This window comes from Triticum aestivum, chromosome 7D (genome assembly GCF_018294505.1).
Source record: "Triticum aestivum cultivar Chinese Spring chromosome 7D, IWGSC CS RefSeq v2.1, whole genome shotgun sequence".
Lineage (NCBI taxonomy): Eukaryota > Viridiplantae > Streptophyta > Magnoliopsida > Poales > Poaceae > Triticum > Triticum aestivum.
Window position 1 is genome coordinate 70,468,885 of NC_057814.1, and position 71,800 is coordinate 70,540,684.

At 45.4% G+C, this 71,800-nt stretch overlaps 4 protein-coding genes across 4 annotated transcripts; 2 read left to right on the plus strand and 2 right to left on the minus strand.

Annotated features, from left to right (window-relative positions):
• Positions 1–22,719: 22,719 nt before the first annotated feature.
• Positions 22,720–25,475, plus strand: LOC123167114 (GDSL esterase/lipase At5g45910). Its single transcript, XM_044584947.1, has 3 exons — positions 22,720–23,345; positions 23,583–24,005; positions 24,912–25,475. Exons 1-3 carry the CDS (start codon positions 22,877–22,879, stop codon positions 25,124–25,126), a joined length of 1,107 nt encoding a protein of 368 aa, XP_044440882.1. The 5' UTR covers positions 22,720–22,876; the 3' UTR covers positions 25,127–25,475.
• An 807-nt stretch (positions 25,476–26,282) lies between these two features.
• On the minus strand, positions 26,283–32,448 carry LOC123167115 (probable beta-1,3-galactosyltransferase 14). The gene is made up of 7 exons (XM_044584948.1): positions 31,848–32,448; positions 30,981–31,133; positions 30,825–30,907; positions 30,613–30,712; positions 27,878–27,991; positions 26,922–27,064; positions 26,283–26,753 (listed from the first exon to the last, which is right to left on the minus strand). The coding sequence occupies exons 1-7, from the start codon at positions 32,249–32,251 to the stop codon at positions 26,659–26,661; spliced, it is 1,092 nt and encodes a 363-aa protein (XP_044440883.1). The 5' UTR covers positions 32,252–32,448; the 3' UTR covers positions 26,283–26,658.
• A 1,431-nt stretch (positions 32,449–33,879) lies between these two features.
• On the plus strand, positions 33,880–36,059 carry LOC123168227 (uncharacterized). The gene is made up of 3 exons (XM_044586099.1): positions 33,880–34,654; positions 34,794–35,088; positions 35,781–36,059. The coding sequence occupies exons 1-3, from the start codon at positions 34,178–34,180 to the stop codon at positions 35,819–35,821; spliced, it is 813 nt and encodes a 270-aa protein (XP_044442034.1). The 5' UTR covers positions 33,880–34,177; the 3' UTR covers positions 35,822–36,059.
• Positions 36,060–37,809: 1,750 nt separating this feature from the next.
• Positions 37,810–38,527, minus strand: LOC123163855 (transcription elongation factor 1 homolog). The gene has a single exon (XM_044581241.1). It carries the CDS (start codon positions 38,481–38,483, stop codon positions 38,154–38,156), a length of 330 nt encoding a protein of 109 aa, XP_044437176.1. The 5' UTR covers positions 38,484–38,527; the 3' UTR covers positions 37,810–38,153.
• Positions 38,528–71,800: the final 33,273 nt, after the last annotated feature.

The following is a 71,800-nucleotide window of genomic DNA, read 5'->3' on the forward strand; positions in this document are numbered from 1 at the left end:
ATTTCAAATCTAGGAGAGCTAGGTCTATAGGAGAGCTAGGCCCGAGTATAGCTTTCTCGCAGGGAGTCGAGGAAGGATTTCAGGGTATGGTATTGTTGTATTGCTTACTTATACTCGTATGCGCTCACACCATTCCTTTGTTGCAAGATGCTCTGTTTCTCTTCTAATGCCACAAAATGGTGGTGCCTTGTGCTACATAGAGATTTCCCCCTTTATTCTGGCATTTCTACAGTTTAGTCCACAGATATTGCCCCATTTCCTTTTATACCGATGCATATGTAGTATAGATCTGATGTAAGACTTGCAAGTACTTTGGATGAGTACTCACCATTGCTTTGCTACTCTTTTCATTCAACACGGTTGCTGCAACAACTAGTAGCACCGCGGATGCAGGTTATCCCGATGGGCATACTACATGGAGACCGACGTTGACGAGTAGTTCCGGAGGTCAGAGGCAAGAGGTATGCGCCATTTTGATCTAGTGTCATTGTTATGCTCAGCCTTCTTAAGGAAAACTTGTTCAACATCGTCTGTACCCATACTTAACTTGTTATTTCTACTCATGTATTATGGGTCCTCGTGACCCTGGCTTGTAATTTAAAGATTTATGTTTGGATATGTGTCATGGAGTTTTGTTGTGGTATTAACGTGGGTCACCGTTTGTGATCGTGCATGATGCGTGTATGATCACCGGTCATCGGCCTAATATCCGCCAGGGCTAAATCTCGCTTACTGCGAGACGTATGGAGCTCTTGCCTATTCATCGTTCCTCCGAGTGGGAACACCCAATAGTTGTCATATGCGAACCGTTTTCGGGAGCTTCCATGTACAGTGATATTAGTATTGGGATTCGGTCTAGTTTTTCTTTCTTTCTATGTTTTTCTTTACTGGTTTTTCTCTCATTTTTTATTTCTTTTATTATTTTATTTTTGTTATATTCAAATACATGTCATCATTTTATTGAATACATGTTGAAAAAAATTGTATATGGGTTCAATATTTTTTAGAAGCACGTTAAATATTTTCCAAATACATGTTGATCATTTTAAGGGAATACATGTTGACTGTTTGTAAATGCACATTGAACATTTCTCTTAAAACACAGTAAACATTTTTAAACACACATACAAATTTCTTAAAAATGTCATGAATATTTTTTAAACCTGCAAACATTTGTTACATGTTAGAAATTCTTGAAATGGCACAAACTTTTTTATATGTTATGAGAAATTTCATAAAATTGCATGAACAATTTTTGCATTTCATGAACATGCATTTAAATAGCAGAAAAGGATAATTTTTTACACGTAGACATTTTTAAAATGTCATGAATGTTTTTAATGTAACGTATGTAATGTTTTTTGTATTAATATACAAACAAGTTATCACATTTTCACGAAAATTTAAAAACTATTCATGGACAATATTTAAACGAGTGAAATAATTAAATATCACGACATTTTTAAAAAAATTGCAAATAAAAATATTTATTGTATAACATATGAATACATTTTTAATGCACTATGAACAATTCTAAGTAATACAAAAAAATTACAAGTAAAGAATAGACATTTTGATGGGAAAGTCCTTAAAAATATGAAAAGAAATAACGTAAACAGGGAACAAACCTGAGAAAAAACTGATGAACAAACCTATGGAAGAAGCGAATACGAACCTACAAAATGGTAGCAAACAATTCATTTTGGATTATGAAAGAACCAAACGAAGAGCAAACTTTGGCAGGACATCGTAAACGGGACCTCCTATGTGACACGCTCTGCGGCAAATTGCCACCGCGACGCACAGACTGGGCCGGCCCATTTAGGCGTTGAACTCGGGAGGCATTCTCGATAGCCACTGGGGCTGGCAAGTCCTACTGACATTCAATAAGAGCGACCTAGTAAAGAATGTACAGACGGAGATCCGATCTTTTTCAGAGTTCTCGATCATTCTCTTGGAAAATATGAACAAAGTTATAAAAATTTGAACAATGTTTGAAAGCGTGAATAGAATTTTGAAATATTGAAAAAAAAATGAACACTTATCGAAACATGTGAACAAATTTTGAAAATCAAACACAAATTTTAAAACATGAACAATTTTTAAAAACTGTGAAGAAAAGTTGGACAATGTGACATATTTATAAATTTAGAAATTTTTTGAATTTCTCAACAAAAATTGAAAACAGGGCCATTTTTTGAACTCTTGAACATTTTTTTTAAAACACGAACATTTTATAAACTCCAGAAGATTTTTTGAAAAGAAAAACTTTTTTTATTTGATAAAAAAATTGAAAAAAGGGAACATATTTCGAAGTGTTGAACATATTACAGAACAGGTGAACAAATTCTGAAAATTTCAGAGTTTTATTAAAGCCAAACATTTACATTAAAAGAAAAAAGAAACACGAATAACTTTATGAAACACAGAACGTTTTCTGAAACATGAACATTTTTTAAAATAGGAACAAAATTAGAAAACCTGAACAAATTCTGAAACTTATGAACAAAATTTGAAATTCTAAATATTTTTTTGAAAATGTGAACAAATTTTCAAAAACATGAATTTTTTTAACTTCTAAACATTCTCTGAGCTTTGAACAATTAAAAAAATTGCACAAAATTCGAAATTCCGAACATTTTCTGAAAAGCACGAATAAATTTTGAGAGTGTGAACAGAATTTGAACATTTTTGAACATTTTTTATTATGTTGCAGAATTTCTGAAATTTGTAATTTTTTAAGACAAAAAAGAAAGGAAAAAGAAACAAGAAAAGAGAAGAAAGAAACAGAAAAACGAAACAAGAAAAACGGAAAATAAAAACCATAATCGAAAAACCAGAAAAAGAATGTGTTTAGGAGCCTTCTGGAAGGTTCCCAAACCGGAACAAGTTTTTTTTTTGAGGCAAAATCGGAACAGATCAGGTCCCAACGGTGGGTCGAACGCTTGGATGGGCCTGCCCATACAATCGATCAGGGTGTGCGATGCCTCGACTGTTTGCCGCAAAATGCGGGAGCAACTAGTTGACGAGCGCTCTTTCGGGAGCCTCACAACAATCAGCGCCACTTGGCGCGCTCCCAGCCGCCCGCCATGTGTCGCACTCTGGGCGCTTCCTTCGGCTTTTTAAACGGTTTTTCCGGGGTTTTTTGATGTTTTGGTTTTCTACCGATCTTTCTTAGCTTTTGGATAAAAAAATTTGCATGAAAAAACGCGTTATTTTTTTTTTCTTCCGTGAGAGTCACAGTCGTACCTCTCGGAAACAAAAAAACACGTTTTCTGGGTTTTTTCTTCCGTGAGAGGCACGGTTTTGTTCTCGAGAAAGGCACGGCCGTGCCTCTCGGAAACGAAACAAAAACGCGTTTTCTGTTTTTTTTCTTCCGTGAAAGGCACGGTTTTGCTTCCGCGATAGGCACGGTTTTGCTCTTACGAAAGGCACGGCCGTGCCTCTCGGAAATGAAAAAAAACACATTTTTCTTCTTTTTTTTTCCTTCCACGAGTGGCAAGGTTTTGCTTCCGTGAGAGGCACGGTTGTGATTTGGCGAGAGGCACGGGCGTGCCTCTTTCGGAAAGGGAAAAAACCCATGATCCCGGTTTGGTTTTTTGTCTGGTTTTTTCGTTCGGTTTTTTCGTGAATAAAAAGTTCATCAAAACCTATCAACATGGGATCTAGTTTTGAAGATCTCGACGCAAGTAATCCAACGGTGAAAATGGTTCGAGATTTGGACGCACGGTTTAAGAGATAAAACGTTTTGAATAAACGGATCTACGAAAAAGGGAAAACATGCAGGTAGCGACAAGTGATGCACATGCAGCGCGCCAATTGTCGCAACCTAGGTAGGTGAGACTGATCTTTGCAATAAGTACTCCTCAATTGATGATTTCGGCAAAATGCGGCAAATAGGAATTCCGATCGCGACAATAGCTTTTGTCTCGCTAAAAGCTTTTGCTCGTGTGTAGTTTCTGGGATGGCCCATCTGCTGTTTTTTCAGCTCGCTATTTCTCGTTCGCTCGATCTGTCGCGTGCCATTGGCTGGTTCCCGTTCAATATCTTTGGTTCATATTTTGATTTTCAACGGTTTATTTTGTTTCTTTCTTGTTTTCTTATTTTTTTTGTTTCTTTTTGTTTCTTTGTCGATTTTCTTTGGCTACTATTTTATTCAACACATGTCTACTCTTTTCAGTACACAATATATGTTTTTTAGTGTAACATGAAACGTTTTGATAGTACACATTAAACATTTTTAAATACATGAGGTACATTTCTTCTGAAAACGTGTTTTGAACCATTTTTTTAATATGTGCTCTACATTTTTCAAATACACATGATCATTTTCTTAAAGCCAATAAACATATTTTCACACACAATGCTCTGTTCTCAAATAAATGATTAATATTATTTATATATTTTGACAACCATTTTTTTATACATATTATACATTGCTCATATACATAAGAAACATTTTTCTTAGACATGTTTACCATTTTTCAGGCACATGATTAACATTTTTTTAAGATTTTGGTATTGGTTTTTAGTTTTTTAACATATATTGTACATTTAGTTTTACATTTTTCAAGTTCATCATTAATGTTTTTTAGATTTTTTTATTGATTTCTAACTTTTTCATATATATATATATATATATATATATATATATATATATATATATATATATATCGTAAAATTTGCTTATACACATGAAACATTTTTTTTATCGTGTTTAATATTTTATAAAGTACATGATTAATATTTTTATACACATTTTACATTTTTTAAATACGTGATCAACTAATTTCCTACACATTATCTATTTTTTGCAAAAGAAAAGTACATGTACATATGAAACATTTTTTCTGCACACTTTCAAAAAAATTAAAATGCTTGTTTAATATCTTTGAAATACTGGATCAACATTTTTTTTCAAATGCCTTGATTCAGATTTTTAAAAGGTAATATGTCAAATCTCTACATAGACATGGTATATTTTTGGTATACTTTTTCGTATACATGAGGAAAAAATCTATACACTTTCAACATTTTTTAAATGCTTAATTAACATTTTTCGAATACTTGATTAACATTTCCCAAAGGCCTAGATTAACATAGAAAATTAAATACATGATGAACACTCTCCATGCACTTTGTAATTATTTGTATACATTTTCCAAATACATGAGAAACATATTTTCTATACCATTTGGCATTTTTCAAGTGCTATGTAAAGTATTTTCCTTAATATATATATATATATATTAATATTATTTAGAAATAGAAGTAAAATTCAAAAATAAATGGTAAACACTAAGCAAAAGTGTTTTAAAAACAGAAGAAGAAAACGCACAAGGCCAGGGTTCCCTGTTGGACCGGCCATTATGTGCGCTGCTTGAGAGGCTGCGATGTGGGACGCTTATCTATCTCGCGTGGCAGTTCCTATATGGCGAGAGCAACTAGTTGGCGAGCGCTCCTTCGAAGCCTCACAACGATCAATTGGGGTCGACTGAGAGCGTGCCACTTGGCGCGCTCTCAACTGCCGCCACATGTCACACTCTGGGTGCTCCCTCCGGGTTCTGTTTTTTTATTTTTTTCCGCACACATTTTCGGCTTTTAAAACAGGTTTTTTAGGTTTTTTTGACTTTTTGGTTTTTCACCGGTCCTTCTTAGCTTTTGGACTTTTTTCGAAAAAAGAATTTTTTTTCTAGTGAAAAACACTTTTTTCTCGTGAAAAAACACTTTTTTCTTCCGCGACAGGCACGGTTGTGACTCTCAAAAACGAAAAAAAAAATTCTTGTTTTTTTTCCTTCTGCCAGAGGCACAGCCGTCCCTCTCGGAAACGAAAAAAACGCGTTTTCTATTTCTTTTTCCCTTCCGCGAGAAGCACGGTTTTGCTTCCTCGAGAGGCACGGCTGTGCCTCTCGGTAACGGGAAAAAAATCGGCTTTTTTCCCTTCCGCGAGAGGCACGGTTGTGCTTTCCGAGAGGCACGGCCGTGTCTCTTGGAAACGAAAAAAACATGTTCTCTGGTTGTATTCTTCCGCGAGAGATACGGTTATGCTTCCGTGAGAGGCACGGTTGTGCTTTCCCGAGAGGCATGGCCGTGTCTCTCGGAAACGAAAAAAACCGTGTTCCCTGGTTGTTTTCTTCCGCGAGAGATACGGTTTTGCTTCCGTGAGAGGCATGGTTGTGCTTTCGCGAGTGGCGTGGCCGTGCCTCTTTCGGAAAGGGAAAAAACCTGCTCTCGGTTCGGTTTTCCTATCTGGTTTTTTTCTCCGGCTCTTTTCATAAAAAAAATTCATCAAAATCTATCAACATGAGATCAAGTTTCAAAGATCTTGACGCGAGGAATCCAATGGTGAAAACGGTTCAAGATTTGGACGCACAGTTTAAGAAATAAAACATTTAGAATAAACTGATGTACGAAAAAAAGAAAAAATCCAGCTTGCGACAAGTGACGCCCATGCAGTGCCTCACTTGTCGCAACCTGAGGAGGTGGGGTGATCTTTGGAAAAAGTACACCTTGATTAGCGATTTCGCTATATGAAGGCTCCTATTTGGCGTATATGTCGTTGTGGAGCAACCTAGTGCGTACCCTCCACTATACGCACCAGCCCACTTAGAACCACCCTGAATCGTTTTTCTATTTTATTTTTTACCTAATAATTCAATCGTTTTTCCTTTTTTTTCCTTTCTGCTATGTTCTTGTTTTCTATTTTTTTTCTTTTAAATTTCCTTTTTCTTTTTTGAACGTCCTTTTTCCTTTCATTTTCATTTCTCTTTATTTTTGAATTTCTCATTTTTCATCTTCATTTTTAATTTCTTCTTTTATTTTCATTTCATGAATATCCCTCAAATTCATGAATATTTTTTAAGAAATCATAATTATTTTTCAGTAATTAGTTCACATTTTTTCCAATCATGAACGTTGTTTCATATTTCCAAACAATTTTTTGATATTGTGAACATTTTCAAAATTTCGGAAACCTTTCTAAAATGGGCAATCAACTTTTGAGATGCATAAACAATTTTTGGAATCATGAAGATTTTTCTATGAATATTTTTTAAATTGATGAACTATTTTGAAATTCAGGAAGAATTTTTGAAATCCTAAAACATTTTTGAATTTTCTAAAATTTGTTGAAATTTTCATAGACATTTTTTGAATTGGCAAACACCTTGTAATTCACGAGAGTTTTTTGAATATGCATACATTTCTTAATCATATTAACATTTTTACAAAACTTTGAACATTTTTCAATACCCAAACATTTTTTCCAAATCACTAATGTGTTTTGAATCGTCAAACATTTTAAGATTTTCTTAACTTTTTTAAGAAATTCAGATTTTCTTTGATATTGGGAACTTTTTTTAAATGCCGAATTAATTGAAAGAAGAAAATACAAAAACGGGAACGAAAAGTAACAACGAAAAAAGGAGAAAATGCGCCCCTCACATGGCCCGGCCCAATGCTACGGGCACGCCTGCTCCCTATTCAGCACGTAGGTCGCTGAATAGGGACACCCCTGTCTCTCGTTGTAAGCGTGACACAGGGAGTTCCCTATTTCCCGCTTGTTTCGTCGAACTATCGACACAACGCATAGGCGAACCACATCCTCCGAAATATATATACTAAAATGTGAAATTTTGTTTGGGAGTTTTAGGAAATGTTCCCGTATTACACTCTATACATTTATTAAAATGCCATATTGGTCGTGTTTTCAAAATTGTTTACTTTTGTCAAAAAACATAAGTTCAAAAATTGAATTAAAATTTGGAAAATTGTAAAAGATTTTTTTCAAACAGTGTTAAGTCTTATACTTTCTTTAGTTATTTTGGTGTTCTGTTGCACATTAGTCAACCGAGTGCTTCCATCATAGTGGCTAGTAGCGAGTGAGCACAAGTAGGCAGCCCTGTGTTCGATTCCCAGCCACGCACACTGCAGTGGGCTGGCACGATCGACGCACAGCGAACGACGTGCCTCTGTGAAAGCATACCAATTTGATGCAGAACGCTTCACATAGGAACTTCCAACATACAAACCTACAACAATGCTATTTCGTGCATATAGCGAGACCTAGCGTGCTCACAAGTCAAGAGCCTCCCTAAATGGGCCGGCCTAGGCGGGCGCAAGGCCACCGCCTTGTTTTCTTGTTTTCCTTATGTTATTTGTTTTCTTTTCATTTTTTGACTTTCGTTCCACTTCCAAACATACTAAACAAATATAGTACAAAATACCCTTTACATAAAATATGTAAAAAAATGTTAACCAAGCATATGAAAAATATTAAATGTGTATAAATAAAATAATCATGTATACAAAAAATACAATGTGCCTGGAAAAATTTGATCATGTATTTAAAATTTTTAATTAAGCATTTTTAAAAATGTTAAACAAGTATTTTAAAATTTTAATCAATCATTTGAAAAGTGTTGACCATGTGTTAAAAAAGTGTTAATCAAGCATTTGAAACCATTAATGTGTATATAAAACAAAGTTGACCAAAAATGCCAATACTTTATTTAAAAAATATTTATAAAAAACATGTTGACTAGGTATTAAAAAATATTAAAATTTTATTTAAATAATAATAAATGTGTATAACAATAATCTTTCTCATGTTTATGAAAACAATATACCAAACATACACGATGTATCATGTGTGTGAAAAAACTGATCCTGTATTTAGAAAATATTAATCAAGCATTTAAAAAAATATAAAAAAAGTATTTGAAAAATGTTATCCATGCATTTTAAAATTATTAAATGTGTATTGAATAAATTTTGACCATGTATTAAAAAAATCATACATTTGGAAATATTAAGACAATACAGCAAGAAAAAAAAAATTGAAATAAACCAATGCAAAAGAATTAAATGTGTGAAACCCGCGAACAAAACAAAGAAAACCAAGAATAGAAACAGAAAAATGAAAAATGAAAGGAAACAGAGAAAACAGAATAGAAAAGCAAAAAAACTGTGAAACAGAGAAAGAAACCAAAAATGAAGAAAAGTGAAAGAATTTCAAATCCAATAAAAATAGTGAAGCTGAAGAGAAGTTGGTGAAAAGTTGAAGAAAACAGGCGAAGAAACAAAGAAATCAGAAAGTAAAATAAAGGAGAAACTAAAGCAGAAAACTGACCAAAACCCACTATATGGAACAATGAGTGATTGATCTGGGCGTGACAGGAAGCTATGAAGCCTTTTTTTGGAAGGAGTGATGCAAGCGAACAGCTCCTAATTAGCGGGTTTTGCGCCAGTTAACGAGCTGGCGCTTGCACCGTCGCTGGCATGGGCTGTCGCATGAGCGCGCTTGGTCACTAAAAAAACAAAAAACAAAATGGTCGCTACTTCTAAAGGATGGCAAAAAAATCAAAAAAGTCATGCATTTGTTTTTTTCATTTTAGGATTTTAGAAAAAAGAGGTTTCCTAACGACATAAAAAAGTTCACGGCTTCACAAAAAGTTCTTCAACTTTGAAAGAAAATAAGCCCGACTGGGAAGAAAAGACCTCTCCAGTTACAACCTAGATGGGCTGGCCCATGTAAGAGCACCTTCAGCGCCAATTAACAAAATGCACGTTAATCCGCGCTCAACGCGTCGAATAGGAAATGCCGATGAAAGCGACCTCAGCAGCGGGCGAGCAAGATGATCTAATGGGCTGGCGCCCCATGAAAGATACAGCTCTCGTGCTCCTAAGTAGTGCTTAACGGGCCCAAATCGCCAAATGGTGGCCGAGGCCCAAAAACCATCGTTGGCTAGTGGGATTCCATCGCTAGGTCATAGTTGGGTAATATCATAAGCCACTCAACAAAAGAAGTTGTGGAATATCATATTTGACGCATTCTGCGTCAAACTGTCGAGCTTCAGTATAGGCTAGCAAATTGAGCTAGGCGGACCCGTTAACGGGTTGCAGTGTTTTCGGTTTTAGGAACCTTCCAGAGATTTCGAATTGGTTTTTATCGGTTTTGTTACTATTTAATTTTTCCTGTTTATTTTTTGACTTTTCTTTTTCTTTTTTTTATAACTTTTTTCTTTCCTTTTTTGTGTTTTTTCTTTTTCCTATTTTGTTTATTCTAATATTTGAAATATTGTTCAAAAATTCAAAATATGTTCCCATTTTAATATTTTGTTCAGAATTTCAAAAAATGTTTTGGAAAAATCTCCAGACATTTCAAAAAGAATTCTTGTTTCCAATTTTGTTCACAATTTGAGTAAAAAATTGTGTTCCAAAAAAATACAGGAATTTTAAAGAATGCTCCATTTTTAAAAAAATTGAAATTTCAGAAAATATTCATAAATTTTAAAAAACTGTTCTAGGGCAGCTCGCGAGAACAAGGAATGTGAAGAAAATTACTACCGTCATATGCGAGAAGCAGGAATCAAACTCCGCTCGGTAACACCAACAACCACTAGACCAAGGTCCCATTCTCGACTACAATCACGAAAAAGCATAATTTAAGCTTCTTCTAGTACAACATTAAAATATAATTTATACCTAGTATAAATTATTTGGAAAATTATGAAAAAGTAAAAAAGGAAAGTATCCATGAACACAAAAATATACAAGGATTTTTAAAGAAGTTCAAATATTAAAAAATCTTGACGGTATGAAAAAAATATTATCGATTTTTTAAAACTTCATCCATCTTGAAAACAATTATAGAAAACTTAACAAAACTTGAAAAAAGTTCATAAATTTTCGAAAAACACATAAATTTCAAAAAGTTCACATAATTTGATAATCCTTTTTGGAAAAAGTTCATCAATTTCGTAAAAAGTTCATCTATTTTGAAAATAGTTCACTGAATTTGGAAAAAAATCATCAAATTTGGAAAAAATTTACTGATTTAGAAAAAAACAAGTTCATAAAACTGGAAAAAATGTTCAGCGAATTTGAGAAAATATGAGAAAAAATGTTCACCGAATTTGAAAAACGTTTCTCAAATTTGAAAAAAGTTCATCAAATTTGGAAAATATCATCAATCTTTAAAAAATGTTCATCGAATTTGAAAGAAATCCGCATGTTTAAGAAAACAAAAATAAAAAGGAAACAAAAAACAAAGAACTGGGGAAAACCCGAGGAAGGTAATAATAAAATACGAAAACGCGCAAGTTGCACAAAGCATGGTTCCCACTGTTGCCTTTGAGAGCAAAGATCCTGAGTTCATGTCCTTCCTCTAGCATCTTTTTTGAAAAATATAAACAGAAACAAAAGTCTAGACGGGAAACAAAAGTGATTCAAACTAGCAACCTAATGCTTGCAATAACGTGCTCATAGCCAACTAGACTAGTATTGTTGGTAGTAGAACGGCCAAAAGCTAAAAGAACTAAACCGGACTCGGCTTCAACATTTTATGAAAACACAAACATTTTATTAAAAAAAATACTTTTCACATTTTTAGAAAACATGAAATTTTTTCTGGAATCTCAAACCGTTTTAAAAAAGTAACAAAACTGAAAACGAGAACACTTTTTTGTATGAAGATTTGTTTTTGAAAAAAACAGTTTTTTAAATATGCGAACAAAAAAAATCATTTTTCCAAATTACAAACATATTTTAAAATTCCCCCAAACATTTTATGAAATTAAGAAATTTTTGAAAATATAAACATTTATAAATTTGCGAACAAAAAAATTGAATAGAAGAAAACTTTTTTTAAATTGCAACCCAATTTTCAAAATATAAAAAATCGAAATTTGCGAACAAAATTTGGAAAGCGAAAATATTTTTGAAATTGCCGAACATTTTTCAATCTATAAAAAATACACAACCATTTTTTGAATTTGGAATGATTTTTGAAAACATGAGCATTTTTCGGTTTTGTAAGCAATTTTTATAAGTAAGAGCAATATTTGAAATCCCCCAAGATATTCTGAATTTTTGATCAAAAATTTGAAATGCAAGAAAATATTGAATACAAAATTCTTTAATTTTTTGAGTTTTCAAACTTTTTTGTGAAAGAAGCAAGCAATTTTGGAAAGCACAAACTTTTTTGGAAAACAGGACCAAAAAATGAAAAAGGAAACACGACAAAAGAAAAGAAAAAAGGTCTCAAGAACATTCTAGAAGGTTCCAAAAACCAGAAGAAAAACGGCTGGAAAACTCGTACAAGGTTCGTAGGGTGCTGTTCGCCGCGTTTGTTACAGAATAATTGGGCCAGCCCATTTCGTTCGCTCTTCGCTTGCTCTGTGCGAATGATCGACAATCGGCCGCACAATGCGGTAGATAAGATTTCGCATATAGGAGGTCCCGGCAGTTGGTTCGTTTCGTTCCCACAAAAACAAAAACAAAAACAGCTTCCTTCGGGTCGCTTGATCCCTGTTCACTAGTTTGACCATTACATTCCGCTGACCCTTAACTTTTCTTAAAATTGATTATCTATTTGAAAAAAAATCACGGTTTCAAATAAAAGTTCACGATTTCAAAAAAGTTTGCTGGCTCAAAAAAATTTCCTGAATTTTAAAAAGTTCACGAGTTCAAAAAAAATTTTGTGGGATTCAAAAAGTTCACATGTTTCGTATATTTTTAAAAATGCACTAATTAGAGGAACTAAACTCGCCAAGTTGGCCAAAAAATGTTAACACATTTAAAAGAGGGGGGACAGGGTGCACCCTTTACTATTTGCCCTTTAATAGGCGTCTGAAACACCAAATATGATATGTGGATTAAAAGCTGTCTCAATCCAGCAATTGCCCGGCGTGTCTATACCGTGCTCAACACGAGTTGGAAGCCAGCCTCGCCCGTCGGGGTGCCTTACTGGCCGCATCCAGCTAGGCTGACGCCACTGCCTCATTTTTCTGTTTTTTCTTTTTCTTTTTTACTTTTGTTTATACTTTCAACTATTCTAAATAAATATATTGCAAAAACTAAGTTGCATAGTCATTAGAAAAGAATATTTACCAACTATTTGAAAATTGTTAAATATGTACAGAGAAAATGTTTCTCATGCATACAAAAAATACAATGTGTATGAAATTTTTTATCATGTATTTAAAAAAATAAACAAGCATTCATAAAAATGAAGAACAAGTATTTAAGGGTAATTAATCATTTGAAAAACGTTTACCATGTATAATCAAGTATTTGAAAATGTATACCATGTATAATCAAGTATTTGAAAATGTTATTCTTGTATTTGAAATGTTACTCAAGTACTTGAAAAGGTTCAAATGTGTAGAAAAAATGTTGACCATATATCCAAAAAAATAATTTTCTACTTGAATTTTTTTAATCAAGAATTTAACAAATCTTTAATGTACATTGAAAAAATGATGACAATGTATTCCAGAAATGTTGAACTTGTATTTGAAAAATGTTAAACATATATTTAAAAAAGTATTAGATATATACAAAAATGTAGATTATGAATTGAAAACATGGACATCAAGTTTTGAAAAAATGTTAATCATGTATTTAGAAAATGTTTAACGTGAATATAAAAAATGTTTCTAATGTATACGAGAAATGTTGAATGTGTGCTGAAAAGAGGAACCGATGAAAAACGAGAAAGAAACAGATAAAACCAAATAAAAAATAAAGAGAAGGAAAAAAGGCGGTGAAACCAACAAAGCAACAAAAAAACCAAAGAAAAATAATGAAAAATATAAAACAAGTGAAAACAGAGAAAAGAAACAGAGAAAACTGTTGAAAAATCAAAGAAATTAGAAAATAAAAGGGGGGAAACCTGTGGCAAATGGCTCTTTTCCCTTAACTAGGTCGCACCTTCTATTTTACGGTGAACCTGACAGATGTGCAATGGCCACCCGCTGTACCCAGTAGCGATGAAAGTTCGGTTCAATCCTTAGCTACTCACTTTGTCCCTCTTTTTCTTGTTTTAAGGGTGCACTAATAGGCCGACCCATTACTGTGAGCGCTTCAGGTGAGAGCTTCTTCTGCCTCGCTATAAGGGAGATATAGCTCTGGCACACAAAAGAAGCAAACAATTCTTTTTTTAGAATAATAAAAGAACCAAACAAATGGACCTCAGTTTGGGTGCGCCTATATGGCTGGCCTGCTACAAGCGAGCACCAGACTGGGCTAACCCATCCCGCGGGAGGCCACAGGCCTCAAAAGCACTCTTCTTTTTCCACTTTTTTTACATTTATTTTTCGTTCTGACATTCTTCTTCTTTTGTTCTGAAGACTTCTAGACATTCTGCATTATATAATTTTTCAAAAATGTTAGTCATGCATTTAAAAGATGTAAATTTGTATTAAAAAATCATTCCTAATGTATTCAAAAAATGTACAGTGCTTATGGACAAACATACACATCAAAAAATATAAGTTTTCCAAAGTTATAATCATGTATTTATAAAATTTGAAAAATGTATATAAAATATTCCCGACATATACAAAAATGTATAATATTTACGGAAAAAGTAATCATAATAGAATATATGCAAAAAAACTGTTAATCATGTATTTGGAAAATGTTAAATGTGTGTACATATAAAATGTTCCCGGTGTATACAAAAAATGTACAATGTTTATGGAAAAAGTAGGCATAAATAAATATATGTTTTGAAAAAATCTTATTATGTATTTGAAAAATCTTAAACATGTACTATATATTAAATGTTCTTGATGTATACAAAATATATATAATAATTATGAATAAGAGAAATAAAAAATATTATATTTAAATCTTATATTTACAACATGTTAAACATGTACATAAAAAATAACATATATAAAATATACAAAATGTGTACTGAAAAATAAACATCAAAATATATATGTTTTCAAATATTTTAATCTTGTATTTGGAAAATGTTAAATGTTTACACAGAAAATGTTCCTAATGCATAAAAGTATGTACAATGTTTACGAAAAAGTAGGCATAAATATATATATTTTTTAAAAATGTTAATCATGTATTTGGAAAATGTTAGAGATGTATATATAAAACCTTCCTTGTTTATAAAAAATTTCTAATGTTTATGAAAAATTAGATATCAAAAAATATGTTTAAAAAAATGTTGATCATGTATTGGAAAAATATTAAACATGTACATAAAAAATGTTCCTGGTGTACACAAAAATATACAATGTGTATGGAAAAGGTAATATACGTTTTTTTCAAAAATATGAATCATGTATTTGAAAATAATTATACATGTATGTAACAAATGTTCCTGGTGCATAAGTAAAATGTACAAAGAAAAACAAGGAAAACAAAAAAAGGAATACAAAGAGGCAACAAAAATGAAGAAAAAAACGATGAACGAAAAGAGAGAAGAGCAAAAAACACCGATAGGAACAAAAATTTAAACAAAGAAAACAAAGGGAAAATGAAAGAAAATAAAAACCAATAGAAACCCTAAATGAAACAAAGAAACTAGAAAAATAATAATTGAAAATCGAGATAGAAACAAGAAAACCAAAGAAATCATAGAAAAATGAAAAAAAAACAGTAAAAACCGAGAAAGGAAATGAAAAAGCTGATGAAAAAGTGAATAAAACAGAAAGAACAAAGAAAACTGAATGAAAAAAGGGAAAGAAAATGGAAAAAAAGGGAAGAAAAGAAGAAGAAAATCGGACCAAACTATAAATAACCAACCCTCTTGAACGAGCGGGCGAGTGAGGGAAGAGAAGAACTGGGTCGGCCCAGTTAAACACAATGCAAAAAATCCTTCGGACGAGAGTACAATAGAGCTCGCTATAAGTGAGATATAGCAGCCCAAATTAATCGAGGTGAGGCGTCCTTTCAGGAATTTTCTATTTGATGCATTCCGCATCAAGTAGTCATTCTTTCGTACACAGATGATCAAGCTAGCGATCGAACAGGGACAACCCATCTTAGAAAGCTATTGAGTACATCGCATCCGGTTTTGGGAACCTTCTAAAGGTTCAAGCCCTTGTTCTACCGGCTTTGGGAACCTTTTAGAAGGTTCCTAATCATTTTTTTTTGGTTTTATTACTGGTTTTGGGTTTCTTTTTTTACCCCATAAAACTCCATATTCCAGCAATGTATTGGGAAACCGGAAGTGAAAAGGTAAAACCAAGGTGGCGAAAAACAAACCACGACCCATTACAATAGGCAATCAACGGAGAAGACTGTTGACACAAAGGAAGGAAGGAAGGAGGAGGCCGCCGGATGAGCGCCGGTGGAGGAACACCAACAAGAGATCGGCGCAGGGGGTGGTAACAAGGGTGGAGGAAACAAGCCAGGCGGCGGCGGCGGCAACGCAAGGGAGGAAGACGAAAGGTGGAACATACGAAAAGGTAGGTTAAGAAACCTAAAATGTTTATATGAACTAAAGTGAAAAGAGAGAAAACCGAAAAGCAGGGAAACTGACGAGGTCGCCTCTCCTTGCACACCACGTGTGACGTGTCGAACCTGGAGCGCAGCGGAAAAGCCCCTTGGCACACGAGAACGAGGCATTTGTCACGCTGAGGCGCCGCGGCACTAGGTGACCTCCGCGGAGGTACCACTCCATGGTAATCTACTAATGTGAGCTTGTGGAAGGAAAAGAAGACACTCTGAAGTGTCTGAAGTCTGAACTCTGAGGTGCCACTACTAGCCCACTAGGCACTCCCGGCTGTTGTCTGCTCGTCACCGGCCGGTAGCAATTCTTACAACTCGGGCTTTCATCTACTCGACCATCAAGCCATCAACGGTCCAGGTTATGGCAGGCTGGGAATATCGGAACGTTCGGAGTTGCCACTGGTCGATCGGCCTGTAGGCTGTAGCGGTCGGCCGCGGAGCTTTCATCAGGCAGTGGAAAACGGCAAGCCGAACCGCCAAGGCAGCAGCCAGGGCCGGTGTTAAATGAAGGAGGAGGACATTGTGAGAGAATGGTCAACCAGGGTCGAGCTACTAGCATTCATGTGATATCCATCCATCCAAGGGTGGGTCTGGTGATGCACGTCGATTGTATAGCCACCGCTCTCCCGGTGCATATATATCCATGGCAACCAGTCCGATGACCGTGATCCCAAATCCGCTGACCATATAATTGGCCAATTGGGTGATGAGAGAGCGGCCATGCACGCACCGCACCGCACGCACGGAAGGATCGGCGACCTCTCGACCGGTTTCCCATTATCAAAGACAAGTCCAAAATCTAACCACTTTCCGCTTTGGCCTAGAGCTGGACAGAAAGGGAAGGGAAGGGGCAGGATCTGACCTGACGAGGCCCTTTCACACGGACACAACGCAGTGATGAGGTAGCTTTGCTTGGCTGCTCTTCCCCTTTCTAGACCTGGATGGTATGCACTTACAGCATCTCCAGTGGATGGTGTAAATTTGGATGACACGTTCATATACACCTTGTTAAATTATACATCTCCCAGTTTTTCAGTGGAACGTGTAAATTAGGATGTGTATATTAGAAACGCGACGGCGACCTTGGGGCGAGCTCCTTCGATCCTTCCTCCGGGCGGGCGCGGGACGAAGCAGCGGTCTTCTTTTCGCGAGCTCACAAGCATGGCTTGCTCGTGTATATTTCCACGCCTCGTACGACGTGGATGTTTACACGCCCTTTTACACGAGTCGCTGGGAGCAGTTTTTCAGCTCGCATCCGACCGAGAGCAAAGGTGAAATGAAAAGAGCCATGCATGCATGCATGCATGCATCTGTCGACACGTGAATTTCCTGATGATGCGTACATTGATGTTTTTGATGGGAGGGAAACATCTAGCGCGTGGCGTGCCAGCCACTTGGCTGACCAGGGGGGATCCTAGCGCCGCCGAGCCCTCGGCTCCCTCTCCCACCTCTCTCGCCCGCCGCCGCCGGGGCGCGCCGCCGGGCAAAGCCCGGTTGGCGTCGGCGGCGGCGGGATCTCTCCTCCCCGCAGCGGTCGGACCTGGCGCGGGTGACGTTCGGCGGCGGTTGGTGGCGCGTTGGCGACGGGGGCGCGCCGGCGAGGACTCAGGGGGCGACGGCAGGAGCTGCTTCCCCCGGTGGTCGCGTGGGGGCCGTTCGCGGCGCTCCTATGGTGGCCGTGGTCGATCTGTTTCAGATCTGACCGCCGGTGCCTCGGGCGGCGCGGGGATCTCGGGGCGGCGGCCTCGATCGGTGGCGCGCGGTGCGGCTGCCTGGCGGGCGGCACCCGCGGGTGCAAATGGGGGGCCTTCCACGGCTGCGTGGGCGGCGTGGAGGCAGCGGCGCTATGGCGGCTCCTCGATGGCCGACCGGAGTTCCATGGGAGGTGTCGTCTCCGACTCGATATACTCCGGTTCGTACTGGCTACGGTAGTGACTACGGTCGACACCAATACTGCTTGGATGGATCTGGCAGGTGGGCATGGATCCGGGGGAAACTCCAGGTCGGCATGGCGGCCGCACCAAAGTCGACGCCCTCGGCGCCGATTCCCTTTCTGGAGGCTTCGGTGTGGATCATACGCCCCCCCCCCCCCCCCACCTCTGCCATGAGCGCAGGCGAAAGCCTCCATTCCTCTGTTTGGGCGACGATGGCACTTTGGTGTCGTGTTCCTTCAAGGCGTCGGCCGAGGACTGCTCAGGGTGGTGGAGTTGCTAGTAGTTCGGAGTCGACGCGAGATGGCATGTAGGTGGAGCGGTGTGGCATCAACAGTATCATCGCCGGTGGGTCTCGGCGGCATGGCACAGTGGAGACTCGGCGTCCGATGCGCGGAGACGGGCTCGCGCAGGAGGAGGAAGCTGTCTGGCGTCATGGTGGCGTCGACGGTTGCTAGACCGTGCAAGGTAGATACAACAGTACAGCTCTAAAGATGGATTGGTGGCAAGTGGCTGCAGCGGCCTCCGATGGATGCTCGGCAATTACGCGAGTGTGGTCTAGTGACAATCAGCTGGCTAGCGTGATGGTTACTACCACCACCCTTTCTTTCTTTCTTTGTTACTCGCTAAAGTGGCCTCCCTTGCCTATATACAAGACCTAATTGACCCACGCATAATCATGGCACGTACTACGTGTTGGTGCTGCTGGTCCTGACTGCATGCACGCATCAAGTGGCTCCTTCAGTTGGGCCTTGCTCCGTCACTTTCAGCATCATCTACTAGCGTTGATAGCTAGCTAGATCGACCACACTGGCTAGCTGCCTAGCTCAGTTGATGCCCATGCATGATTGTACCACTTTGAAATTCCAGAGTTTTTGATTGAATGGCGGTGGTGGCAATACCGATCATGATGAAGGTGCATCTCATCATCTATGCACCATGATGGTCTGGTTGTTAGTGTTCCGTTAAGACGGATATACCAAGTGTAGGCATCCACGCAAAGGAGAAGAAATAAAAACGTCTGGGCCATTGTGCTCTGCTACTGACTCGATCGTGACCGTCCGATCGGAAGCAAATGCCTTGTGTTTTATATATATTGAGAACCCAAATGATTCTTCGTCTCTACGGCTCTACCGTGGCAGTATGCGGTACAAGATGCATGACATGTGGAGCATCCACATGTCTCGACAGCGATCACTGGACGGACACATGGATGGATGGAGCGTCGAACTTGTATTCGGCGTCGCATTGTTCTCTTGCTCTGTCCACCGCCAGTCCGTCGCCGACGACCGCCGCCTCCGCGTCTCCGGAAACAAGTGGACACACATTCCATTCCATTTCATCATCACCAGCGCAAGCAAACGGATAATCTTGCGCCAATTATTCGCCGGGCCGAAGAAAACGTGAGCCAGAGAGCGGAGACACCGGTCAAACTTAGCTTGCATCGACGAGAGGCATGCACACGCAACACACACACATATCATCCAGCCATGCATGTTTAGGAGTGCCGGGCCCCTCACGTACTTAGAACTAGCTTTTCTCTTTTGGTAAAAAAGATCAACGTCTTGGTACCTCGAGCCTCGTAATCAACCTAGCCAAGCCACCACGCCACGCCCATGACAGGGAGCAAAAGCGGGGCGAAAAGAGGCGCCCAAGTTTCAAAAGGGAACCCGGCACGGATCCTTCCGGGCACGGGACTCGTCGCGGCCACGTACGTCAATTGGCACGACTTTTTCTCAGCCAAAATGCTTAGATTTTGGTAATCATCCCGGCTAAGCAAGCTTGGTCTCGCGCCTTCTCTGGGTGGCTTTGCATGCCCACGGGAAAGCGCGGCACATCATCGTCACATGGAAAATCGCCGGAAAAGCGTGGCCAGGTCGCGTCGCCTCGCCTCGCCTGGGCGCGCGCAAAGGAGAGTAGAAAGAGAAAAGGATGCACGTACCCAGACCAGACCAGCTCATGGCGGCTACGCTAAAGCTCCCCTCCTCTTGCCTGGCTAGCTAGGGCGATCGGTAGCCACCGAGATCCACATGGCCGCAAATTATTATTATTATTTTGAGGGGATGAACGCAAATTATTGTAAGTTGCTTGTGAATGGCCAACTCGTCGTACCAGTAAATATATAATGCGTGTCAGCCGCCGTCATCAGCAACACCAATAAGGCTGGCCATAGCGGGGGATAATATAAGTGGTAACATGCACTTGGGACTAGCGCTTATGTGGCACATAATTAAAGAAGAGAGACTGTTAGAGTAACATAGGTAGATACCGTATCATCTTAAATGCTATGCTACTTTGTGTCATGCATGGCAATAAATATGATTCATCTATGATACTAGTTTATGATACTATGCACTATGGAGGTAGTATCATACACTAGTATCATACGCATGTTACTAGCATATGATACTCCCCACTATGAGTAGCCTAAGGCCAACTGCAACGCGCGGCCGCATTTGGTCCGTCTGTGTCCTTTAGGTCCAAACGGACAGATGGTGCGGCTCAACGCGCGAGAGCAAACCCAAAAAACACATCAGTCTCATGTCCGCTTTAACCCAAACCGAACGTATATTTGGGCTCGATCTGTGTCTGGACGGACGTCCACGCGCCAGACTTGTCGTCTGTCACCCGGCTCGCATGTATGCCGTGCAACTGTTTCCCGCCGGCCCCATTTAATCCGCACAGGTGGACGGGCCCGCACGTCAGCCGCTCTCGGCCGCGTCCTTTTTTATAGCCAAGCCATGGATCAGCCAGTTCACTTTCGAGCCGCGTCCGCACTCTTCCACTGCCTTCCCTGCCCCTTCCCGCCCCGACAAGCAAAACCGGGGATGTGGAAGTGGATCCCCGGCAAGAAGGGAAAGCACGACGATGAAGCGAGGTCGTTCTCCGCGTCGCCGAGGGAGCGGCGCCGTGAACTCCACCTCGCCACCGCCTTATCCATTTCCCCTCCGGCGGCCCCGCCAGGCTTTACGTCCGTATGTGAAGGTGGAGATATGCCAACGGTACTAGGAGACCGGCGCCCCGCTTCCGTGGTCCGAAGCGCACCTACCCAATGGGTGGCATATGAGCCTGGATCGGGTGCCCATTCCCGCCGTCCTCTTGGAGATCAGCTGCCGGCGTGAACGTATCCCACGCCACCTCCTCGCCGACCACAGGTACAACGTCGACTCGCCGTTGTGGGACACATGGTTTCAGGACGAGCACGACATGCGTCGGCAAACTCTTGTGTGAACCGCGTGCGCGGGCTGAAGCCGATGCCCTTCCCCCCTTTGTCCCCGCCAACACCACCTCCCACCATGACCGCCGAAGAGGAGGAGCGGGTGGTGAGGAGGGTGATGGAGGACTCCAAAAGGGAGTATGTGCGCATGGAGCAGGAGCAGTGGGACGGCCTGGAGGAGATGATGGCACTGCCGACCGTCGGGGACATCTACATCCCCAAGCTCGAGGTGAAGGAGGAGGTGGTCGAGGAGCCTACCGCCCGGCGTGGAACCCGGCCTTGGTGGGGCAGCGGTGGTTGTGGACAACCACGGTGCCATGCAGCCCGCCCTCACTGCTCGCAGTGTCGCCGGGCTCATGGTCACCAGCCCCGCCAGCCCAGCCGTGGTCACCAGCCCCACCCCACCCTGCATTGGCAGTCACAGGCGCCGCCCCGCCCCAGCTTGGCAACCATCGGAGGGCGCGCTAGCCCACCTTTGGCAGCCACCGCCTACGTCGACCTCACCATGGACGACGATGAAGAGGACGCGGCAATTGAAGACGGCCACGACAACGGCGGCCATGACTTTTGTGGACTTTTTAAGTTTACTGTAATATATATCATTTTAATTATTTTGCAATGCCCTTTTTGTTTAAATTTAAGTCCCAGCCAGACAAATCTTTTAAAATGTGGCGGCTGGTTGGACGTGCTGACGGGCGGACGATCGCAAATGGACACGAGTGTCCATTTTGCCAACACAAACCAACAAAACGGACGTCCGTTGGCGGCCACGTTTTGGAGTGGCCTAAATTGGGGCCATTTTCGGTTGAATGGTGCTCACATTTTCGGTTGATTTTGTTCGGTGGGAGGAGATGTTCACCTCAACTACGAGTTGCCTCTGGTGTACTTCGTCAATCTCAATATGCTATGCCGGCTCAGTCTCTTGGAGGTGTTCATATGAATAGAGTTTGTGTGTGTGTTTCCATAAGGATGAGTGGATACTTGTGTACGTGAGCGACTTCAATTATACTGTGTTAAAAAAACAAAAACAAAAACAAAAAACTCCTACCTTTCCAAAAAAGAAAAACAAGAAACTCCCTCACTCACACTAGACTGACTGGCGTCCGGCGACACAAGTCCAACAGCAGCGTTGATTGCCATTGCCATTGCCATTGCCATGTACCGGACCGGCGGCACGTAAAGCGAATCCCCTGCAACTTGCTGCATGCACTCCTCCACACGCCTGGCCTATCTACCTGTATATGCGCGTCGACCATGGCCCAGCCTCTGCCACGGCCACGGGCCTATAAAAAGCGCTGCCCCTCGCCGCCCGTTCCATCCATTCAAAGCGCTCTGCTCTCTGCCCCGCCCGCCGGCTCATCTCCGCGCGCAGAGGCAGCGTCGCAGCGAGCACACACCACCTTCGATCCCTCCTCCTCCTCCTCCTCCTCCTGCTTCTTCTCTCGCGTACACGGCTGCGCGTGTGACGATGGCGAGGACGTCGTCGTCGCCGACGGCGACGAGGCTGCCGCTGCTGCTTGTGCTGCTGTCGTCGCTGGCCTTGCAGGCGGCGGCGCAGAAGTACAATGCGGTGTACAGCTTCGGCGACTCGATCACGGACACGGGGAACCTGTGCACCAACGGGCGGCCCTCGGCGATCACCTTCACGCAGCCGCCCTACGGGGAGACCTACTTCGGGAGCCCCACCTGCCGCTGCTCCGACGGCCGCGTCATCGTCGACTTCCTCAGCACCAAGTACGGCCTCCCCTTCCTGCCCCCCTCCAAGTCCACCTCCGCCGACTTCAAAAAGGGCGCCAACATGGCCATCACCGGCGCCACCGCCATGGACGCCCCCTTCTTCCGCTCCCTCGGCCTCTCCGACAAGATCTGGAACAACGGGCCCATCAGCTTCCAGCTCCAGTGGTTCCAGACCATCACCTCCTCCGTCTGCGGCAGCAGTGAGTCCTCCCCTCCCATCACGCTTTTCTTTTCTTTCTTCACTTCCTTCAAAGCCCAGCCCACCATGTCTGCATGCTCTGCTCCTCCCTTAATGCACGAGCAGCAGCATGATTTCCTGCTCCATCCAGCTGTCGCCACTGCCACTGCCATGCCGCTGCCGCCATTGATAGGAGCTTTACTGCTTTTCATGGGGCCTGGCGAATTGATTCCATGGACCCTAACCATGTTTGCTGCAGGCTGCAAGAGCTACCTGGCGAACTCGCTCTTCATCTTCGGGGAGTTCGGGGGGAACGACTACAACGCGATGCTGTTCGGCAACTACAACACGGACCAGGCGAGCACGTACGCGCCGCAGATCGTGGACACCATCGGCGCCGGCGTGGAGAAGCTGGTCGCGATGGGGGCCGTGGACGTGGTGGTGCCGGGGGTGCTCCCCATCGGCTGCTTCCCCATCTACCTCACCATCTACGGCACCTCCAGCGCCGCCGACTACGACGCCCTCGGCTGCCTCAAGAAGTTCAACGACCTCTCCACGTACCACAACAGCCTGCTGCAGGCCAAGGTGTCCGCCCTCCAGGCCAAGTACAAGTCGGCGCGCATCATGTACGCCGACTTCTACGCCGGGGTCTACGACATGGTCCGGAGCCCCAGCAAATACGGTACGCGCATACCTTCATACGTACATGATTTCATGCACACGTACTACTCCTTACGGACGCACGGGCTGGAGTTTGGCGTCTAGTCGACTAGCAGCACCGTTGCGGGCTAGAATTCAAACTCGCCGTGACTGCGCTGGACCCCGTCCTCCGTCGGCGCAGAGCGTTCTCGTTTTTGGACGCGCCCGTCCTGCTCTGTCCTGGCAGTGCGGCAGTGGCAGTACTAGCAGTGCAGCACGGGGCAAGCATGGTGCCGTGATTAATGTAGGATTATTCGGCGTTTAAAGGCTCGTGCACTATCGAGCAGTGAGTTTTGCAGTGCTGCACTGGTGCACCACTAGTCCTGCACTGCTGGCCGGTAGCGTGGTCACCACATGCCTGTCCGTAGGGATTTCCTGCCGTTGCCCCGCTCTGGCTCGCGCCGGCGCCGGCCGTGGGAACGCGGGCGTGTCCACTGTCCAGTCCAGTCCTGTCCTGCACGCGGTCGATCGCCGGTGAATAGAAAACGAGGTGGCGGGCCGACACGGGCGCGCTCGCGCTCGTGACGGGCGTCCCGTACGGGGATCCGGAGCGAGTAACGACATCCCGTCACGGGGAAAATAATGGGGTTTGGTGGGCGCTGCTCCTCCTAACCGGCGCTACTTGCAGAAGCAGACAGCCGGTGCTCTGTTTCCCCAACCGAACACATGCATGCCGCCCCGCCGGTGGGTGGCTAACGCCGGGACATACGCCACTGCTCCAGCACGTTGCCGATCGGCAAACTATCCCTCGGAATCTTCGTACTACACAGGACGTCACGGATGGATGCTGGATGCGGAGCAAGAAACCAAAACGATGAACCAACTAACGTAACACTGTGGGGTGATATGATCTGATCTTGCTCGTGTGTGGATGTGGATGTGGATGCAGGGTTCAGCTCGGTGTTTGAGGCGTGCTGCGGGTCGGGGGGAGGCAAGTACAACTACGCCAACAGCGCGCGGTGCGGCATGTCCGGCGCCTCCGCCTGCGCCAGCCCGGCGTCCCACCTCAGCTGGGACGGCATCCACCTCACCGAGGCCGCCTACAAGCAGATCACCGACGGCTGGCTCAACGGCGCCTTCTGCCACCCAGGCATCACCCACTAGCCAGTCACTCCCACTGGTCGATCAATCAGCTTATGCATCGTCGTCCATGGATCCATCATTAATCAATCAATCGATTATATTATTATTATTATTATTATTATTTGTTCGGTCGGGTTAATTATAAGGAAACGTTTGTGGGGACTGGCTAAGGCCGGGTTCCCGGTCTGATCTGGGTGCGTGTGTGGTGATGAAGGAAGGGGAAAGAATGACGGCAACTGTCGTGGAATAGTAGTGCATCTGTTGCTGTGAACCTGTAATAATCTGATAATTGTTTTGTTCCATTCCATGGGAAAAAGAAGTGGTACAGTTGAGTGAAAACGAAAGAAATAAACACGATATAATAATGGAAGGAAGGAACTTTCTGGCGTGGCAGCGAGGGGCTTGGATCTTTTCGCCTGGCGCACGGGGTCATGTGTGGTCGGAGCTTTTCGGTAAAGACACTGCACAAATCTCGCCTCCGATGCTCATCCTGTCCGGGACGGGACTACAGAGTACAGACTAGTCTGGTAGAACTAGCCACTGTGGTCGCTCGTCGTCGGGGCATTGCCCGTGACGACGACGGACAAACCGGGGGCAGCGAAAGCGGCCAGGAGAGGCTGCTAACAGTGAAGAACAACAGCTCGATGATTGATCGACAGTGCTGTTTCATCTCCGTGAAACGTAGTGGTAGTAGTCACGGTGAAAATCCTTTTGGATGATCTAAGAGAGATGGACAGATGAAACTTGCTAGATTCGTTCGTTAGGCGGGCGGGATAAGCAGCCCATTCGGACAGCGACTGCTGATGTGGCCGGTCGCTTTGACGGCCGAATCTCAGCTACCCACGTCGAATCAGCTTGAATACAAGGGAGGAATTCAATGCCTTTCGCAAGTGGCTGACGACGCGAGCGAAAGCGGACTGAGCTTTTCTTCCCAGCTGGAGTCCGTGGACTTGCCAGGCCCAAAGACAGCTACTCTACTGCAAGACCCATCATCATCCTTGCGAGTAGGAGGATCATTCCCATTCAATGCTACCACCAACATCTCTACCTCTCTAGTTGGCGACACGGCGATGGACAGCATACCGGTGTCGGGAACTCGAGGATGGCATCTCAGCGAAAAGATCCAATCGAGCAGTCCATATCTTTTAAGAATGAGCTGATTTGCACCATCTCCGCGGAAAGCAAAATGCACGGTGCGCTGCTTACTTAATTTGTACTGTACCACGGCATTCCCCTTCTTCTATACAACAAAACTCTTGTCACGACGACGCCTCCGATGGTAACAGTAATACTACAATTTTGTGGTTAAAAAGCAGGCAAGAATGTGCTGCAGCTGCGCTTGCTGTGGCGCCTGAATCGCACGCAGCTGTAGGGTTCCCCGTCAGTGTGCTTGCAAAACGGCAATGATTGTACTACCTGGTGATGGGATCGAATCGAATCAGATGTGTAGGCACTCCAAGAATCTATTGGGTCAACCGACCGTTTGTGTCATCATGGCATGCCGCCTGGTCCAATGTCCATGCATGCAGGGCTCCCTGTGTCCTGACGAAGCTTCACTCGTCATCGGTTTCAGCGGCCTCCGTTGGACCACCCGTGCACTCTTTCCGCTGGTGAAGCTCCAGCATCTTTACCTCCGGGTGGCATAGCCCTGGATGAGTGCAGATAGAAACCCGTTAGCATTTATGAATGCGTGTTCTAGTAATAAAGTCAATAGCCCTGGGGCAGATAAAATGTGACTGACAGATCCATATTTCATCAAGCGCTTCTGCTCTGGTAAAGTCGGCTGAAGATAGACTGGACTAGTTAAGGAAATGACCTGAGCATTTTGGAATGTCCCAGACAGCAATTGAGGATGCTGTGCACTCAGGTTCGCAGAGAGCATGGGTGTTCTCGTGGTTGACGTTCATAGCAAGCATCCAGGATCCAATAGTAACATCCTCGTTGTTGAACATCCGGAAACTGGACAAATATAGGTAAGAATATGTTAGACAAACAGATATATGGTCCAGTTTGTGGTTTGACAATTATGCAAATTTGATGCTGTTCCTATGTGAGAATCCGGTTCACAATATTTTGTAAAGTTTCCGAGTTAGAAACTGTCAATTTCCTTGATTCGACTATAACCTACTATAGGCTTAAGGATTATTAACCTCAACATAACAATTGCGACTCTTTCCTGTGGCTCTAACTAGACCAGACACAGGAAAAGGAAGTTCACCTAGCCACATCACTTACTAATACATGAAAGAGACATGACCACACTCCCTATCCATCTCTGGTATAACTTTCACGCTTTGGCATATGCTTTCAGCATGAGGGAATCTGGCCATAACTAACATATCTCAAAATATTCCAGCCTGTAGGAGGAATGTTCCCTGTCAAGACTTGTTTTCAATTTCAAACTGACACTAGGGACTGAAAAAATGTTTTAAGCTCGTTGCCAAGCAGTCAATTTCAAACGGACACCAGGGGAGTGAAAAAATGTTTTAAGCCCGTTGCCAAGCAGTAGGGCATTTTGCTGGCACTTCATGACTATATATTAGCATGACTACTTGGTAGTTGGTGCTAGGGGCGAATTGCACCACACCATCGGAAAGATAATTCAAGTTGTGAAGTGCCATTCATGTGTCACTAACATGTGGCCCCAGGGCACTTTTTAGGTATACATCTTTCTGTGGTACCAAGTTAAAAAAAATCTTGGTACTAGTTGGCATGCTAAGACCCAAAAAATAATATTTACTGGTACAGTTTGGCGAGTTTTAGAATACTTACCTGTTGTTTCTCAGAGCAACTAAGCTTGCCACCACATCAGCTGATAAAGCATAAATAGGCCCATATGCATGAAGGAAGTATTCTGATCCAAGTAGGAAGGACTGTGGCTCATACCTGCGTTCATCAAAAGAGAACAATCAAAACAATAAGCAGGCAGCGACAAGTGCTACACAGTATAATTGCCCAGGTGAGCGTTCGCAAATACAAAAAAACATATGGTATGAATTGCGCTCTTGTTCCCTCAACTTGTACACCGTATGTTTTATGTACCCCTAAACTTGCAGTTGCATTTCTCAGGTTCTTAACCAGTTAACCACACAATTTTTCTCTAAGTTCGCACTGTTTTTCTTAGACAGCCCCCCCCCCCCCCCCACCCCCACCGGATCCAGTTATTAAATGGAAACACATCTACACAGGCAGGTTCAAACAGTAACAAATCCAGGAACATACAAACCATAAGGCTGAATACAAGAAGAACGGATGAACTCGACTACAAATTGTTAACCAGCAGCTTTGCGCTTTCGGCCTTTTATCCTGACTCACTACCCCTATGGTCACATTGTCAGAGCAATATTTTAATCCTGCGGGAATGTTTTTGGATCCCATGCAGCCGGTCCTTTTGTCCAGATATAATCCAACTGTTGTAAATTTAGGCAGAACCATAACTACACATTTTGCATCACATTTGTTCTTATTCTAAACCATGAGCAAAGGGATTCACCAAGTACATAATTTTCAAAAACTGCATCGACGTTTGCTTCATTATTCTAAACCCTGAGCAAAGGGGTTCACCAAGTACTGGTATGTCGTATTGTGTTTGATATATCAGTGATACCAAACACATATGGCCTTAAGCTACTTTAGTACTACTACCACTTTTCAAACGTGTGTTAGCAGTAGAGAAAACTGTTTTACTTCAGGTATCACAAATAAATTGCAAGGTTCAAATTCTAACTGATAGAACCGTTAATATTCAGTGAAATAACAGATTGAGTTACAAAAGTGTTGATCCAAGTGATACAAATAAAGTTCAGAGATAGGATCATATCAAATTGCAAGGTCACCCACGTTTCACCAAATGATTCAACCATGTTTTGGCAAATTACTCACCAAATAGAAGTTCAGAGATAGGATCATATCAAGTGATACCTAACTAACACAAATATCAATTGGCTCCAACAAATGTTTCACCCATGTTTTGGCAATTTACTCATATCACAGCATGTAGCTAGCTAATATCGGTTGAGCTTACATCAAGTCATCAAATAAGCTATAGTTTCACTCCTTAACTACAGATATGAGCGGCAGAAAGTTATCTTTGCACTATGCATTCACCTTTTGACCATACTTGCACAAAATTCACTATCGTGAACGATAGAACTCCTAGTCAGCATAATAATATATCCAATTATCCACACATAACCAACTTTCTCCCGGCCATTACATACATGTCCATGCTAGTAGTACATACCCTATTCACTGAGAACAACAAGCTGCTTAATATTCCTAAAATGATCGAGAGGAGATCATTATCAAACTTTCCCAACATCACTTAGACCTCCTACAACTGATTAGGCAATAAGGTTTGTACTCACAGATTGTTATTAAGCTTTATTTTCCGAAATTACTTAGGCCTCCTACAGCTGAAGCTAAAACTTGAAGAAGCATTGCCATTCAGTTGCATTATTTATTTATTTTTACAAATTGCCATTTCTAATTTTTTTACTACTAACTTACTTACACTGGAACATTATCTTATAGTTGATCCAGACATTTAAAAATATATAAGCAATCAAAGTTAGATATATTTAACCAGAAAAGATACAGAAGAGACGAGTACATTGGATCAGAGGGAGCAGAACTTGACAAAATAAAGGTAGAGAACATGAAAATTCTCTAAGCCAAACCAACTCTGAACAGATTTTGTATCCAGAAGCATTAACCTATTCTAAACAGTCCAGTACCTCATTCCATGCTAACCATTGCATTCCCTTCCAATACTCGAGCACAATTGTTGGCTCTAAAAGAAACATATCTCAGGAAGCTCAGAACTTAACTATGAAAAAAATGCAGATATGAAAGTACTAGACCCAATCCAAAACAGTCAGCGCTAAACATAGAAAAACAAATTTAGGCCCTTACAGCAAATATTGCCTACTAGACCAATCCAAGTGAGCCCCACTACTTCTTTATATCCTATGATATGAAAGTACTAGATCCAATCCAAAACAGTTATCAGCGCTGAACATGGGAAAAAAATAGGCCCTTATGGCAAATGTTGCCCACTAGACCAATCCATGTGAGCTCCACTGCTTCCATATCTCCTATGATAGGTGAAACAAGGATCACTGACGGCATCACTCCTTGCCCACCAGACAATGCCAACCATTTTGGTTTCAGATAACTATTACGAATCTTAACACAAATACTTGTGAGACCATAAGACTACAGTTTTGATGCACTACTGTTATGCCGTAGAAAAAAAATCACTTTTGGTTCAGGTTTTGCAATATTAGCTACTCCCTCCGTCCGGAAATACTTGTCGGAGAAATGGATAAAAATGGACGTATCTAGAATTAAAATACATCTAGAGACATCCATTCCTCCAACAAGTATTTCCGAACGGAGGGAGTACTTTCCATATATTTAGCATGTAACAGCATGTATTGCTTCTTAGAGTTAGACATCCTTCACAAGGAAAAGTGTTAGGTAAAAAATGAAAAGAAGAAACTAACCATTTCAATTTGGGATCAGTAAAAACAGGTCCCTTCTTCATGCATCCAATGTATGTTTGTGTATGTGTACGTTCCTTGGCCAAGAGCAAGGAGAGTCTATCTGCAGGTTAGAAATTGATGATGAAAGTGCCAACCTTACAAAAAGAAAATTGTGTATGTTGGTCAAAGCCACTAAGAGCATATATCTTGGATGTTGTCAGTTTCTTGCTCACCTGGTCTCAAGTAAATGTCATCATCAGCTTTAACATAGAAATCAGAATCGAACAACGCATAGGCAGCCTTAAAGAATGCTAACCTAAAACATAAGATCAAATCAGTTCCCATATGAAGAGATAACATAATGATATGATACTAGCTATACTGTTTACGTTTTGTATGGAAGCCTGCTATACTCCTCCTCGAGATCTAAAAGCACAAAATCATCATATTCTTCAACCTCTCTTTCAAGAGCTGCCATCTTAGACTTGTCATTGCTTTTGCCGATCACGAATCTGAATGCCAGACCAGTAGCTTCCTCCAACCTGCATTAAAGTGGACATGATGAGAATTGCAAGAGCACTTAAGCGACATCATCACTGGATAGAAACCAAAATAAAAAATAGTTGTGACAATCATCAAGCAACAGAACTTGGGCACGTTTACCACTAGAACTCTAGAAGCAAATGTACAAATTCCCTGTACAGAACAATAGATTGTCCAACTTCATGCATCATTCTTCGAACTCAGGAAAGAAACTAATTAATCACTATTTATCAGTAGTAGTGAGAAGAGTGCAGCAATTCAAAAGGATCAATACGTTCTTCTAGATTGATTCCGCTAAAATCATGAGTATATCGCAAACTCGCAGGAGTTATGTCTAAGAGAACCACCAATGCCTAAGAATTAGCAAGTCTGATGCCACAGCAGATAACTCACAATCAAACTCAAGGAGCAAACATAGAAACAAATGAATCCAATATCCATATGATCGACAGGGTGAACTTTCCATATGAATGAATGAATGAGCTAGCTATCGATCTTAAAATTCAAGTGACCAGCAATGACTTATGTTACTGACTGAGAATTATAATAGCCACAGGATGATTTGAATACGCCGCAGTCAAAATCTAGATCACAGAAATGGACAAACGGAATGTTAGGCAACCGAACCAGATCAACAGTTCAGCACTAAAGCTAGATCTCGAGCAACACAAGCGAACATGAACCAGGAAGCTGTGGTACCAGCGACAACTAACCGAAGGAGACCCTGCCGATCGGAGGGGAGCCACGTCCGCCTGAGCGCGCGGCGGCGGCCGACGGAGCCGAACCCGGTGAAGATCCCGACGAAGGCCATGACCTTGTGCCTGCCGCGCGATCCGGTGGCGAGGCCCGCCGGGAGGTCGGTGGCGCCGCCCGCGGCATCCCCGGGGCGCCGGTCCCAGGCGACGGAGACGGAGAGCGGGTGCGAGGAGTCCGGGCAGCGGCCCCGCGGGGCCTCGGCGGGCGCCCGGGAGAGGGAGACCGCGGCGGCGAGGAACCCGGCGAGGCCGAAGAGGAGGCAGGCCGCGGAGACGGCCGGCGAGGAGAGGAGGCGGCGGAGCGAGGAGCGGCGGGAGGCTGCGGCGGCCGAGGAGGAGAACACCTTGGGCGAGCTGGGCATGGCTGCGGCGGCGCCGCGCGCGCTGCCGCGGATTTGGCGGGCGGGATGGGGGGCGACGCCGCGTGCTGCGGCCGGTGCCGAGGCGGCGGCGGCGTCAGATCGGAGCAGGTAGAGTGGTGGCGGAGCGGGTAGGGGCGCGACAGTGTGACGGCCTCGGCCGTTTTGCTTTGTGTTGGTGTAGTGTGACTGACTGGAATGTGTGCTGGGCTGGGCTTGGTCTAGAAGTCTAAACTTTTTTTTAGGAGCAATTTAGAGACATAAAACGAAATCACATTGCGTAAAAAAATTTAAACAAAATCACTAGTTAAGGGAAACCATTTCGAAAGCTTTGTGGTAAATTCATGTTTGACCTAAGATCAAGGTCTTCTGGTGGAGGGTGCTCAAAGGTTTTCTCGCTGTGGAGGTCGAGTTATTATGAAGACATGTTAGCGAGGAGTCACATTGTCCGTTATGCGGGCATAGCAATGAGACGATTTTTCATGCGCTTATGAAATGTGGTCATGGATTGCAGTTTCTTTGGCGTAAACCTTCCTCAGCTGCACCCATTAGTTTGGGCCAAAAGATCTGCTAGATCCCACGTTCATCAACAGAGACACTGCCGCCGTTGCAGTTTATGTGAATCTGTGATGTCGGCAGTCTGGAACAACCAGAATAAATACATTCACAAAGAGATGGTATATCAACTGAAGTGGTCGATGGAGGTGATAGGAGCTTATAAGAGTGTTTGACATCCCATCGAGTTCCCATGCTATGCCACCAGCGAGAGCTAGATGGCGACCACCGGGGGATGGATGTGTAAAATAAATACAGATGGTGTTGTTGATGCAAAAGGGTGTGCGAGCGCTAGTACGGTTGCTCGAGATTGTATGGGTATAATGTATAATCCTATCAGGCAGGTGCATGAGATATCCAGGAGTTGCTGATCCATTTGTCATAGAAGCATTAGCATGTAGAGATGCACTTCTCTTTGCAGTCGAGCATGGCTGGATAACGATTACTATTGAGATAGATTGCAAAGCACCGGTGGAAGACTAGAAGCAAGGACTTGATCGGTTCATTAGAGGACACATCATCAGAGAGATGCGTACTAATCTATCATCTTTTCAGGGATGCGAACTACGGTTCGCTGGGAGGGTTGCAAATGAGGTTGCTCATATATGTGCAAGACGTGCTCTTTCAGTAGAGATGAATTCTATATTTGATGTAATCCTTGACTCGTAGTGCACTCAGCCATTGAAGTGCCAAAATCATCTTTGCCATCAACACCCCTCTTAAGGTTTTTATCGTCGCCATCCATATCATCATCCGAGGGCTCCCCGGCCCCTCCCTCTACAAGATCGCTATGATAAAAAGAATCATTATCATCAGGCCGACCAGCTCAGTCTGAACGACCACCCCGTCTCCCAGAACCACCACGACCCGGCCATTGGAGGCCGACCAGTCCTCATGCTCCACCTCGCGCGAAGATTCTTAAAAGCAAGCACCGAGGGGGAATATAAGCCATCACCATGCTCTTTGTACACATGACCAAACATGCGACGGACCACACACCAATCCAGTAGTCCTCTCATACTTTACAACGACTAACTCGATGCGGTGAACGTAGAATAGGGATTTTGCGCTGCAAGTGTGTTGAGGAATCAGGGCAAAAGGAAACAAATCAAGTTTTTTGGGGGGGAAACAAATCAAGTTTTTTTTTTGGGAAACAAATCATGTGGGCCTCTGCAGGAGGCTGCGCTCAGGAGTGTGGGCTGGGCCCTCAAGCCCACTATGCGAGCACGGCGACGGCGTCAGGCACCTTGAAATACCCCGCCTTGGCGCCCGAACGTAACCGTCCCAACCAACAGCCTTCTCTCCTCCCCTTCTCCCCGTCGCCGGAGTGCCCACCATCCCCACCCCACCTTCCCCGCGCGTCACCGGCGAAAGATGGAGCTGTTCCAGGACGGCCACCAAGTGCGGCTGCGGAGCCGCGAGCGCGGCACGTACCTGCACGCCGACGACGACGGGCTTGGCGTCTCCCTCAGCCGGAGCCGCGCGTCGATGAACTCAGCTTGGGCGGTGCACATCTACCAGGGAGAAGGCAATGCCCAGTACGTGCTCCTCCACAGCGCCGCCTACGGCCGCTACCTCGGCGCCGCGGACGCGCCGGCGCCGCGAGGCCACAGCGGGCGCCGCGTCGAGCAGTGCGATTACGAGCCGTGGGAGGAGGTGGCCATCAGGTGGCAGGCCGTCAGGACCGGCTTGGGGGACGATATCCTGCTCCGCCAGGTCGCCGGCCGCCTCCGCGCCAACGGGAGGTACCTCAGCGTCGACGCCTTCAACAGCGCCGGCCCGATGATGCACTGGGTCGTGGAGCGCATCCCCGCCAGGGAGGACACGCCTCGCCTTGCAGCTCCGACTGGGGTGAGTCCGCCATGCCCGCTTCTTGATTCTTCCCGATCGAATTGGGTTCTTGGATGTCGTTACAATTGGGGATTGCAATTCATGGAATCTTGCAAAATTTGCAAATCTTGATCGCACTTGTGTTTCCGATCAACTGCAGCTCCGCCTCCCCAGAAGCCTCTCCTTCCTGTTGCCGTGGCGGGTGATCCAGTACGAGCAGGCCGGCGCCGACGAGCCCAACGCCAACTTCGCCTGGGCCTCACTCGTATTCAGGGGCAGATCCGCGTTCCACCTGAGGAAGAAGCTGGCCCGCCGGCTGGATGCCGCCATGGACGCCTCCAACCTCGTCATGTGCGTCCGAGCGGGTACGCACGGGCGGCCTACCCCACTGCTCGTCGATCTGCCCCACAGCGACGAGACCCTCGACATCATCGTCGTCATGGCCGGGACGCCAGGTGAGACGCGCCATTCCCCAGCTTCCTACTTCCTATTTTAATGGAGTACTCATCAGCTTGTGCTGGAAGAAACTGTCTGAAGAACAGTTTACTGAAACTGTTGTATTCTGCAACTGCTGCTAATCTTCAGTTAGGACTTGGGAGTTGTGTGGACTGTTGTAGTATTAGATACAAGTAGGGAGTTGAATGGAAACGGTTGGTATTTGCTTTATGCCTGCTGTAAAGATTCTAGAAGGTAATCTGAATAACATATTCACACTAAACCCTGACACGAAGATTATTGGTTTCACAGTTTTATTTGTCACTATCTGATGCCGCCTTACAGATAATTCAGTTTTCCCATTCGGCACTTACAGATAGTTTCATAGTTTTATTTGTCACCTGTAGAAACTATTGAACTTAGATACCCAACTCAGTCAAGTTATTTGTACTGTAAATTCTGTTTGGTTTAGCATACTATAAATTCTTTGAACAACATGGAACAAAATTCAGGTTAATCCTACAGTATTTCATGAAATCTGTCTTTCAGGTTTTTTGCACACTATATTGTTGTCTTTCAGGCTTTTTGTGCACAATCCTACAGTTATTCATTAGTTCTGCAAAACAGTGATATTTAAATTATCGATCTTCTCAAACTGTTGCACTAACTGTGACATGATGCCTAACTTCCTCACTTTCTGTTCTAAATGCAGCCCACGCAGTCCTGCGCTACCCGAATGTCAATGCAGAGTAGAGAAAGATAAGAGCGGGATTCCTGACCGTCGACCGTCCACCTCTTCAGAAGTGTCGCCGTCTCGGACACTATGACATGAGAATTCAGAACTGCATTTTTCATTGAGATATAGGTTTAGGAAGCGCCTCTTGTGTCTGTTAGCATAGATAAACTTGATTCATTCTCCAGACAGGAGGAACCTGTCCCTTGTGGTTCTAAATTTCAGAACCTGTGTGAAGAAATTATTGACATTCGGGTCTGGCGTTGGTCTGTAATGATTGCCTTCTTATTGTGGCTGCTACTTCAGCGTTGGCAAGTGCCTTTCTCTAAGATGTCAACTTGAGAACCTCTGTGAACAGTTTCTTTCCAAAAAAAAAACCCTCTGTGAACAGTTATGCAATGGCATTGGTTTGTAATGGTTGTTTTCTTATTCTGGCTGCTACTTCAGCATTTGAATCGCCAAGTGCATTTGAATGTCACTGGTTTCTTTTAGATGTCAGTGCTGCCGTTTCAAGTTTCAGTCATTCAGCAGAGAATGAATTTTACAAGATATGTACTGGTCGATATTATTTGCTGCATTGACATGATCTTTTGGGATTTATTTTAATGGAGCACTGATCAGCTTGTGGTGGAAGACAGTGCTAATCTTCAGTTAGGAGTTTACTGAAACTGTTGCATTCTGCAACTGCTGCTAATCTTCAGTTAGGAGTTGGGAGTTGTCTGGACTGTTGTCTGTATTAGATATAAGTAGAAGGAGTTGAATAGAAGTAGTTGGTATTTGCATTATGCCTGTTGTACAGATGCTACAAGGTGATCTGAAGCTAAACTGGTTGTTGGGGAGAAAATCATTACTTAAGTCACATATTCACACTAAACCTTGATACAAATTTTTTTGGTTTCATACGACTGGCACAGATAATTAAATTTCCCCATTTGGAACTCAGAAACCCAACTCAGTCAAGTTATGTGTTCTCAGCCTTAAAGAGAAGATACAGATTTCTGGTTGATTTAGCATATTGTGCATTTTTTGAACAACATTCAAACCAAATTCTGGTTATATTGATGATACCAAATTCAGGTTGTTTTTCAGGTTTTGTAAATAAGCTGTCTTCTTTGTCAATTATGCAATACAGTGACATTTAAGTTATAGATCTTCTCCAACGATTGCCCGTGACATGATTCCTTACTCTTTCACTGTCTGGTCTAATTCAGGCCACGCCGAGTTGAGGTACCCGGATGTCACCTGACAGTCCACCTCTTCAGAAGTGTCGCCGCCTCCGACACAATGACATGAGAATTCAGAACCACAATTTGCATTCAGCTATAGGCTTAGAAAAACCCCAGCAGCTCTTGTTATTCTGTTTTGCCCTTGTGGTTCTAAAATTCCGAACCTGTATGAACAAATTATACAATAGCATAAATTCACAAAAATAAATAAATTGTACAATAGCATTGGCCTGTAATGATTGCGTTCTTATTCTGGCTGCTACTTCAGCGTTAGCAGGTGCATTTCTCTTAGGTGTCAATTTGAGAACCACTGTCAACAGGTATGCAATGGCATTGGTTTGTAATGGTTGTGTTCTTATTCTGGGTACTACTTCAGCGATGCCCGGTGCATTTCTCTTAGATACCAGTGCTGCTGTTTCAAGTTTCAGACAGTCAGAAGAAAATAAATATGTGTTTTCACAGAGATCAACTTCTAAAAGTGATCAACATGGCCATTTCAATGCGCCGGAAAGTGATGGCGGCGACTTGCTGCATTTGCTGTATGTGTGGTGTTCGGTGCATTGTATTTTGTTTAGTCTGCTGTGAAAAAAAAGGGAATAACATGTGAACAAAATTCAGGTTATAGTATACCACAGTACTATAGGAATACTAGTTTCTGCACGCACATTACATTGTTCTCACATTTTTAAATCAGCTGTCTTCTTCTTGTTAGCAAAATCGTAAGTTTTTTTTTTATCTCCTGCAACTTTCGAACAGAAATTGCAGAGCATCTTTTTCTTGCTTCTTGTTTTTCTTTCACCTATTTTCACTCTGAAAAAGTCGCAAATAGTTTGTTTGATGGCGTATCTTTCTTTGTTCTTATTCATCAGTGTAATTATTTTTCTCATAAAAGCTAGCTAGTTTTGTCATAAAATGTATATCTCGCTCACAAGGCAAATGTATACCACCAGTCACAGATTCAGTACAGGGTCTGATCAGAACTCATGAGCTACAGATTACGCAGCAGCAGAGGTAGAGGAGAAGTACACGCTCCAACCCGCGGAAACTCGAGAGACACGATCTAACATCAAACTACTCAAGATGAAGTTGAGGTTTTATCGATCTCCATGAAAGCCATCTCGACCGATCAGGCATCGTTGTCGTCGTCGTCGCTGCCGACTCGCCGCTGTGGTTTCTGGTAGTCCAGGGCTTGGAGTTCGACGCCTTGGTTGGCCATCTCGCAGGCGTCGATCCAGTCGTGGTAGACGTCGACGGGCTCGGTGAGGTAGTGCGCGGTTGTGTGGTAGACCTCCTGGCAGACGTAGCAGACGGCGGTGGCGACGAAGAGCTTGAGGTCGATGGTGCAGGACACGCCGCCGGGGTGGTTGCAGAATGGGCAGGAGAAGGTGGTCTCCAGCTTGGGCGCCGGCTTCTTCCGCTGAGCCATCTTGGAGCTCATCGACTTGCGCTTCGCCATCTTCTTCTCACCACCAGATAGCAGGCGTACTTGGAGACCCGATGTGCTCGTAGGGAAAGCGTTGGGTGTGCTTATAAAGGTTCTGCCTACTCTGACTCCAGCTCCTCTTCGGCGGCATTGCGTGGTGTGGCGGTGCAACGAACCCGTTAGCGAGTCGGAGCCGGATTCTGGGCGCCAGTCGAAATGGCCGTATCGCCGGGAGATGACCGGAGCCGGATTCTGGGCTACGCATTGCTGGCTTGGCTATGCCGTACGTATTACGCACACGCATGACTTAGAGGTGGGCGGCGGGCGGCCGCGCAGCTCTGTTCCGGCGCGCCCGCGCACCATCGTGCTCTGTTCAAACTCGGCTTCTTCTTCTTCTTTTTCGAAATGGCGTTATCCTGCAGTTAATTAAGGAAACCAAGCGAAAACCGGATTGCCCGATTAATTATGGAGAACCAGGCGAAAACCAGAACAACTGCTGAGCGATACACATAAGAAACTCACACACACTCCAAAGCGGGCCTCGGCGAGACCACATGCAGGCGTCATCGTCATCACTTCTCCCCTAGAGGCGTCATCGCCATCCCTACACTCTGAACAAACGACTCCGACTTCGCCATAAGCGATCGTCGACTCAACCAACACTACAGCAAGCGCATAAAGCTACATGAAGATCTGCGCCAAAACTCAGCCACCTACGACCAGCCAGCGCAGCTCCGACTCTAGCGGAGAACTCTGAAGGACAAAACCAGGCAAGGCTGGCACCACGGGAGATCGCCGACGGCCACCTGTAGCCAGTCATCATATACCACAGGGCCCCGCCGCCGCAGCTTCGACTCCATATCAACAAACAAACCGAGGTGATACCATGGACATGCCGGAGAAGAGCCGACTACCACAACCATTGCCGCATTGCCGAAACATTCCCATCATCATCGTTGCCACAGAAGCCTGGACGCCACAACCGCCGCAAATCACCAATCCCGCTTGCCGATGCCGAGCTCCAAGATGAAGCCCCCAAAAGGGAAAACGACACACCAAAGTGTCGCCATCGTCCGATCACAAGATCAAGGGTTTCCCCAGGAGAGGTCGTGATGACCGGATCCATGTAGGAGGGGTGCGACAGCAAAGCAGCGATGCCTCCAGGAAGGTCATGACAGCCACAGCCGCCGCCATCGCTTGCCACGACACAAGGCCAAGATAGGGTCTTCACCCAAGCTTCCACACCACCTCGGCCACACATCATCCCGCACCGGCGCCGACAAGCCAACCAACCGCCGCCACCATCGAAGCTGCCCTTCAACGAAGAGGCACCAAAAACGACGTAGCCAACCGCACCTTGCGGAGAATGCCGGCATCGAGAACCTCCAACACAAGGGCCCACCAAACACTTCTACCACCACCACCACCAAACATGCCACATCGCAACCCACGTAAGCCATCCACATCTCACGAAGACCACCGTCAGCCCTCCCGCCGCGCAAGGAAGCATATCCGTCGACGACCGACCGGAGCGGGACCACCGGACACAGCACGAGCCACCATGCCGTACCGAGCACCATGCCGGCAAGGCACGGGGGAAAGCCGCCCGAGGCCACAGACCACCACGGTTCCTGGCCGTAGTCCACTCGCTCGCCGGTGACGTCAGATCCGCCACCACCGTACCACGAATCCACCTCAACGTGCTGCCCAACTCGGCTTCTTCTTTAGATTCACAAAAGGAAAGAAAAAAAGGACGGCTTCTTCTTTGTGGCGCATGCAACGTGGCGGGAGCAGATTTGCAGCGCGCAAGAGCAGGCCTGTCTTCGGACTGGAAAACAAACCAAACAATTACCGCATGCGTCCTTAAGATTGGACCCAAATCTGAGTTTTTCGGCTTTTTCTTAGAGCATCTCCAACAGAAGCGCTAAATAAGGCGTGCGCACGAAAAAACGTCCTTTTGGCGCGTGAGTGGCCGCGCGGCTCGCTCCAGCGGGCGCGGAAAATTTCGGCACGCTAAAAAAACCGTGGCGCGCGCGGCATTTTTGACGCGCGGCGCCTCGCGCGCTGTATAAAATCCGTGTCTCTCTCTTCCTCGCCCCACGCCTTCTTCCTCGGCCCGCCGCCGCGCCGCCGAAGCAGCTTGGGCTACCGCGGCGTCCGTCTCCGCCCCTCCGACATGTACTACGCGGAGATACGCTCCGGTGACAGTCCACCTCGGAATCGGGACGTTCGAGACCGCCCGCGCGTACGACGCGGCGGTCTGGTGCCTCCGGCGGCCTAGGTTGCAGATGAACTTCCCCGACGTGACGACACGGGAGCAGGCACAAGATCTCGTGCCCCCCTCCCCCGCGGCTAATCACTGAGGAGGATTGCCGCATCCATCGGAGGCAGGAGCGCCGCCTCCTCATCGCCTCCTCATCGCCTAGTCGGATGAGCACGCCATGGCGGTGTGGCGCGAGCGCTTCCCGCAGGATGTCGCCGACGAGACTGAGTGTAGAATAGGATTTTTGCGTCGCGGGTTTGTTGAGGAATCGGGGCAAAAGGAAACAAATTATGTGGGCCTCTATAGGAGGTTGCGCGCAGGAGTGTGTGGGCTGGGCCCGCAAGCCCACTACACGAGCATGGCGACACGGCAGGCACCTTGAAATACCCCGCGGCTAATCACCGACGAGGATTGCCGCATCCATCTGAGGCAGAGCGCCACCTCCTCATCGCTGAGTCGGACGAGCACGCCATGGCGGTGTGGCGCGAGCCCTTCCCGCAGGATGTCGCCGATGAGACTGAGTTCTGGGCGCAGAGGAGGGCGGACTGACTCGTGCGTCGGGAGGACAAGCGTGCGTGGAAGACGACATTGGCATTCGAGATTGAGCTGGGAGAAGCGTCGAGTTGGCACTCCGATGATTCGCGTTGGGCCGACGCGTTTATGTCGTTGGACGACACCACCGAGGAGGACGACGAGTAGTTTTAATCGTTTTGTATCAAATATGGTATGAAAATTTTGAACCATGTGTTGTTTAATTTTTTTTGTGTGTATTGTTCATTTTTTTACAAACGACGGCTGGCCCCGCGCGCTATATTTTACCGCGCCCGCTGAAGCGCTACATCGGCGTGCTAAAATTTGCTGCGCCTGGTGAAGCAAGGACCCACTCCGGCATTGTAAAAAAAAAATTAGCGCGCTGCGCCGTAGCGCGCCTGTTGGAGATGCTCTTAGTGTGTGTTTTAACCGAAAAAGTGTCCCGTTTTATATATAAAGCAACTATCACCGAGCCAACAAAACAAACACACCGATACAAACGCACCCCACCACACCGCACACACCCAGGGCATGTTACAAAGACACTGAGGAACAACCACACTATCTCAACCAATTTCAAGTCAACAAGAAAAGAAAAATAAGCATCACTATGGAGTTGTCGGGTCCTCATCCGTGAACAAGCCACTGCAATGAGATGAAGCCGTGCATGACGAATCATGGGCTCCAAAGCGGCGCCTTTAAGAAGGGAACGACACTGGAGCGCCGCTACCGCCCAGTCCGAGGATCAAGGTTTCCGCCGGAGCATCACGGCGGACAATGAGTACCGCCAACAACGCCTCCAAGACGGGGACGATGCTAGAACGCCGCCGGCCTAACAAGTCAGAACGGGTTTCTTCTGAGTAGGAAAATATTTTTCAGAGAAATAGTAAATCATATCCTGAGGACTATGCACACAACCAGGAGCAAGAGTATTGTACCATATCTTAGCATCATCCTTTAATAAGAACGGAAATAATTTGAGAACATAATAATAGAAAATTTTCTCATCATGAGCAAAAAGGGTGGCTATATCATTTAACTTAGTAAGATGTGCCACTACAATTTCAGTTTCATAACCATGAAAATGATTAGATTCAACCAGAGTAATTAACTCTGGGTCGACAGAGAATTCATAATCCTTATCAGTAACAAAGATAGGTGAAGTAGCAAACTTATGACATATTTCATTCTAGCATTCAAAGATTTTTCTTTCAGTTTGCAAAGTAGTTTCTTAAGATCATCTCTATCATTGCAAGCAAGAACGTCTCTAGCAGTCTCCTCATCCATAATATAACCTTCGGGTATCTTAGGAAATTCATATCTCAGAGAGCTAGGTCTAACAGGTGTTTCAAGATTTTTAGTTTCAAGTACTTCATCAGTTTCAGCATGGTCAATATCTTTAACTCTAGCAATTTGTTTATCAAGAAATTCACCAAGTGGCACATCATCATCAAGCAAGGTACTAGCATCATCATAAGTATCATTCATAGCAGAAGTAGCATCATCAATAACTTGCGACATATCAGGATTAATAGCATGTGGTGGTGTTGCATGTTTACTCAAAATAGAAGGTGAATCAAGTGCAGAGCTAGATGGTAGTTCCTTACCTCCCCTCGTCTTAGAGGAAAAATCATAGTCTTGGTATCCTTCAAATTCTTCATAGTTATAGATAGATAATAATCCCAAGTGACTCAACAAATATAGCTATGCTCCCCAGCAATGACGCCAGAAAAAGGTCTTGATAACCCACAAGTATAGGGGATCACAATAGTTTTCGAGGGTAGAGTATTCCACCCAAATTTATAGATTCGACACAAGGGGAGCCGAAGAATATTTGTAAGTATTAGTAGCTGAGTTGACAATTCAACAACACCCGGAGATTAACTATCTGCAGCAAGATAATCAGTAGCATAGTAATATGATAATTTTGATAGCAATGATAACAATAATGGTAACAGTAACAGTGGTAGCAATAATTTGGAGCAGTTGTAATAGTAGCAATAGCAACAATAACTTAGCAAGAACAATATGTGAAAAATTCGTAGGCATTGGATCGGTGAATTCGTTGGATGATATTCATCATATAACAGTCATAACCTAGGGCGATACTGAACTAGCTCGAGTTCATAAATATAATGTAGGCATGTATTCTGTAAATAGTCATACGTGCTTATGAAAATAACTTGCATGACATCTTATGTCCTACCCTCCCATGGCAGCGGGGTCCATAAGGAAACTAAGGGATATTAAGGCCTCCTTTTAATAGGGAACCGGAAAAAAGCATTAACACATAGTGAATACATGAACTCCTCAAACTACGGTCATCACCGAAAAGTATCCCGATTATTGTCACCCCGGGGTTTACGGATCATAACACATAGCAGGTGCATATGACTAGCAAGATCGGATCTAGAACATAGATATAATGGTGAAAACATAAACGATTCAGATCTGAAATCATGGCACTCAGGCCCTAGTGATAAGCATTAAGCATGGCATAGTCATAGCAACATTAATCTCAGAACATAGTGGATATTAGGGATCAAGCCCTGACGAAACTAACTCGATTACATGATGAATCTCATCCAACTCCTCACCGACCAGCGAGACTACGAAGGAATTACTCACTCCCGGTGGGGAGCATCATGGAATTGGCGATGAAGGAGGGTTGGTGATGAAGGAGGGTTGGTGATGACGAAGATAGAAGATTCCCCTCTCCGGAGCCCCAACCGGACTCCATATCTGGCCTCCCGATGAAGAACAGGAGGTGGTGGCGGCTGAGGGAGTCCTGGATTAGGGGGTCCTCGGACAGCCGGACTATGTACTTTGGCCGGACTATTGGACTATGAAGATACAAGATTGAAGACTTCGTATCGTGTCCAGGTGGGACTCTCCTTGGCGTGGAAGGCAAGCTTGGCAATTCGGACCTGTAGGTCTCCTCCCTTGTAACCGACTCCGTGTAACCCTAGCCCCCTCCGGTGTCTATATAAACCGGAGGGTTTAGTCCGTAGGACAACAACAATCATAACCATAGGCTAGCTTCTAGGGTTTAGCCTCTACGATCTCGTGGTAGATCAACTCTTATAATACTCATATCATCAAGATCAATCAAGCAGGAAGTAGGGTATTACCTCCATCGAGAGGGCCCGAACCTGGGTAAACATCGTGTCCCCCGCCTCCTGTTACCATCCGCCTTAGACGCACAGTTCGGGACCCCCTACCCGAGATCCGCCGGTTTTGACACCGACATTGGTGCTTTCATTGAGAGTTCCACTGTGCCGTCATCATAAGGCTTGATGGCTCGTCTCGTTGTCAAGGACAACATCACCTCTGGGGGAGCCCTGGCTGTAGGCCAAACTCTCCGACCAGGCGGCTTCGTCATGACCGCCCACTCGGCCGTTGCGCTGACGATGACTTCTCGGGTCATCGAAAACAGCCTCCGCGTCGGCTTGGAATTCGCCGAGCAGATGGATCCAATGGAGCTCTCTTCCTTGAACGAGCTCTTGGATCGCATCGCCGCCTTGGGAGTCTCTACGGACTATGATCGGATCGGGCTTAAACCCGACCAAAGGAAGATTAACTCTCCGCCGGTCACCCATTAGATAGCGGTGGTGGAGGAGCAACACAGCGATTCTTCCTCTATCTTGAGGACAAACTATGTCCGGATTCCCGAGCTCTCCGAGCCGGATGCCCATCTACGGGAGGACATGGCCCAAGCTTTGAACCTAGAATCAGACAGCGGGCCAGACCTATTGGGCAACATCCCGGAGCCTGAACTTCTAAGATCGGAAACTCCCCTGCCCCTGGGTCTCAGATCGGGTCAGGGTTCGGACTTAAATCTAGCCACCCACCCAGATATAAGTGATCTTTCCCACATTAGACAAGAGCCCCAAGAGACAGTACATCACTATTGGGCCAAATTCCTCCTTGTAATGAATAAGGTCAAGGACTGTCGCGAGGAAGACGCAATTTTGTTCTTTTGCAAAAACTGCACGGACAAGGGAATCCTCAACGCCATAAGTCGCCGTGACATAGCACACTTCGCTGACTTGGCGGCCATAGTACAGAAGTACTGTGCGATGGAAAGCGCCTGGAAAACCCAAACAAAATTCTGGGATCCTCCGGCTCTCACTAAACCCCCCGTCCGAACTAAAAGGGTGTACTCTCGTAAGTCACCCGATCTAATTACAAAGAAACAAAAGCCCACTGCAGGGCGTGGAACTGTATTGGAGGGATGGCTCAACGCGCCATGCAAAATTCACAGTACACCGGATACCACGCCAACTCATAGCCTTAGAGCATGTTGGATACTCTGCAGGTGGCCAAGAGCGGTGAGGATCTCCTCATCAACAATACCGCAGAGCACCATCCCATGGACAATAACAATACAATATTGACAGTATTCGAGACCTTCGCCTCAAATAATAGGCGTAAGCGAGCACTCCGCAGCCTTGACGAAGTCTGCCACGTGGCAGCAATAAATCCATGGAGTAATACGGCTATAACCTTCAATGCCAGTGACGAACCTAAATTCCGAACAGCCCGAGCACCAGCCGCCTTGGTCCTTAGTCCAATTGTGGACGGCTTCCGGCTTACTAAAGTGCTCATGGACGGTGGCAGCGGATTAAACCTCATCTATGAGGAGACTCTTCGAAAAATGGAAATAGACAGGAGCCGCATTGAGCAAAGCAATACGACCTTCAGAGGGATCATCCCTAGTCGGGAGGCACGATGTGCAAGAAAAATCACACTAGATGTGGTATTCGGCATGCCGGAGAATTATAGGTCCGAAGAAATCACATTCCAAGTGGCCCCGTTCAGTAGCGGATACCACGCCCTTCTAGGGCGGGAGGCATTCACGATCTTCCAAGCTATACCCCATTACGGGTACATGAAGCTCAAAATGCCCGGGTCTAATGGAATCATCACTCTAGCTAGTGATCCGGACATAGCACTCCGCGCCGAAAATAAAACCGCCGCACTAGCCCTCGAGGCGTTATCCGAAGCCCTTGCGGCCGAAGAACTAACCGCGCTGCGCTCCACAGTGGACAGGGACGACGTGATACTCGACAAAAGACCCAAGTCCACCTCTTTTAAACCAGCGGACGAAATAGTCAAATTCCAAGTCCACCCAACGAACCCTACAAAAACAGCATCCATCGGGGCACAGTTAAACCCCACAGTAGACGCCGCACTACAGGAGTTCTTGCGCGAGAATTGGAACATCTTCGCCTGGCATCCTTCAGACATGCCAGGAATCCCACGCAGGCTGGCCGAGCATAGCCTCAACATTCTAAAGGGGTTCAAGCCAGTCAAGCAAACTCTTCGGCGTTTCTCTGAGCCTAAGCGACAAGCCATGGGAGAGGAGCTAGCCAAGTTACTTGAGGCCGGATTCATTCAAGAAATAAAACATCCGGACTGGCTAGCAAACCTGGTGATGGTACCAAAGAAGGACAAATCCTGGCGCCTATGTGTCGATTTCAAGGACCTTGACAAGGCTTGCCCCAAGGATCCCTTCCCCCTCCCTCGCATCGATCAAATTATCGACGCTACTGCAGGACACGACTCATTGTGTTTCCTTGACGCATACTCCGGATACCATCAAATTAAGATGGAGGAGTCCGATCAAGCCGCAACGACATTTATCAACGCATGATTCAGACATGCCTGGAAACACAAATTGGCAAGACAGTGGAGGCATACGTAGACGACGTGGTCATCAAAACCAGACACGTTGAATCCTTAATAGACGACTTGAGGTTCACGTTCGACAATCTCCGAACATACGACATCAAGCTCAATCCGGAAAAATGCGTTTTCGGCGCGCCCGCCGGAAAGCTCCTGGGCTTCATCGTCTCCAGTAGAGGAATTGAAGCAAATCCGGCTAAAATCCGAGCTCTGTCACAGTTGGCCATCCCAACAGACCTCAAGCAAATTCAGAAATTAACTGGATGCGTGGCTGCCTTAAGCCGCTTTATCTCCAGATTAGGAGAAAAGGCACTACCCCTTTATCGCCTTCTTCGACGCACCGAACACTTCGAGTGGACGGATGCGGCCACGTTCGGATTGGAAGAAATAAAAGCCATCCTGGCCACCAACCCAATCTTGGCCGCACCAAATGTCGGCGAACCAATGCTGTTATATATAGCGGCAACACACCAAGTTGTAAGCGCAGTGCTCGTCGTCGAACGAGAGACGGAAGGACATAAGTTCCCGCTTCAAAAGCCGGTATACTACATATCCACTGTCCTCACTCCATGCAAATCACGATACCCACATTATCAAAAGATAGCATACACGGTCTTCATGGCATCCCGGAAACTACGACACTACTTTCAAGAGTGTTCAATTACGGTGGCCTCTAAAGTACCACTCAACGACATAATAAACAACCGCGATGCCACGGGCCGGATTGCCAAATGGGCCATTGAGCTCCTCTCGTTCGACATAATATACAAACCACGGCGAGCCATTAAGTCACAAGTACTGGCTGATTTTGTCGCTGAATGGACAGAAGCCAAACTCCCTAAAGAGTACGGCGCATACTCCAATTGGATCATGCATTTTGACGGCTCTAAAATGCTGGCTGGTCTGGGGGCTGGTGTCGTCCTGACATCCCCCACCGGAGATACAGTCCAATACGTACTCCAAATACTATACACAGACTCCAACAACGCAGCAGAATATGAGGCCCTGTTACATGGTCTCTGGATGGCAGTCTCCATGGGCATTCAACGCCTAGAGGTGCGTGGGGATTCGAACCTCGCAATATCTCAAATAAATGGAGACTTCGACGCCAAGGATCCGAAAATGGCGGCTTACCGCAACGCCGTCCTCAAGATGTCAGCTCGGTTCGAGGGGCTTGAATTCCACCATGTGGTCCGGGAAAACAATCAGGCGGCGGATATCCTCGCCCGCATCGGCGCTAAGCGCGACCCTGTCCCACCTAATATCTTCTTGGAAAGGCTGTTTAAGCCATCCGTGGTATGGGAAGGAGAGACCGGCAACAATAGTCCGGACCCGGCCACAACGCCAGATCCCGAACACTCTGACGTAATCGGAGGCTCAGCCACCGAAATAACACCTTCGGCCCACGTGATTATGGTCGTCATCGCCCCGTGGACAGAACCCTTCTTGGCTTACCTAAATAGGCAAGAACTCCCCAAGGACCCAAACGAGGCACGTTGCATTGTGTGGCGGTCTAAAGCCTACAAGGTCCATGAGGGAGAGCTTTATAAGAAAAGCGCTACTGGAGTACTTTAAAGGTGCATCTCCGAAGAGGAAGGACGACAACTATTGGCAGAAATTCATGCTGGACTTGGCGGCCATCACGCCACAGCCCGGGCCCTTGTAAGCAAGGCCTCCCGAACAGGTTTTTACTGGCCGACGGCCCGAGCAGACGCACAGGACCTCGTTCAACGTTGCGTCGGTTGCCAGCTTTTTACAAACCAAAGCCATATGCCGCCTACCGCTCTCCAAAAAATCCCCATTACTTGGCCCTTTGCGGTCTGGGGGCTTGATATGGCCGGACCCCTTAAAGGGGGAAGCCATAAGAAAAAATACCTATTGGTCATGGTAGATAAATTCACCAAATGGATAGAAGCCAAACCAGTTAAAACGGCCGAATCCGGACCAGTGATAGACTTCATATCCGGGGTTGTACACCGTTATGGCGTCTCCCACAACATCATCACCGATAACGGCTCGAACTTTACAGCCGACGAGGTAAAAACTTGGTGCAGCAACATGGGCATTAAGCTCGATTATGCCTCCGTCTATCACCCCCAAACAAACGGTCAGGTCGAACGGGCAAATGGTCTTATCATGAGCGGCATTAAACCCAGATTAGTGCGATCCTTAAAGGAATCAGATACGCACTGGGTAGAGGAGCTTGACTCCGTACTATGGGGGCTGCGGACCACGCCGAATCGCACTACCGGATACACACCATTTTTCATGGTGTACGGCACAGAGGCGGTACTGCCCTGCGACATCATTCATGACTCACCTCGAGTGCGCATGTACGAAGAGAAAGAAGCCGAGCTTGATCGACAGAACAATTTGGATGCCCTGGAGGAGGAGCGTGACGTGGCAAAAGCCCGCTCCACATTCTATCAGCAACAGGCTCGACGGTATCAAAGCAGAGAAGTACGGGCCAAAACTTATAATGTTGGCAAACTAGTTCTACGCCTACCAGAGAAGAAAAAGAACAAACTCGAGCCCAAATGGGAAGGTCCCTTCGTTATCGACCAAGTTTTGACCGATGGAGCGTACCGCCTGCGGGATGCATCGGACAATCGACTCGAGCCAAACCCATGGAACGCAGCCAGACTCCGAAGGTTCTACGCCTAGTTCCGGACTATGTGTTCGTCTCCTTACCTCCGTCAATTTTTTTTATATCAGCTATCTGTCTTTTCTTTCTTTCTTTCTTCCCTTTTTTCTTCACAGCCTTACAAGGTTAAAATGTGTCTTGACTACACAATCTTGACGCGCTAGGCGTTCTCATTATACCTGGGGGCTTCTTATACAGAAGCTTAATATAATTATGTTCCGGGATTTATGCCCCCCGCACATGTGTTACTTTTCCACATGTACCTTTTCTTCGCCATTATATGCATCGATATGACTTAAGTTTTGGCCAAGCTGGGTTGCCTGGCTCTTGTGTTTATGCCCTACGTTCCCGTTAATTTGGCTAGGGCATAAGGGGAGCACCTCTACGATTGTTACTTCCGGGTCAGCCGGATGTGTACCTCAGACTGGGTGAAGCCGAAAGCTAGCGTTTTTAAGGGAATATTCGGTCGGTGAACAAAAGATGACTTTTATTTATTGTAATACATGCCCCCAGATGCTTATATCCTGCGTCTCCTTTCGCAGTTCAGACATGCACATTAATGCATGCGTACCCAGGGAAAGGAACCCTTAACGGAACTATTCTCCCTGGAAGATGTGTCTTACTATCCATGTAATATAACATAGCTAGTTGGGTACTTGTCTGTTCAAGCACTTATGACCCCTACGCCTGGTTTCCACGCGTACCCCGGTTTTTTACATAACTGAGCGGGTATTCGGATACACTCCAGACTGTCGGGTCCGGAGGTCGAAGCGAAAAGGTCCGCCATGAAAAATGATTTACAATCCGGCTAGGGACAATATATGTCAATCGAAGTACACAGTCACTTAGACTGACTAAATTCTTCTTCTATACCATCCAACAGGCTGTCTAGCCTACAATCCTGTTGGGAATACTTTGCGGCTAATTTCACCTGGTCATACACCAAACTGACGGGGATTTCTTTCCCATCAGACCCCACAGGTCCGACTTCGGCCATATGGTTCGGGTCAGCCTTGGTATATCAAGTCTTCACCATGGCCCAGGCTTCCCTCGCACCTTGTCGGCAGACAGATATCTTCCATAATCGGAAGCACCGCCGCGCTCCCTTGAGCATCTCTGCGAGCTCCCCCATGCCTCCTGGCAGGGAGGCGGATGGCCACAAGGCCTGGGTAATGCCCTGCATCACCTGCCGAACTTGTTCGTGCAGTTGTGAGAGCTCGGGCAGAAGATCACCTGCAGACCCGGGCATCTCTTCTGCGGGACGACCCGTCAGCGTACCTACAGATATAACTCTGTTAGTCGGTTTCTTCGCCGAACTCTATAAAAGTTCGTTCAAGCACTTACTAAAAATGCCGCGTCGAAGCCTCTTATTCTCCTTTACGGAGTCAGCAAGCTGGGCCTGAACATCTTTCAGTTCAACACTCAGCCGGATATTGGCATCTTCGAGATCGTTTTCCTCCTGTCTAACCTTCTTAAGCATGCGCTCGCCAGCCTTTAGCTGTCGTTGAGTATGTTGCTCATCGCCTCGCACGACCTCCGGATTCACTCCAGGGTCATCTGCGGAATCTATTGTTAGATTTGCATGCATGCCGCATACTACCTGGTACATGTCATTCTTTGCAATAGAAACAAGTGTTACCAGATGGGGCCTTCTCGGACTCCTTCACTACGGCAACTGCGGCCTGAAGCTGGGCTTTGCACTCCTCCATCTCTTGAGACAACTGGGCATTCTTCTCCATAAGAACCTACACAAATAATGATCCTTAAATCAGTTGTGTCAACTGTTTCAAGTCTCAGGGGCTACTGATATACATAATTATTAGATTTTCTTACCCGTATATCCTTTACATACTGGTCCGTGGCTCTGGCAAGACCATTTTGAGTAGCTCGGATGTACGCGTCTCCCGAGTTGAAGGCATCGAACGCCTCTTGGGAGAAACAAGCGTCGCGGAGTACGGCTCGACGACGCCTGTGATTCATGGCGCTCTCCACTTCGGAATTCGTAGCGGACAGCCTATCCGCATCCTCTATAGGAGGAACATCCGGTGTTGGCCCCATGTTAGCGTCCGCCTCTAAGTCTGGCTTTGGAGCCCGACTGGTGGAGGCGTGGCCGGCAACCTCTCCGGATATAGTCCGGCGATCGTTTTTCCTACTAGGAAACATGGGCGTTATTATATTTTAAAAGACGACAACCACGGAGCGGGGTTCTTTTTCATACCTCTGCGACAACGTCTCAGTCCTGAATGCCTTCCTTTTAAGCCTACCCGGATTCGGTGCCCCTTGTTGGTGAGTCACTATGGGTTCGGCATGGCGTCCCGAGGGCCTTCCCTGTAAGACACCATATGTGTGCGGTAGGTGAAGTGCAGAAAAAGGGATCCTTCTCGGAAGTTGGGACTCCGGTTTTACTTACATGCGAGGCAGGGAGTAGTCCAGGATAATCGGCTATGATGGCCACCATGGCACCGTCGCAGCTTAATTGATAGAGTCCGGGGTCGAGGGCCCGGTCAGGGTCCTCTGGTCGTGGAGGTGGGCTGTGGACCTCCCTCACAGCTTTTCGCAGTTCTTGCTATGAAATGGCAAGGTAAATACTTATGACGAAGAATGCGGGAAGGTTTGGAGTAAAAAGTAGCAGCTCACCCAGCTTGGGGGGTTGTACATGGAGAATCCATCCCGTGGCTTAATGCGGATGAACTCCTCTTCCTCTCCTTTGTACAAATCGGACAGAATTTTCGCTAGAGCAGCGGCTGAGTCCGGTCCCTTACGACCGCAGCGGGTGGCATCGTCTTCTCCATTGAAGTGCCACATGGGTTGGCCCTGATATTGAAGTGGCTGCACCCCCCGCATTATACATATTGACATAACCTCGATTATTGTCAATCCTGATTTGGCCAGCGTCTTTATCCGGCCCATTAAGTAAAGGACTTCTCCGTTATCTTCCTCCTGGGGGCTCCGAGGTCGCCAGCTGCGGCATTTCTTCAAGGGAGCGTTGTCGAACTCAGGAAGGCCCATCCGAATAGGTTCCGGAAGGGGGACGTCCTCCATATAAAACCACTCCAAAGGCCAGTCTTCGGAGGTTTTCTTCAGAGTACCGGACAGGTATCCGGTCCCGGCGATGCACCATATCTCGGCTCCACCCACTTGATATATTGACCCCTCCTGTGTACGGGGTACGAGGCAAAATAGCCTCTTCCATAGCTCGAAATGAGCTTCGTAGCCCAAAAACAGCTCGCAAAGGGCGACGTAGCCAGCGATATGTAATATGGAGGCGGGAGTAAAGTTATGCAGATGGAGGCCGTAGAACTCCAGGAGCCCGCGAAGGAACGGATGGATTGGAAATCCGAGCCCCCTTAATAAGTAAGGGACAAGGCATACCCGCTCCCCCATGGATGGGTTGGGAAAGCTCTCCGCTTGCTCCCCGCCGTTGTAGGTGGCGAGTCCGGCTCGAACGGGGATCATATACGCTGGAGGGAGGAATCCCTGGGTCTGTAACTCTACTAATTGGCTGTGAGGGACGGAACACGTCTTCCAATTGCCTGGCTTAGGGCTACGGGAGCGAGAGGAGGAGCTGCGATGGCCGGCCATGATGGGATGGACTTTTCCGGGCGCGCTCCGATGGATACTCGCTGTGGGAGGACGATGTGATCTGGATCTGAGGATCCCCGCCTCTTTAAATAGACGATTTACTTACATGGTTAGGGTGGCAAGTGTAAAAATGCCCCGACTTCTCGCATTCGCTCGACACGTGGAGGATAGCCATTATTAGGCGCAGAAGCCAAGGAGTGCAACATTCATGGGAAGCCGGACACTACTCGACAGGTACTCATAATTTGGAGAATTCGGAGGAGGAACCCGCCTTGCAATGCCGAAGACAATCTGCACGCTAGACTCATCGTCATTGAAGCCTGGTTCAGGGGCTACTGAGGGAGTCCTGGATTAGGGGGTCCTCGGACAGCCGGACTATTGGACTATGAAGATACAAGATTGAAGACTTCGTCTCGTGTCCGGGTGGGACTCTCCTTGGCGTGGAGGGCAAGCTTGGCAATTCAGATATGTAGATCTCCTCCCTTGTAACCGACTCCGTGTAACCCTAGCCCCCTCCGGTGTCTATATAAACCGGAGGGTTTAGTCCGTAGGACAACAACAATCATAACCATAGGCTAGCTTCTAGGGTTTAGCCTCTACGATCTCGTGGTAGATCAACTCTTGTAATACTCATATCATCAAGATCAATCAAGCAGGAAGTAGGGTATTACCTCCATCAAGAGGGCCCAAACCTGGGTAAACATCGTGTCCCCCGCCTCCTGTTACCATCCGCCTTAGACGCACAGTTCGGGACCCCCTACCCGAGATCCGCCGGTTTTAACACCGACAGCGGCTCCGTCTCGTGAAACACGATAATTCTTCCGCCTTGATTTTTCTCTCTGAAAATAGGTATTTAAGGAGTCGGGATGAAGGTCTGCGGGACCACTGATAACCCACAAGTATAGGGGATCGCAACAGTTTTCGAGGGTAGAGTATTCAACCCAAATTTATTGATTCGACACAAGGGGAGCCAAAGAATATTCTCAAGTATTAGCAGTTGAGTTGTCAATTCAACCACACCTGGATAACTTAGTATCTGCAGCAAAGTATTTAGTAGCAAAGTAGTATGATAGTAACGGTAACGGTAGCAAAAGTAATATTTTTGGGTTTTGTAGTGATTGTAACAGTAACAACGAAAAAGTAAATAAGCGAAGAACAATATATGAAAAGCTCGTAGGCATTGGATCGGTGATGGAGAATTATGCCGGATGCGATTATTCATGCAACAGTTATAACATAGGGTGACACAGAACTAGCTCCAATTCATCAATGTAATGTAGGCATGTATTCCGAATATAGTCATACGTGCTTATGGAAAAGAACTTGCATGCCATCTTTTGTCCTACCCTCCCGTGGCAGCGGGGTCCTATTGGAAACTAAGGGATATTAAGGCCTCCTTTTAATAGAGTACCGGACCAAAGCATTAACACATAGTGAATACATGAACTCCTCAAACTATGGTCATCACCGGGAGTGGTCCCGATTATTGTCACTTCGGGGTTGCCGGATCATAACACATAGTAGGTGACTATAGACTTGCAAGATAGGATCAAGAAATCACATATATTCATGAAAACATAATAGGTTCAGATCTGAAATCATGGCACTCGGGCCCTAGTGACAAGCATTAAGCATAGCAAAGTCATAGCAACATCAATCTCAGAACATAGTGGATACTAGGGATCAAACCCTAACAAAACTAACTCAATTACATGAAAAATCTCATCCAACCCATCACCGTCCAGCAAGCCTACGATGGAATTACTCATGCACGGCGGTGAGCATCATGAAATTGGTGATGGAGGATGGTTGATGATGACGATGGCGACAGATTCCCCTCTCCGGAGCCCCGAACGGACTCCAGATCAGCCCTCCCGAGAGAGTTTAGGGCTTGGCGGCGGCTCCATATCGTAAAACGCGATGAATCCTTCTCTCTGATTTTTTTCTCCCGGAACACGAATATATGGAGTTGGAGTTGAGGTCGGTGGAGCACCAGGGGGCCCACGAGGCAGGGGGCGCGCCTCCCACCCTCGTGGACAGGGTATGGCCCCCCTGGCCTTGATTTTTTCGCCAGTATTTTTAATTATTTCCAAAAATAATCTCCGTGAGGTTTCAGGTCATTCTGAGAACTTTTGTTTATGCACAAAGATAACACCATGGCAATTCTGCTGAAAACAGCGTCAGTCCGGGTTAGTTCCATTCAAATCATGCAAGTTAGAGTCCAAAACAAGGGCAAAAGTGTTTGGATAAGTAGATACGACGGAGACGTATCAGCCACCAGGTGGGCACAACCCACCTGGGCGCGTCTGGAGGGGGTGGCATGCCCTGGTGGGTTGTACTCAACCAGGGCCCCCTCCGGTGGTTCTTGGCTCCAATATTTTTCTTTATTTGTAAAATAATTCTCCAGAAAGTTTCGTTCCATTCTGAGAACTTATATTTCTTCACAAAAAACAACACCATGGTAGTTCTGCTGAAAATAGCGTCAGTCCGGGTTAATTTCATTCAAATCATGCAAATTAGAGTCTAAAACAGAAGCAAAAGCGTTAGGAAAAGTAGATACGACGGAGACATGTCATATTTCTAAAATTTCTGTACACTGCAATATTCCATTAAATGTAGGCTATTAATTGTTTATGTTTATCGTGGCCATGAAGAGGGAGCATGTTATTCCTATCCATGGTCACTTTTATTTTCTCATGTGAACTTTTGGTGCTCATCTTTATGAAGCTTCGGTGCCAGGAAATGAGGTTATCACCTATCGGGGTCTTGTAAAGCGTACTCTGCTAGTGCATCTCAATACTTGTGTTGCAGATGGTGTACTATTCTACCGTGATCTCATTCCAATGATGATGAAGTAATCATAAGTGTACAAATAAAAATCCGCACAACGTCAAATTGTTTTGCATGTATGCAAACGAAAATATCAAATTCACTTCGACAACTTGTAGCAATGGTTGGCTCACATGATATATTTTCTAATTTAATAGAGCGAGTAGAATATAAGAACTATCTGATCATAGATAAAGAGCAACCATGACATGCCGATGTGCCGCCTGATAAACAAGTTGATGTGAATCAAAGCCTGAGATTTTTTTGAACAATCAAAACTAGGTTCAAATTGCAATATTGCGTCGGTTCTTCTAGTGTAAAGTTCCAACATCGAAACCCACATGATACTAACTGCAAGTATGATTAAAAAACCTAGTCCAAACTGCAATTTTTTTCTTTATTCCTTCAGCTCCTCCACCATTCAACGAGGTTTTCTCATTATGTTCGGACGATGTGAAACAACAGTTAGCGCCCCCTCTGGGCGTTTGAGAGCAAAATCATAAACCAACCACAAAAACTTAGAGCGCGACAAACTAGAAAGATGCAAGACCCAACGGGCTTAGAGAAACTATTGGAGTGAGAGCCTACTATATGTAGTTCTACATGAATGACATGGCGAGGGAAGAATGCTCATTGAAGTTCACAAATTCTAGGAACTTATATATGTGTTCCCGATCTCCCCCCCCTAAATCAAAACTAAGGTTTGAAACATACAATTCTTCTATATTCCCATCTTCCACTCTTCCAATTTACACAAACTAATATATATTATTTTTCCTCTATGCCACTCGATTGACCCTTTATAATAGTGGCTGGATGCAATTTTTTAAAACATTATTGTCCATCAATGAAAGGCTATGCATTAATTGTCTATCATGTCCATGGGCAAGGAGGGTCTGATTCCTATTGAGGATCACATTTCTTGTACTCGAGTAGGTGTGAAGTTCGCACATGCTACTGTTTATGGAACTTTAGTGCAATAAACTATATTTATTACTCATTTAGAAGAACTAGTAATGACTTTGATATAAATGAAAAAATAAACCAAAAAATAGAACCTACACTGCTATTTTCTCAAAAATCACCGTGCACATATGCGCCCAACATAGTTTGAAGACCTATGAACGCTGGAAAGCCACGAGGAAGCTTTCAGTTTAGACCAAAATAGTTTTTTTTGTGAAATGATTCTATAGTACTACAAAGCAAATTACGCATGTACATGGATCTTACTAGCATAAAGGCCTATGGTGGCGTAAACACGATCTATCTGTTGGGGAACGTAGTAATTTCAAAAAATTTCTTACGCACACGCAAGATCATGGTGATGCATAGCAACGAGAGGGGAGAGTGTTGTCCACGTACCCTCGTAGACCGAAAGCGGAAGCGTTAACACAACACGGTTGATGTAGTCGTACGTCTTCACGATTCGACCGATCAAGTACCGAACGCACGGCACCTCCGAGTTCAGCACACGTTCAGCTCGATGACGTCCCTCGAACTCCGATCCAGCCGAGTGTTGAGGGAGAGTTTCGTCAGCACGACGGCGTGGTGACGATGATGATGTTCTACCGACGCAGGGCTTCGCCTAAGCACCGCTACGATATTATCGAGGTGTAATATGGTGGAGGGGGGCACCGCACACGGCTAAGAGATCAATGGTAAATTGTTGTGTCTATGGGTGCCCCCCTGCCCCCGTATATAAAGGAGCAAGGGGGGAGGCGGCCGGCCTAGGAGGAGGGCGCGCCAAGGGGGGAGTCCTACTCCCACCGGGAGTAGGACTCCTCCTTTCCTTGTTGCAGTAGGAAAAGGGAAGGGAGAAGGAGAAAGAAGGAAGGCCCCCCCCCCTCCCTAGTCCAATTCGGACTAGTCCATGGGGAGGGGTGCGGCCACCCTTTGGGGCCTTTCTCTCCTTTCCCGTATGGCCCATTAAGGCCCAATACGAATTCCCGTAACTCTCCGGTACTCCGAAAAATACCCGAATCACTCGGAACCTTTCCGATGTCCGAATATAGTCGTCCAATATATCGATCTTTACGTCTCGACCATTTCGAGACTCCTCGTCAAGTCCCTGATCTCATCCGGGACTCCGAACTCCTTCGGTACATCAAAACACATAAACTCATAATATAACCGTCATCTAACTTTAAGCGTGCGGATCCTACGGGTTCGAGAACTATGTAGACATGACCGAGACACCTCTCCGGTCAATAACCAATAGCGGAACCTGGATGCTCATATTGGCTCCCACATATTCTACGAAGATCTTTATCGGTCAGACCGCATAACAACATACGTTGTTCCCTTTGTCATCGGTATGTTACTTGCCCGAGATTCGATCGTCGGTATCTCGATACCTAGTTCAATCTCGTTACCGGCAAGTCTCTTTACTCGTTCCGTAATACATCATCCCGCAACTAGCTCATTAGTTACAATGCTTGCAAGGCTTATAGTGATGTGTATTACTGAGTGGGCCCAGAGATACCTCTCCGACAATCGGAGTGACAAATCCTAATCTCGAAATACGCCAGCCCAACAAGTACCTTTGGAAGCACCTGTAGAGCACCTTTATAATCACCCAGTTACGTTGTGACGTTTGGTAGCACACAAAGTGTTCCTCTGGTAAACGGGAGTTGCATAATCTCATAGTCATAGGAACATGTATAAGTCATGAAGAAAGCAATAGCAACATACTAAACGATCGAGTGCTAAGCTAACGGAATGGGTCAAGTAAATCACATCATTCTCCTAATGATGTGATCCCGTAAATCAAATGACAACTCATGTCTATGGCTAGGAAACATAACCATCTTTGATCAACGAGCTAGTCAAGTAGAGGCATACTAGTGACACTCTATTTGTCTATGTATTCACACATGTATCAAGTTTCCAGTTAATACAATTCTAGCATGAATAATAAACATTTATCATGATATAAGGAAATAAATAATAACTTCATTATTGCCTCTAGGGCATATTTCCTTCAGTCTCCCACTTGCACTAGAGTCAATAATCTAGTTCACATCGCCATGTGATTTAACATCAATAGTTCACATCACCATGTGATTAACACCCATAGTTCACATCGTCATGTGACCAACACCCAAAGGGTTTACTAGAGTCAGTAATCTAGTTCACATCGCTTATGTGATTAACACCCAAAGAGTACTAAGGTGTGATCATGTTTTGCTTGTGAGATAATTTTAGTCAACGGGTCTGTCACATCCAGATCCGTAAGTATTTTGCAAATTCCTATGTCTACAATGCTCTGCACAGAGCTACTCTAGCTAATTGCTCCCACTTTCAATATGTATCTAGACCGAGACTTAGAGTCATCTAGATTAGTGTCAAAACTTGCATCGACGTAACCCATTACGACGAACCTTTTGTCACTTCCATAATCGAGAAACATATCCTTATTCCTAAGGATAATTTTGACCGCTGTCCAGTGATCTACTCCTAGATCACTATTGTACTCCCTTGCTAAAATCAGTGTAGGGTATACAATAGATCTAGTACACAGCATGGCATACTTTATAGAACCTATGGCCGAGGCATAGGGAATGACTTTCATTCTTTTTCTATCTTCTGCCGTGGTCGGGCTTTGAGTCTTACTCAATTTCACACCTTGTAACACAGGGAAGAAACTCTTTCTTTGACTGTTCCATTTTGAACTACTTCCAAATCTTGTCAAGGTATGTACTTATTGAAAAAACTTATCAAGCGTCTTGATCTATCTCTATAGATCTTGATGCTCAATATGTAAGCAGCTTCACCGAGGTCTTTCTTTGAAAAACTCCTTTCAAACACTCCTTTATGCTTTGCAGAATAATTCTACATTATTTCCGATCAACAATATGTCATTCACATATACTTATCAGAAATGCTGTAGTGCTCCCACTCACTTTCTTGTAAATACAGGCTTCACCGCAAGTCTGTATAAAACTATATGCTTTGATCAACTTATCAAAGCGTATATTCCAACTCCGAGATGCTTGCACCAGTCCATAGATGGATCGCTGGAGTTTGCATATTTTGTTAGCACCTTTAGGATTGACAAAACCTTCTGGTTGCATCATATACAACTCTTCTTTAATGAATCCATTAAGGAATGTAGTTTTGTTTATCCATTTGCCAGATTTCATAAAATGTGGCAATTGCTAACATGATTCGGACAGACTTAAGCATCGTTGCGAGTGAGAAAATCTCATCGTATTCAACACTTTGAACTTTGTCAAAAACCCTTTTTCCGGCAAGTCTAGCTTTGTAGATAGTAACACTACTATCAGCGTCCGTCTTCCTCTTGAAGATCCATTTATTTTTTATGGCTCGCCGATCATTGGGCAAGTCAATCAAAGTCCATACTTTGTTCTCATACATGGATCCCATCTTAGATTTCATGGCCTCAAGCCATTTTGCGGAATCTGGGCTCACCATCGCTTCTTCATAGTTCGTAGGTTCGTCATGGTCTAGTAAAATAACCTCCAGAACAGGATTACCATACCACTCTGGTGCGGATCTTACTCTGGTTGACCTACGAGGTTCAGTAACAACTTGATCTGAAGTTTCATGATCATCATCATTAACTTCCTCACTAATTGGTGTAGGTGTCACAGGAACTGGTTTCTGGGATGAACTACTTTCCAATAAGCGATGAGGTACAGTTACCTCATCAAGTTCTACTTTCCTCCCACTCACTTCTTTCGAGAGAAACTCCTTCTCTAGAAAAGATCCATTCTTAGCAACAAATGTCTTGCCTTCGGATCTGTGATAGAAGGTGTACCCAACTGTCTCCTTTGGGTGTCCTATGAAGACACATTTCTCCGATTTGGGTTTGAGCTTATCAGGATGAAACCTTTTCACATAAGCATCGCAACCCCAAACTTTAAGAAACGACAACTTTGGTTTCTTGCCAAACCACAGTTCATAAGATGTCGTCTCAACGGATTTAGATGGTACCCTATTTAACGTGAATGCAGCTATCTCTAATGCATAACCCCAAAACGATAGTGGTAGATCGGTAAGAGACATCATATATCGCACTATATCTAATAAAGTACGGTTACGATGTTCGGACACACCATTACACCGTGGTGTTCCAGGTGGCGTGAGTAGTGAAACTATTTCACATTGTTTTAACTGAAGGCCAAACTCGTAACTCAAATACTCTTCTCCACGATCAGATCGTAGAAACTTTATTTTCTTGTTACGATGATTTTCCGCTTCACTCTGAAATTATATGAACTTTTCAAATGTTTCAGACTTCTGTTTCATTAAGTAGATATACCCATATCTGCTCAAATCATCTGTGAAGGTCAGAAAATAATGATACCTGCTCCGAGCCTCAATATTCATCGGAGCACATACATCTGTATGTATGATTTCCAAAAAATCTGTTGCTCTCTCCATAGTTCCGGAGAACGGCGTTTTAGTCATCTTGCCCATGAGGCACGGTTCGCAAGCATCAAGTGATTCATAATCAAGTGATTCCAAAATCCCATCAGTATGGAGTTTCTTCATGCGCTTTACACCAATATGACCTAAACGGCAGTGCCACAAATAAGTTGCACTATCATTATTAACTTTGCATCTTTTTGCTTCATTATTATGAATATGTGTATCACTACGATCGAGATCCAACAAACCATTTTATTGGGTGTATGACCATAGAAGGTTTTATTCATGTAAACAGAACAACAATTATTCTCTAATTTAAATGAATAACCGTATTGCAACAAACATGATAAAATCATATTCATGCTCAACGCAAACACCAAATAACACTTATTTAGTTTCAACACTAATCCCGAAAGTATAGGGAGTGTGCGATGATGATCATATCAATCTTGGAACTACTTCCAACACACATCGTCACCTCGCCTTTTACTAGTCTCTGTTTATTCTGCAACTCCCGTTTCGAGTTACTACTCTTAGCAACTGAACCAGTATCAAATACCGAGGGGTTGCTATAAACACTAGTAAAGTACACATCAATAACATGTATATCCAATATACCTTTGTTCACTTTGCCATCCTTCTTATCCACCAAATAGTTGGGGTAGTTCCGCTTCCAGTGACCAGTCCCTTTGCAGTAGAAGCACTTAGTTCTCAGGCTTAGGACCAGAATTAGGCTTCTTCACTTGAGCAGCAACTTGCTTGCCGTTCTTCTTGAAGTTCCCCTTCTTCCCTTTGCCCTTTTCTTGAAACTAGTGGTCTCGTCAACCATCAACACTTGATGTTTTTCTTGATTTCTACCTTCGTCGATTTCAGCATCACGAAGAGCTCGGGAATTACTTTTGTCATCCCTTGCATACTATAGTTCATCACGAAGTTCTACTAACTTGGTGATGGTGACTAGAGAATTCTGTCAATCACTATTTTATCTAGAAGATTAACTCCCACTTGATTCAAGCGATTGTAGTACCCAGACAATCTGAGCACATGCTCACTGCTTGAGCTATTCTCCTCCATATTTTAGCTATAGAACTTGTTGGAGACTTCATATCTCTCAACTCAGGTATTTTCTTGAAATATTAACTTCAACTCCTGGAACATCTCATATGGTCCATGACGTTCAAAACGTCTTTGAAGTCCCGATTCTAAGCCGTTAAGCATGGTGCACTAAACTATCAAGTAGTCATCATATTGAGCTAGCCAAACGTTCATAACGTCTGCATCTGCTCCTGTAATAGGTCTGTCACCTAGCGGTGCATCAAGGACATAATTCTTCTGTGCAACAATGAGGATAATCCTCAGATCACGGATCCAATCCGCATCTTTGCTACTAACATCTTTCAACATAATTTTTCTCTAGGAACATATCAAAAATAAACACAGGGAAGCAACATCGCGAGCTATTGATCTACAACATAATTTGCAAAATACTATCAGGACTAAGTTCATGATAAATTTAAGTTCAATTAATCATATTACTTAAGAACTCCCACTTAGATAGACATCCCTCTAATCCTCTAAGTGATCACGTGATCCAAATCAGCTAAACCATAACCGATCATCACGTGAAATGGAGTAGTTTTCAATGGTGAACATCACTATGTTGATCATATCTACTATATGATTCACGCTCGACCTTTCGGTCTCAGTGTTCCGAGGCCATATCTGCATATGCTAGGCTCGTCAAGTTTAACCTGAGTATTCTGCGTGTGCAAAACTGGCTTGCACCCGTGGTAGATGGACGTAGAGCTTATCACACCCGATCATCACGTGGTGTCTGGGCACGACGAACTTTGGCAACGGTGCATACTCAGGGAGAACACTTTTATCTTGAAATTTAGTGAGAGATCATCTTATAATGCTACCGTCAATCAAAGCAAGATAAGATGCATAAAAGATAAACATCACATGCAATCAATATAAGTGATATGATATGGCCATCATCATCTTGTGCTTGTGATCTCCATCTCCGAAGCACCGTCATGATCACCATCATCACCGGCGCGACACCTTGATCTCCATCGTAGCATCGTTGTCGTCTCGCCAACTATTGCTTCTACGACTATCACTACCGCTTAGTGATAAAGTAAAAGAATTACATGGCGATTGCATTGCATACAATAAAGCGACAACCATAGGGCTCCTGCCAGTTGCCGATAACTCGGTTACAAAACATGATCATCTCATACAATAAAATTTAGCATCATGTCTTGACCATATCACATCACAACATGCCCTGCAAAAACAAGTTAGATGTCCTCTACTTTGTTGTTGCAAGTTTTACGTGGCTGCTACTGGGCTTAGCAAGAACCGTTCTTACCTACGCATCAAAACCACAACGATAGTTTGTCAAGTTGGTGCTGTTTTAACCTTCGCAAGGACCGGGCGTAGCCACACTCGGTTCAACTAAAGTGAGAGAGACAGACACCCGCCAGTCACCTTTAAGCAACGAGTGCTCGCAACGGTGAAACCAGTCTCGCGTAAGCGTACGCGTAATGTCGGTCCGGGCCGCTTCATCTCACAATACCGCCGAACCAAAGTATGACATGCTGGTAAGCAGTATGACTTATATCGCCCACAACTCACTTGTGTTCTACTCGTGCATATTACATCAACGCATAAAACCAGGCTCGGATGCCACTGTTGGGGAACGTAGTAATTTCAAAAAATTTCCTACGCACACGCAAGATCATGGTGATGCATAGCAACGAGAGGGGAGAGTGTTGTCCACGTACCCTCGTAGACCGAAAGAGGAAGCGTTAACACAACGCGGTTGATGTAGTCGTACGTCTTCACGATTCGACCGATCAAGTACCGAACGCACGGCACCTCCGAGTTCAGCACACGTTCAGCTCGATGACGTCCCTCGAACTCCGATCCAGCCGAGTGTTGAGGGAGAGTTTCGTCAGCACGACGGCGTGGTGACGATGATGATGTTCTACCGACGCAGGGCTTCGCCTAAGCACCGCTACGATATTATCAAGGTGTAATATGGTGGAGGGGGGCACCGCACACGGCTAAGAGATCAATGGTAAATTGTTGTGTCTATGGGGTGCCCCCCTGCCCACGTATATAAAGGAGCAAGGGGGGAGGCGGCCGGCCTAGGAGCAGGGCGCACCAAGGGGGGAGTCCTACTCCCACCGGGAGTAGGACTCCTCCTTTCCTTGTTGCAGTAGGAAAAGGGAAGGGAGAAGGAGAAAGAAGGAAGGGGGCGCCCCCTCCCTAGTCCAATTCGGACTAGTCCATGGGGAGGGGTGCGGCCACCCTTTGGGGCCTTTCTCTCCTTTCCCGTATGGCCCATTAAGGCCCAATACGAATTCCCATAACTCTCCGGTACTCCGAAAATGTGACACCCAAAAATTTATTTGGCTTTCTCAAAACTTTTATTTTATTTGAGGGAGGTGATTTAAATTTTTCTTCTAAAGAACTCTCCCTCTCAAAATATTTTCTTTTATGACAAGTGTTTTGTTTTGGATTCACCCAAGACTTGATTTTGGTCTTGGAGGTTTTCTTTTCTTATTTGGACTCAAAACCAAAATGCTTTTCACTTGGGAAAGTTCCTTTTGAAAATTCTTTTAAAATAATCCTATGGCTTTTGGAATGATCCTTTCCACTTTCAAAAATCTCTCTTGCCATGACCCAAGTGTAAATCCCCTCTCAAAGGCCTTTCTTCATCTTGGGATCTTGATGTACTTCAAATCCAGCAAGTTGAACCCCTCCATATATTTATTTTCCATTTATTTCTCATCAAAAACAATTTCTGCCTTCTATCTTGATCCTTGGAGGTTTTCAAAGGAGCTACCCTTTCTGTTTTGATTTTTGCCCCCAAACCAATTTCCCTACCTAGTCCTTTAAACCCTCAACCAAGATCCATGAAGATCCACTGGTCTCCAGTTCAAGTTTTTCAAACTATACTTGCTACAAGTTTGGACCAGATTTGCCAAATTTGATGAAATTCATTTAAATTCTTCTCCTCAAAATCTGAGAAAAATCAGGCAGCCTGTGGGTGCATTGAGAGGTCACCTCACCAAGTCCCAGCTCCAGGAAAATTTTTCTTCTTGCCAAATCATTTCATCGAACACCTGCTGGACACTGTTTTTATAATGTTCAGTCAAGTTCAGTTAACAGTGTCTGAAACTACTATCGTTTCTTCAGTGTCCGTTGTCGATCTCGCCAGTGCCCCGGCGTCGCCCTGTTTCCTGTCCCCTCCCCCTTGTCCTCCGCACCGCACGAGCGCCTGGAAGGTTGCGGGCGTCGGCGACGAGCAGGAGGAGGTGCGCCGCCCCGTGACCGATGCCAGCGGCGGCTTTGCGGCCGCCAGAGGGAGGCGCAGCGCAGACGGCGTCGTCCAGCGCCGCCCAAGCCACCGGAGGCCGCCGCGTGGTCTTCCACTCCCCCGTGCGCGCTGCCACCCTCGTCGTGAACCGCTAGGCGTAGAGCACGCTCTCTGCCGCCGCCGTGCCCGTACGGCCACCCCGTCGAGGACCAGCGCCATTACGCCAAGACCGACCAAGATTAGCGGGGGAACGGCACCAGTACACCTCACTGATGCTGCCTGGCCACTTAAGCTCCCTGCCAAGCCATCGCCTCGCCGTAATTGCTCGCCGGAGCGATCCCGTTCACGGCCACCCCCTCGAATCGCCTATAAATAGAGGCCCCGAGATCCAACTAGAACCCACACCACCTCTGCACTCCACCAAGACCACGCCTAGCCACTGGAAGAGCCCCGAGGGAGTCTCCTTCCTCAACTCCGGCCGCCGCGACCCGCCACGGGATCCAGCTCGATTCGCTCCCGTGCGTGCACCCCCGCCTCCCATCTCTTGCCAGTAGCTTCCTTATGCATCCACACTCCTGACCCGCGCTTCAATTCGGAGTTTGCAGCACCCACCGGAGTTGTCCACCATCGCCCGAGCCGCCGTCCGCCGGAGAAAGTGTCGCCGTCGACGTGGTGCTCCTCGACGACCAAGTCCACCACCCACCGACGCGGAAGGGCACGCTAAACCTCTTGGTACACTCCGATCTCCCTGACTCGTCGTGGTTCGACGCCGGCGACCACCGCAGCCTTCGGGCGCCGGCGAGGATTTGAACCTGACGTGTGGACCCCCCACGTCAGCCTCTCTTTCTTTCCCCGCGAACCGTTTTCTGTTGGCGCCTTCGGGCAAAGTAAGTTTTCTCTGTGGGCTGGCGCGTTTCTATTCGAACCGTTTTCTGTTTTCTCAGTTAAGTCCCTGGTTCTTTTCTGTTTCATCACAGATTAGTCCCTGGACAAAAACCCTTATAATTTTTTAATAAAAAGTGATTTTTGAGTGATTCTTTTTCTGACAGTCTTATATTTTTGTCTAGTTTTTTATAGGATCTATTTGGAAATTTTTTGGAACAACTTTTATGCACGCGTTGGTTTTCACGTTAGTATGCATTTTCGCTATACCGTAGGTTCCGGAAGAGGTGACGGAGCCGCGAACTTCGCCGAGCTAGACTCCGACTTCTCCGAACCAGGCAAGCATGTTTGAACCTTTGATATGATAGGTGTTTTGCATGTTTGCTTGAATGGTTGTGCATGGCATAGGAGCATCGGTGAGTATCTCGTTGCATGTGAGGCAACTACCCGTGTGTTCCGAAGTTACTATGATCTCTGATGAGAGATGGCCTAGTCATGTGGTGACATGAAGGGCAGTAAGGTGGTACTGTTGTAGCATGCCAGCCTTACGTCATCCGATAAATTCCGACGTTAACGTGGACGGAGTCACGTTATCGTTCTTCCCCCTTCCGTGCTACCACATGTTTTCTGCCAGAATGCGGTTTAGTAAGTTGGTAACCTCTTTCCGTGTACATACCAAACAGAGGGGCCGGGATGAGGGTTCCATGGCCCTGGATTAAAGCCAGTCATCCGGTCAGGGGGCATGGGTGTTTTCGGTTGGGACCGAGAGGGGGGCACCCCTTAGAGCGCGCGTATATAAATTTGATCCCATGCTACACGAGGTTGTAGCCTCCCCGTCTCAAGGTTTTTCTTGTACGTTGCCGAGGGTGATTCCTGGCTTCGGAATGTTGAATGGGTGTGTACTGGTTAGATGTGTTTCTTCCAAAATACCGTAAACGGAACTAGTCCCCGTGACTACTGAAATCCGTTGGCTGTGGTTAAAGTACAAACTCTGCAGAGTCAAATCCTTCCGAGTCATCGTATCCATGGTCAAGTAACGTGATCAGTGTATCCATGTCTATGTCAAGTCCTCGTGGTATTTTTCCCCGGTAAACAAGCTTGATTTGTACGTTATTCCGTGGATGGACTAACCCCGCTGTTTATTCCATACCTGATTATGCCCTTGCAATGTTTTAAATCCTTGAGCTACTGAGATATCAAGTTATGGAATATAAGCCCTTTATGTGATGTCGCTCAGACGTCCGACTGTGGCATGTTTGTCTTTTACTTTCAATATAAGCCCTTTATGTGATGTCGCTCAGACGTCCGACTGTGGCATGTTTGTCCTTACTTTCGATATAAGCCCTTTATGTGATGTCGCTCAGACGTCCGACTGTGGCACGCGCTGTCATTTATATTCTATTATAAGCCCTTTATGTGGTGTCGCCTTGACGCCCGACTGCGGCATTGTTATTCTTGCATTTTCCTCTCGAGGAGTCATTCAGACACTCGTTTGGCCCTCAGTATTTACTTTGGGATTTCGGGAGGACTACCACCGACTTCTCTTTTATTTCCCATGCAATGTTATCTATATGTCTGAGTGCACTTGTTAATCTGTTCATATGCATCATGTTTACATTTGTTATATCTTATGTCTGAGCTGTCTTGCGAGTACTTTCATAGTACTCACCTGGCTTGTTGATTTGGCCAGATGTTGACGAAGGCGATCTCATGGATGAAGAGTTTGATAGTGAGTCCGACGCCTAGAGGAGTCCCAGTCAGTCTCGTGCGATCCTGGATATTGGTCACTTGTATTATATACGCTTCCGCCACCCGCAATAAGTCTCCTCGAGCCTCACTCCGACGCTCGAAGAGCTGTAGTTTTCAGGAGTCATATCACCCACTCCGCTGCGATATTTCCACCACCGTTGTTATCGTGAGTTAGTAGTTATGCCACCCTATCCGCCTTTATGTTTTATTGGCGTGTTTGTAATAAATTGTTGAGCAGTCTCCGCTCAACCTTGTATTATATTCAGTACTCCTGGTATTTTCTTCTGTGACCAATATATTGTCTACTAGTGAGAAGGAATTCTTCTTTACTGGTCCGTAAAAGGGATCGGTCTCTCAATAAATGTTTTTATTGGAAAACCGGTCGTGACAAGCTTGGTATCAGAGCCAGGCTGACTGTAGGAAGCCACTAGGTGCGATCGCTAATCAGTTATTAGCGTCTTTTGTGCTTTTTCAGCATTTTGCAAATGTAGCTATTTTCTGTTGGTCATCATAAATTTATGACATGACTACTCAGAATTTTTGCCTACTTTTGTAGATGGCTGGCAGCAACTGCGAGACTCGAGTGTTCACGAACGTGCCCGAGGGGTTTGTCAAACTCCTCGTCTCCATCACCAAGCTCGCGATCGGGCCAGCGACTCGTCCGGAGTTCACGCTTTATCAGCACAAGCTCAGCGACGACGTGTCTATGCACCAGGCCGTGGTGCAATTCAAGGGAGGACGTTCTGCATCTCGCCACTTCCGTTTTGTGGGAAGGGCCATGCCCACGGAGAGGCATGCCATGCAGATGGCTGCCCGTGAGGCGATAGCTCGCCTTCGGGACATTCTTCCTATGATGAAGACTCGTCGCTACCGCTACCTCCCATGCCATGTGCCATATACTTGTCACTATGCATTCGCCTGCCATCGGGGAGAGCGAGATGAAGCCATCGAGATGGTCATCGAGTACCTCAATGCTCTGGAGGAATCCTTCGACAACCTCGTGGACGATCTTGTGGCTGCTCGCATGTACTTAGTTCGGGGCAGTCCTGCCAGCAGGAAGGAGCTTCTCCACACGGCACCGCCTCTGACATTCGTCTCGTCTTCAGCATCTTATGCACCGGCCATTTTGGCCACTACTCGCCGTCTGCCTACCACTGAGGAGTTCGACAGAATCATCGCTCCTACTCCAGTCAGAGTTGCACCGCCTGCCGCACCCGCACTACCGCCTGTCGCACCCGCACCATCACCACAGCGCAGTGCTACACGTCAGGAGCCTGCTAGAGAGGAGGTGGAAGTTGAGTCTCCTGCACCGCTGAGTCTTGCCCTCGGCAAGGGAAAGGACATCGTCGCCATCTCCGACTGAGAGCGCCGAGTAGCCGCGCGTTGTGTCTGCTTGTATGATGTGTTTTATCTGTACGTTAGTTTGTAGTAATGTGTTCGCTGCATTCCGGAGGAGTGTGCTAGTCTTAATAACATGTCAGGAATGTGTACGCACATCCTGAGTGCTGTATCGTGTGTTTGCGTTTCGCGTGTAAAATATGTGCTAAGCGGTCCTTCTCCGTGCGAAATCGTTTATGTTTTCTTGAAAAATCTTGAGGTCTTTTCAAATTTTGCCTTTGCAAGATTTTCCTGGTGTCACCCAGTTCTTCTCATAAATTTTGCAAAATAATACCCCAGACTGGAAAAATGTCTCGTCCGTGGACTCGTTCCATGCCCAATCAGCCAGAAGAAGTTTATGGGACACAGACTAGCAACAACTTCACTCAGGGACAGTCCAGTCAACAGGACAGCGAAGCGGCCTTATCCCAAGTATGCCGCCTCTTCGAACAAAGCCAGCAACAGCACCAAGAGATGATGAATCACGTCATCAATATGGGAAACCACCGTGAGCCCTATCAGCCACACTCCAAGTTGTCTGAACTGCAGAAGACACGCCCGTCAACGTTTGCTCACAGCGATAGGCCACTTGAAGCCGATGATTGGCTTCGTGACATCGAAAGGAAGCTGATTATTGCTCAGTGCTCAGATCATGAGAAGGTGCTTTATGCACCACACTACCTTACTGGAGTAGCTGCAGCATGGTGGGAAAACTTCCTACACATGCATCCCAGTGAACACAACATCACCTGGGAAGAGTTTAAGGAAGGCTTTCGTGGGGCACACATCCCCAGGAGCATCATAAAAATCAAGAAGAGAGAATTTGATGACCTCAAGCAAAGAGGCATGTCAGTGACAGAATACAACGGTCAGTTTACCCAGCTATCTCGTTATGCATACGACGAACACATGACAGAGAACAAGAGGATGGAAAAATTCTTGGACGGCTTGGCACCGGCACTAAGATGCCAACTGATTGTACACACTTTCCCAGATTTCAAAACTCTGGTTGACAAGGCCATTACCTTGGAGAATGAGCGCCGTAGTCTGGAAGATATCCGCTAGCGAAAGAGGGACAAGACGACTCTTACTCACAACAACCGAAGCAAGACTGAGGTTCCGAGGAATGAAGCAAGAAAATCCACGACTACTGATCTAAGGCCAACCAGGCAGTTTCATTCCAGGGACAAGGACTTCACGTACCGTCCAGGGGTCACTTGCTATGCTTGTGGTGAAGAAGGGCACTATGCCAAACAGTGCCCAAAGCCAAGGAACTCGGCCCCCAAGCCGAACAATGGTGGGAACAATCCAGCCCCCAAGCGCAACAATTTCAATCCCAACAACAACCACAGGAAGGGTCACCTGAATCACGTGACCAGGGAAGAAGCGCAGAATGCCCCAGACATCGTGCTCGGTACGTTCCCTGTCAACACAGTACCTGCCACAGTTTTGTTTGATTCTGGAGCTTCCCATTCGTTCATTTCGAAGAGTTTTGTTTTGCAACATGGTTTTCCGATACTTCCCTTGGAAAAATCTATGATCATCAAGTCCCCCGGAAATAAGCAGATCGCTCAGAGTTACTGCCAAGGAGTGATCATTGAGTTCGAAGGACTACAGTTTCAAGCTAATCTTATCGTGTTGGAAAACAAGGGACTGGACGTCATTTTAGGGATGGACTGGTTAACCACCAACAAGGGATTTATTGACTGTTTCAATCGGACCGTGATTCTCACTCACCATCACGGCAAGACAATAAAGGTTACAACCCAAGATAGACCACGGTCACAGCAACCAAAATTGAACAAAGTGGACATTTCAGAATTGAGAAAAGTCCCAGTGGTGTGCGAGTTTCCTGACGTATTTCCTGAAGAATTACCAGGCATGCCACCAGACCGAGAGATAGAGTTCAGCATTGAACTAGCACCTGGCACCGCTCCCATCTATAAGAAACCCTATAGAATGGCACCCTCAGAATTGGTAGAATTGAAGAAGCAGATAAAGGAATTACTGGACAAAGGTTTTATTCGAGCTAGCTCCTCACCTTGGGGTTCGCCAGTATTATTCGCCAAGAAAAAGGA

Excerpts from the sequence above, each read along its gene's own strand:
- LOC123167114 (XM_044584947.1), top strand. The coding sequence starts at position 22,877 with ATGGCGAGGACGTCGTCGTCGCCGACGGCGACGAGGCTGCCGCTGCTG. Across the intron at positions 23,346-23,582 it reads CTCCTCCGTCTGCGGCAGCA|GCTGCAAGAGCTACCTGGCG; the intron begins GTGAGTCCTCCC and ends TGTTTGCTGCAG. Across the intron at positions 24,006-24,911 it reads CCGGAGCCCCAGCAAATACG|GGTTCAGCTCGGTGTTTGAG; the intron begins GTACGCGCATAC and ends ATGTGGATGCAG.
- LOC123167115 (XM_044584948.1), bottom strand. The coding sequence starts at position 32,251 with ATGCCCAGCTCGCCCAAGGTGTTCTCCTCCTCGGCCGCCGCAGCCTCC. Across the intron at positions 30,713-30,824 it reads TGACATTTACTTGAGACCAG|ATAGACTCTCCTTGCTCTTG; the intron begins GTGAGCAAGAAA and ends TCTAACCTGCAG. Across the intron at positions 27,065-27,877 it reads GTTGCTCTGAGAAACAACAG|TTTCCGGATGTTCAACAACG; the intron begins GTAAGTATTCTA and ends ATATTTGTCCAG.
- LOC123168227 (XM_044586099.1), top strand. The coding sequence starts at position 34,178 with ATGGAGCTGTTCCAGGACGGCCACCAAGTGCGGCTGCGGAGCCGCGAG. Across the intron at positions 34,655-34,793 it reads GCCTTGCAGCTCCGACTGGG|CTCCGCCTCCCCAGAAGCCT; the intron begins GTGAGTCCGCCA and ends GATCAACTGCAG. Across the intron at positions 35,089-35,780 it reads CGTCATGGCCGGGACGCCAG|CCCACGCAGTCCTGCGCTAC; the intron begins GTGAGACGCGCC and ends TTCTAAATGCAG.
- LOC123163855 (XM_044581241.1), bottom strand. The coding sequence starts at position 38,483 with ATGGCGAAGCGCAAGTCGATGAGCTCCAAGATGGCTCAGCGGAAGAAG.